Here is a 72,089-nt window from a genome sequence, read left to right as displayed (position 1 = left end):
ATTGACATAAATTAAATTTAGTCTAACATGTTTCACTCTTCAAACATAGCAGTTTGATTAAAATATTTATTATAGCTAAGAGTCTGTCCAAATGTCCATAGTTATAACCATTCTCTATTTGGTCAGGAAGTCAGTTTTGAATCGCATTATTTGAAATTTGAAAAAAAACAGCTTTATAAAACCTGGAGCTGAAGAAAAAAAATAGGTTCATCTGAAATGAATCTTTGGTTACACTCAGGTTGTTCCCACAGGACTGACTAAACACTCAAACAAACTACTAGCAGTGAGCCTTCAATCACGTTTTCTTTGAATATATCACCATGACAACTGGAAAGGGGAACTATAATAGAAAATAATGGCACATTTGCAGAACTACCATTGCTTTGAAATGAACTGTAAGGATCTAGGATAGATCTTGGCACTCCATTTTAAAAAAGAGCTTAGAGCAAGTGTGGAGCTGATAAGGTTTGAATGATGCCACAGTGCCTTTTGGTGATGCCATATATATCAAAATCTGGTTGATAAGTTTATTTCAGGTACCAGTAAGAGACCTATTTCATAACAGTGTGGGGATTATTGAGGTTAAAGGTGCTGAGATGAAATATTTTCAAAATCCTCAAGTAATTTTAAACAATTAAAATTCCATGAAATGGCACAGAGGAACAGCAAGAGTGCGGTAGAGAGTAGAAGGAAGAACATCAAAAGGAGGTAGAGCTCATAACTCTACTGAATGAGTAGGTAATGCCAGTTTTGTTTTTGTTCTTTTGTCTGATTGTGAATATGAATCTATTTATTTTACCTGATTCTATATTTTAAAAAATCTGCAAGAACAGTTTGCATTTAATTTGCATTTCTAATGTATGAAAATCTCCAAAGTTCACAGGTGTTTTATCAAGCAAATTTAATTTTAGGCTACATAAGGAAATATTTGACCAGGTGAGCAAATATTTGCTCAATAAAGCAATTTTTAAGGAGGATATTAAAGGAGAACAGAGGTTTTAGAGATGGCATTGAAGAATTTAGAATCCAAGTAGCAGAAGACATGGCCACCGATAGCAGAGCAATTAAAATTGGAATAAACAGAAGGTCAAAATGTACATACTTTAGATAGTTCTCAGGCTGGGGGATTTTTCAGTGATAGGAAAGAATGATGCCATGGAAGGATAGAAGAAGAAAATAAGAATGTTAAAATCAAGATGTTGACTGTTTGGGATCCTATGGCTGTTAATAAACACAGGTCAGTGGGATTTTCTAAGTCAGGATACGTATGATAGTCAGGTACTTAAATTGGCACTTTCACTCCGCCAGTGGATTTTTAAAAAAATATACAATTCTTCTCAAATATTCTTTGAATTGTCTCATTTCTTGAATGAGATTAATTAGAAGGACACCATATAGTTAGGAAAGCTCAACGCAAAACAATCCAGGAAGACAGGTTAATTCCTGCATCTCCTTGGATAATTTGCTAACATAACATTATTAGCTCTTAGATATTGTAGGGTTCTGGTTTGTAATCACTGATTTGCAGATTTGAGGTAGCTCCAATCGCCCCCAGATCCCTGGTTCTTGACACTGGACTTATTTAGGCAATGTGAAATGAAGAAGCTAGTAGGTAGGTGTTTCAGGGCAAAGGAATCTTTGTGTTTATTTAAATACAGAAGTTAAGTATAATACAAGAAAAAAGAAATATATAACAAACAGTGAAATTAATGCTATAAATTATACAGTGGACAGTAATGAAATACATTGTTAAATTAAACACAGATTAAACACTACTGGAAACTAAACAATAGTTTTAAACACAGAAACTTTAATCAGGCGTCCTACCCTTGAGGTTCACTGCACTGTCACCATCACCTGCCTTCCCCTCCCTGCCAACGAGTTCAGAAACCTTGGGATCTCGGGAGTTTGAGCTTACCACAGGGGCACAGTATAGCTGGTTGCTCCTGTTTGCTGTATCCAGTGCGTCAATGAAGACTTCGGATGGTGCAGGCCTTCAGCCTGCGTTGGTCGGATGTGGTAGTGGATTTATTGGATGAGTACTTGATTTTCCTTACTTTCTGGTAGTTTTGTGCACCCGGTTTTCACCTCAGGATGTTCCCGAGGCCCGTATTGTCAATCGGGTGAGTAGTTTTTAAAGGCTGTCAGTTCCTAGGTCTGCTGGTCATGATCGGTTGTTATTGGCTCCCCTGGCTCAGAACAGGACAGTGTTGGTACTTCACAGAATTGTTGCCAGGATCCCTCTTTTGGAGATAGTTCTTAGAAATAGCCATTGGAATTTGTTATTGGAATTCTTTATCTGGAGATCATTGTTAAGAATGTGTCCTGGACAATAGCTGTGGAGATGTCTGTCTTGGGTGAGGTTGGGGCCTGCAATTATACTGATTGTGGGAATCTTTTTTTGTGCCAGATCTGTGTTTGCCATTGTGTTTCTGGTGTTCTCTTTGAAATCAACTGGCTCCCTGGTAGTTAAGAGTATGTGTGAATGGATTTTGATTGAAGTTAAGTAACCAATAGCTCTGTGAATGAATATTGATTGAAGTTGAATGTTCAATATGTGTCGGCCCCATACTATCTGTGCGATTTATCCCAAGGCGTAAGAGTTAGTTTCAGCCTGGAGTGTTAGGGTTGGTTGAATGGGTAAATTGGAATTCCAGGCAGCACAATAGTTCCAGGCAGCCATCTATGCCTTTGTGTATTTTTCTCAGAACTCAGCCCATCTGTCCCTTTTACTTTTAAGAGTTTTGAAAAGACCAAGCCTTTGGTCCAGTATTTTCGATGATAGGGATTTTTGCTCAATCCAACAATGTATATAATATCTCTCTCTCTCACATACACGCACACATACACGTCAGTCTCCAAGACTGACTTGTCATATTCACAAAGAGCCACATAATTTACAGTGATTGAACATTTGCCCAACCTTTTTCTTCATTTATTTAAAAAGTTAACAGCCAAAAGTTAATGTTTGGGGAGCATCCTTTGGGCTGCCTCAGTAAGGATTGTGGGTCTTCAAACTTTCTTTGGCTTGGTTATGTGTCAAGGCTGCAGCAGGTGGCAGCTCATAGATACCATTGTGATCAAGGGGCAAAGATGTCAACAGCAAGTGTTTGAAGTTTGATAGCTTCAGCTCAATGTTTAAGAAGGACCCTCCGTGGGGTCGGGGGTGGGGGAGGGGGGGTGCAGGTCGATACAAAAGGTGAAGTCGCATGGGAATCATGATGAGCTAGTGAATTGGAGTCAGAATTGGTTCAGCCAGAGAAAACTAGAGTTGCAGTGCAAGGTTGTTTCTCGGACTAGAGATTTGTGACCAATAGTCTGCAGGGATCAGTGCTGAGATCCAGGTTGTTTGTTATATTTACAAATGATTTGGAGGAGAATGTCAGTGGCCTAATTCTTAAGTTTGCAGATGACACAAAGATAGTTAAAGTTGTGAATAATTAGGAGGATTGCCAGAAGATTCAGCGGCATATAGATAACCTGGACAATTGGATGGAGAAATGGCAGACGGAATTTAATCTGGACAATGCAAGGTAATGCATTTTGGAAGATCGAATGCAGGAGAGAATTATACAGTAAATGGCCGAACCTAAGTAGCATGAACATACAGAGGAATCTAAGCATGCATGTTCCCTGAAAGTGGCAACATAGGTGCATAAAGTGGTCAAGAAGGCAATTAGTATGCTTGCTTCATCTGTCAGTGCTTAGAGTATAAAAAAATTATCAAGTCATGTTGCAGCTATTTAGGACTTGAGTGAGTTCTAGTTTCCACACTACCAGAAGGTTGTGGAGACTTTGGAGACGGAATAGTATTGGTTTACCAGGATATTGCTTTGTCTGCAAGGCATTAGCTATGAGGGCAGATTGGGCAACTCAATTTGTTACTGATTTAAGTGCAGATAGAACTTTACAAAATTCCCAGGGTAGAATTATCAATTGCTAGGGACATAGATTTAAGGTCAAAGAAGGAAAGTTTAAAGGAGATGTGTGAGGCAGGTTTCTTTTTTACACAGATGCTGTTAAGTGCCTGGAATACTCTGCCAGAGGAAGTAATCAAGACAATAAAAATATTAACATTTCAGGGGCATTTTGAAAGATATATGAATAGGCAGGGATTATAGTGATACCATCTAGGAAGAGGCAAAAGATTTTCAGCTTAGGAATGCACCATGCGCCCAACATAGCTTATACCACGATGTAGTGGTATCACTGAAGATAGGGTCTTGTGATTTGCTCAGTGATCAGGGACAGGACTGTGTGACTCTGAATACAGCAAGTAAGGGAGCCAGAAAGTAGGAATACCAGACTCAATAACTGTTGAATCAGTTCCATCAACTTGTTTGAATGAGACTGGGAACTTCAGGGTGATATCCGTGGTACCGTTGCAAAGGAAGCCTTTCAAATAGGGACAGCAATAAGGAATCTTGTGATAATGTGCAAGGGATTTGCACTGTTCTTTTCAGCAAAGAGTTAGAGTCTAGAGAGCTATGTTGCCTGCCTAGTGCCAGGGCTCAGAACATCTGCTCAGGGCTAGAAAATAAAATGAAGTGGGAAGGAGTAGGATGTTGAAACTTGTGAAACTTTGGAATTCTCTGCCTTAAAAGGCAACAGAGGCCAATCAACCATGATCTTATTGAATAGTGGAGCAGACTTGAGTGGTTAAATAGTCTGCTTCTGCTCCAGTTTCAAATATGTGTAAGTTGGTAGTAGATTTTTTCACACCACTGTGAACAGTGTGATTGGCTGTTACCCCTGTTTGTAGCAGGTTGTTATGCACTCAGTACTGATTTCACTAAAGTTGACCACTCATCTTTGGTTGATTGTGCTGCTTAGTTTTAGCAGAATATTTAACTGTTGTCTCAAACCTTGCCAGTCGTTTTTTTTTCTTCTCTCCCTAAGGATTCGCCAGTGGTATTAGGACTGAAAAACTTATCTTGTAACCCTGTGAAATTTATGGCATATTTGGTCAGATGTAAATTACTTGTGATGATGTTGGACTCTGTCTTTGTATGAGCAAACTTATCATTCCACAGCTCTGATACTGACATCCAGCACCTGATATTTTGCTTACTATTTCTATCAGGTCATGACATATCAGTTTAAGGTGCAAATATCTTTTGAAGTAGACAGATCCTGCTCCTCTTCTGTGTTCTTCTCCTTACAGGTTGTGCCTGTAACATTTTCTAGCCGCAGCTTCCAAGATGATTATGAAAGCTTTCTCCAAAGTTATGTCATCATAGGACGGTAAAAATTCTGATGAAGACTTATTAAAATTTCCAGCAACAATTTTGCCTCTTATAAATCTTGATTGCCGTGTTATTTATTCACAGATAACAACTAACATCTAACTGCCGTTAATTTCTTTTTCTGATTTTCTGATTTGAAACTTGCTTGTTGAAGAATTCTGTATGTTCTTTAGTTAAAACAATTGACAAACATATTTCTAGCATCACCAGGCCAGTCTGTACCTTCTTTTATTTTATGGGTATTTACATCATTATCACTTGTAGGAACTGATATAATAAGTTGTGGATTTCTTTGTTTTGCTTCTGACTTGGTATTTATCTTTGAAGCAATTCTTTTTCTGCAGAACTGTTTTCTCTATGAATTCCAATGAGGTTTTCTGTTAGAATTATCTCCATGTTGAATCTGTAAGGAAATATAATTTTTTTTTCCATTTCTTCTCATACATATTACTGTGAAATTGTTCTAAGATATGCAATTTTTTTGAAATCTGCTATTCTCTCAGTTTGTATTCTTTTCTTCAGGATTACAGTTTTCTTTTAAATTGCTGTAAAGCTTGCTGATGTCTTTACAGCTAGTCATTTTTATGCATCATTGTTGTTCAGTACCACTGTTGAACTGTATCAAATTCTTCCAAAAAAGCTTTATACCGTGCACAATGAGCATTCTCCTGTGATTTATTGTTTTCAAATCCGAATTTTTTTTGTTGTTAAAAACTGTATTTTAAAACTTATTTCAACTTTTGAAATGCTGTACCAGCATTTTTTGGCCCAGCTATCGCCATCACTCACTCTTTCCAACTTACACGGCAGGCATTTGTACCATTTAGATTCTCAGGAGGGGAGAGGGTCAACGGAAGTGTCATATAAATAGGGAGAGTTAGGTCTTTAATGAAATGAAGTGCATAGAAATAAAACAGTTGTTGCGCAATTGAAAGTTTCTGAGTCACCATTTCATACTTGAGCGAAATATTTTCTTGAGGCCATATTTTTGATTTTTTTTACTCCTTATATTTTCCCTTTTTTTAAACCATTGTTCAAGCCATGCCAGGGAGATGGAAGTTGCCCTCAAACGTTTTTGAGATGGTTACACATACAGAAGTAGATATTTGGCACATACAGCAACTGCATTCCATTCTCTTGGCAACCTCTTGGCAAAATATTGAAACATTTGGAGGAGTAAGACAACCCAAATACCAAATTTGCAATTTTAATGCATGATTATACACCTATTGTCAGTAGAAATTGCTGTTCAATTTATACTTTGATAACAATGGGTGCAATTTACTCCAAATGATGAGGAGGTGATGGTCTAACGATATTGTCACTAGTCTATGAATCAAGAAACTCAACTAATGTTTTCGGACCTGGACTGGAATGTTGCCACAGTACATAAGGAATTTGAATTTGAAATTTGCTGAAACTAAGAATTTAATGACAAAGAGCAAACCACAGTGAATCATTGGTTGGAAATCTCATCAGGTTCAATTAATGTCTTTCAGGAAAGGCAGTCCACCATTTTCACCTTGTCTGGCCTACATGTGACTCCAGACCAACAGCAATGTGGTCGAAGCTCAACTGCCCTCAGAAATGGCCGAGCAGCCTACTCTGTTTCAAGGAAAAACAAGGGACAGGTAATACATGCTAACCAGTGACACCAATGTCCCATGATTGAATTATAAAACAAAAAAAACAGGTTAAATAATATTCACAATAGAATGAAAAATACCAGAATTTCAGATACAATTTAAATGTGTAAGTTGATGGAAAAGTATTAAAATCATGGAAGATAACATGTTGGGTCATTTGTTGGCTCAAACTAATCAACACTTGTGGTCCTAGATAATAAAATGTGAGGCTGGATGTTCATCCAGCCTCACATTTTATTATCTTGGAATTCTCCAGCATCTGCAGTTCCCATTATCTCTAACACTTGTGGTCCTGACAGCTTTCATAAATGGATATGAAAGAACTGTGTCAAATAATTGTGAGTTCTCTTACAGTGAATCTTCACTGGATTCAGGCCAAATCCATGAGAATTGAAAATAGCAAATGTCACTCCCATCTTCAATAAAGGATCAAGAGATTAAGAATCAAATTATAGAACTGTAAATCACTTTTACACTCTTCAGAAAATGTTGAGAAATATTATGAGTGCTAATCTAAGAAAGTATCTTGAGAGACTTGCAATCATCTGAGACAGCCAATGTTGTTTAAGAATTCAGAGGTTGTCCTTCACCAAATTAATTGATTCTTTGACATGAAAGATATGATACACTGCAGAGAGACACTGGATATGATGTAACTTTATTTCAGGAAGTGAATTTATTTGTCAGCTTAATAAATAGGCTATTACATTAGGTCTAAGCCTATGGGATAGATAAACATGTATTAAAATGAATTTCCAAATGTTTGGTCAGTGGATAACAATGCGTAATGAATAGGCAGAGATTTTGCTCTGCAACTAGTTGTCAGTAGAATATCATAAAGTTCAGTGATAGGATCATTGTTGTTTTGAAATTTATGACTGATTTAGAGAATCAAATTGCTTTCAAAGATTCCCACACTATGGTTTGGAAATAGTAACTGGAGGAATGGTCAATACTAACAGCGTTGCCAACTTTACATGTGACAATGAAAGATTATAATCTAAGTTATGTTTTTTTTGCTGCTTTTCTCTCTCATAACAAGATAAAAACATCCCACGGCACACAGAAAGAGTGAAGAGGGTTGGTAAACTGCCCAACATTCAGCTCCTCAGCCTTTACATGGAAAGGATCTGACTCTGAATGTTCCACGCAACAGACTGATAGTGACCAAGTCACTGGATTGTGATCTGAGGCTGCCCTTGGGCTAAAACCCCATGATGAAATGCTATCTCCATTACCGTGTCTGTGGCCTGTTGACAACCATAACAAATTTTCTGGTTCTGAGCCTGAACTCAACAACAGAGCAATACGGCAGTACTTTGAGCCTGGAATTTATGGCCAAAGGGGAAAAGCAGAAAAGTGCAAGACAGGGATCCAGGTTAGTTCAGTATAAGTGAACACCATGGCAACAAGTGAATTGGCCTGCAGAGATAATGACCTAGTAGTATTATCGCTAGGCTATTCATCCAGAGACCCAGGTAATATTCCGGGACCTAGGCTCAAATCCTTTCGTGGTAGATGATGGAATTTAAATTCGAATGAGCTGGAAATCAAAGACTAATAACGACCATGAAGTCATTGTTGATGATCAGGAAAAATCTGTCTATTTCATGCATGTTTTGTTTTAGGGAGGAAAACTGCCATCCTTACTGCTCTGGTCTACATGTGACATCAGATGTACAGCAATGTGGTTGTTCTTAAACACGTTCTGGAAAATTAAGAATGAGCAGCGATCTGCCATGAGTGTTCTTAGTGAGAGCCCTGATTAGATTTTATCTCAATTACAGCTAAGAGATTAGAGATGGACACTGCTGTGAATGCAGAAGAAGGGTAATATCCAGGATATGTAGTCTACCTCAAATATCTGGAACCTGTCCATAATGAATAAAAAAACTTTGTTCGCTTTACCTATTGTCCAACCTGTAATTGTTCTTAAAGGGTAACCTCTGAGAATGGTATTGAGAATGGTATTGTTAAATCCAAAGGGGTATGGATATTCTGATACTCTTTTTTTTCTTAGCAATAGTCCTACACAACCTACTAACTCTTGACTATCTGTTTCTTCAAAACACTGGTATGGGCAACAGAGGTACTGGTCTTATTAGATGTTGAAGTTTACCTATCACCTGACATGTATGACATGTTTTACAGAATTGTCTCCAATCCCTCCTCAGAGCTCTGTCTTGAATGTTATAACAGTCTAGAACCTCTTCAGACTCTGCTTCAGTGTAAGCTTTCTGTGCTAACTTACCTTTAACTTTGATTTCTTGAGGCTCAATTAACAAAAGCAGACTAAACACCTCTTTTGAACTGTCCTCATTGTTAAGTAGAGTTTCAGCTACCTCGACATCCACTTGTGGTAATGTTGCAACCTCAAATGATGGAGATAGTGGGAACTGCAGATGCTGGAAAATCTGAGATAACGAGATGTGGAGCTGGATGAACACAGCAGGCCAAGCAGCATCAGAGGAGCAGGAAAGCTGATGTTTTGGGCCTAGAATCTTCTTCAGATTTTCTGAAGAAGGGTCTAGGCCTGAAACATCAGCTTTCCTGCTCCTCTAATGCTGCTTGGCCTGCTGCGTTCATCCAGCTCTACGCCTTGTTACCTCAAATGATGGACCCTGTTTGACCATTGCCCCAGTCAGCACACATGATGGAAAATTACCCAAGGTTTATACCAGCAGCTGTTCTGTCTTTTTATCCTCAATTGGAATTGATTGTGGGCAAAGCTATTAATTTTATTCCTGCCAAAACCTTTGCCAGGAGTAAATCAACTCATTTCTTAGCTACCCCCAATTACCACTAGTCAAGATTACAAGTCACACTTCAACTGGATTTTATGCAATGGAAGTGGAAATGCTGTACACCAATTCTTTTCACCAACACTTTGCCCTTCAATTAACTCTGCGGAGGGAACACTAAATTCTTCTCCAGCAACAGAGGTTGAGTAGCACTTATATCCTTTAATATAGCTACAGGGTTGTGTACTTCTCTTTAAATAAAAACTCCACATTATCTCTTAGCTGCACGACATACTTCGTCTGCATTCACAGAAGCTTCTACTTCCAATCCCTTAGTCGTAGTTAAGCTAAAATCTGATCTAAGACCTTGTCATTCTGAGTTTTCTATTCACTCATTTTTATGGCCTCCAGTAAGCCCCATGGGTTTCCATTGCAACTACCAATATTTTGAACAAATGTGTCCCACCTTGTTACAATATGAACATCTTGGATTTTCACCACCACCCTCAGTACTTTCCCCTCTGATCTGAGGATGAGACTTCAGGGTATTTTTCAACTACTCATTCCTTACTTTGGCTATTTGCCTTGCTTCCCATTTTGTACCCATTTCAAATTTATGAGGATGACAGAAAGGAAGCTTCTCATAATTGTCAGCCAGAATTACTGCCCGTATAGCTGTTATAATACTTTGTTCTTCAACTGGAGTTCTTATTCCAGATGGCAGTGAGTTTATTTTAATTTGTCATAGGAAATAATGACTCTAAAACCTTCATACATAATTTTACTTTTAATGTTCTTTATCCAGCTGTCAAAATTTCAAATTCAGTATACATGTACTGAGCCAGCTTCTTTAAATTCTGAACTGTGGCTTGTTTGCATCAGATACTGACACATATGCAAACCAATCATTATATAACCTGGAGGGAAAACTAGTTATTCGGATATAGAACTGGCTTGAAGGTAGAAGACATTGGGTGGTGTTCGAGGGTTGCTTTTCAGACTGAAGGCCTGTGACCTCTAGTGTGCCACAAGGGTTGGTGGTGGGTCCACTGCTTTTTGCCATTTGTATAAATGGTTTAGATGTAAACATGGAAGGTATATCATTGAATCCCTACAGTACAGAAACAGGGCCTTCAGCCCAACAAGTCCACACTGACCTTCAGAGAATCCCACCTAGACCCAACCCTCTAATCTATATATCCCTGAACACACTACAGGTAATTATTAAGCATGGCCAATCCACCTAACCTACACATCTTTGGGCTGTGCGAGGAAACTGGAGCACCAGGAGGAAACCCACACAGACATGGAGAGAATGTGCAAATTCCAAACAGACAGTTGCCCGAGGGTAAGATTAAACCTGGGTCCCTGGCACTGTGAAGCAGCAGTGCTAACCACTGAGCCTCCATGCTGCCCCCAACGGTTAGTAAGTTTGCAGATGACACTATAGTTGGAAGCGTAGTGGACACCGAAGGTAACTTCAGAGTACAACAGGATCTTGATAAATGGCCCAATGAGCCAAGGGGAGGCAGATGGAAATTAATTTAGATAAATGTGAGGTGCTGTATTTTGGAAAAGCAAATCAGGACAGGACTTATATACTTAATGATAAGGTCCTGGGGAATGTTGCCAAACAAACAGGCTTGGAGAGCAGGCTCATACCTTCTTGAAAGTGGAGACACAGATAGATGGGATAGCGAGGAAGATATATGGTTTGCTTGCCATTATTGGTCAGTGAGATGCGATAGCGAGGAAGATGTGTGGTATGCTTGCCTTTATTGGCCAGTGCATTGAGTGTAAGAGTTGAGAGGTCATGCTATGGTTGTACAGGACATTGGTTCGACCACTTTTCGAATACTGTGTGCAATTTTGGTCTCCCTGCTATCGGAAGGATGTTGTGAAACTTGAAAGAGTTCAGAAAAAATTTACAAGGACGTTGCCAGGATTGGAGAGTTTAAGCTATAGGGAAAGGCTGAATAGGCTGGGGCTGAGGGGTGACCTTATAGAAGTTTACAAAATCACAAGGGGCATGCTTAGGGTAAATAGACATGGTCTTTTCCCTAGGGCGGGGGAGTCCAAAACTAGAGAGCACAGGTTTAAGTTGAGAGGGGAAAGATCTAAGGGGTAACTTTTTCAAGCACAGAGTGGTGCATAAATGGAATGAGCTGCCAGAGAAAGTGGCAGCTGATACAATTCCAACATTTAAAAGGCATCTGGGTGGGTATATGACTAGGAAGGGTTTAAAGGGATATAGGCCAAATTCTGGCAATGGGACTAGATTTATTTAGGATATCTGGTCAGCAGGATGAGTTAGGCCAGAGGATCTGCTTCCATGCTATACTTCTCTATGGCTCTAAAATCCGCAGTTCTTCTACTTGATGATTAGAAATCCATCCATCTCAGCCTTGAATATATTTCCTGTGTGGAAGGAATTCCACAGATTTATAATCCTCTGAGAGGAAGGAAACCATTCTCATCTCTGTCTTGAAAGGAATGTTGGACTTTATTTCTAAAGGATTGGAGTACACAAATAAGAAACTAACTGTACAAGGTTTTAATCAGATCACAGCCAGGATACTGGGAACAGTTATAGCCTTCTTATCTAAGGAATGACAAACTGGCACCCTTTATCTATCTGGTCCTGCAAAAGGAAACAACATCTGTGCAGCTACCCTGTCAAGCCCAGTAAGAACCTTACATGTTTCAGCAAGACTATGTTTCATTCTACTAAACTCCAAAGAGTAAAATCCCAACCTACTTACTCTCTTCTCAAGAAAAATCCCACCATGCCAGGGTTCAACCTAATGGACCTTCTCTGGTTTGCCTCCCATGCCAGTGTATCACATTTTCCCGTATTATTGTTCATCTGCCAATTTTTTTCTCACTTAACTGACCTATCTATATCCTTTTGTAGACTCCTCCTTGTCAACCTCATTACTTTCCCATCCCACTTATTCTGTGTCATCTGCAAAACCTGGTTATTGCACCAAAGTGTGGAGCTGGATGAACACAGCAGGCCAAGCAGCATCTCAGGAGCACAAAAGCTCACGTTTCGGGCCTAGACCCTTCATCAGAGAGGGGGATGAGGTGAGGGTTCTGGAATAAATAGGGAGAGAGGGGGAGGTGGACCGAAGATGGAGAGAAAAGAAGATAGGTGGAGAGGAGAATATAGGTGAGGAGGTGGGGGGGAGGGGGGATAGGTCAGTCTCGGGAAGACGGACAGGTCAAGGAGGTGGGATGAGGTTAATAGGTAGGAAATGGAGGTGCGGCTTGAGGTGGGAGGAAGGGATGGGTGAGAGGAATCTGCAGCTCCCATTATCTCTGGTTATTGTACATTTGTGTCCAGATAATTAATATATATTGATATATTGTAAATAATTCTGAATCGTGCACTGCTCTGAGTGGCACACTGCTAGTTTCAGATTGTCATTTTACAAATGTCCACTTTATCCTAGCTGTTTTCTGTTAATTAGCTAATCCTCTTTCCAAGTAAGTACATTGCCCCCGACACAGTCAGCTCTTATCTAATTGAGTATGCGTTTGTGGTACTTATTGAATCCTGATTCTGAACACTTTTGGATGTTATAGCTTTTTCAGTGTACTTCTTCTGTTCAGATGACCTCAATCTGCATCCTTCCCATCTCAGGAGACGCAATGGCCTGGTGGCATTGTTGCTGAACTGTTAAACCAGAAACACAGCTAATGTTGTGGGACCTGGGTTCAAACTCCGCTATGACAGATTTCAATGAAAGAGAATCTGAAATTAAATACCTAGTGATGGCCATGAAACCATTGCCCATTAGGGAAGGAAACTGCCACCCTTCTCTGGTCTGGCCTACATGTGACTCCAAACACACGGCAATATGGCTCACTCTGAACTGCCCTCTGGGCATTTAGGGATGGGCAATAAACACTGGCCAGTTAGTAATGCCCTCAACCCCTGAAGAAATTTTAAAAATCCTCATTTTCCCAACATTTATCTCTGTCCAGTATCTTAACCATTTGTATGTTTTTAAGATTGATTAATTTAGAAACGGATAGACTATCTGTCTGATTGTTGATAAGAAAGCAAGAGATCTTTTATGCAATGTCTTTACTGACTTCAGATTGTTTCAATACGCTCTACTGCTAACTGAGTGCTGTTGAAGTCTGTTCACTGTCAGAATTTAAGACAGACAACTTTCATGCAGCAAAATCCCACAAACTGCATACGAATGACAAGATCATCAGTTTCACTGACATTAGGCACTACTGACATCAAACATTTCTCTTCACAGTTGCTGGCTGACCTGTTATATTTCTTCAGTATTATCTGCTTTTGACAAAACTTTAATTCAAATCATTTTGAATTTTTTAAATGTATTGATATGATTTTCTGTTTACCAGCAGAATGTTTAGCCATGTTTTTATTCCCACTCAATCTCCAGATTACTTTTTAAATGCTGCTATCATCACCTTCCTACACAATCCATACCCCTATCATCCCAAATCCCTGCCACCATCTCAGCATTGCCTCTTATAAAATCAGCACTACTTCCAAATCACCCTTTATAAATTAGAGATATATAATTTGAGCATTAGCATATTTCCAAAGAGTCCAACTGGAACGCCAGCTGACGTTGTCTTCTCGGCCTCGAGCATTATATTTTCTAGGTGCTAAGATGTGCTAATTATAGATGCACTGTGATCAGTTGGATTAATTTTCTGACATCTATCAGTTATGCTGTTGTAAATTACAAATTGACAAATTCTTGCAGTTGGTAGCTTAAATGTGGTTTAAAATGATTTAAAATTTTGAATGGCAACACGATCCTTAATGGTTAAGAAATAGAAGAAGGACATCCATGGCATCTAAGAGAAGTGTGTGATATTAATATTCATTTACTAAATAGCCCCTATTAACTTAAACTGCATCCAGTGCTGGATAGAAGAAAGGCAAAAATTAACATCAATGTGAAATGCTGCCTTGATTTTAATCGGTACCAGTTAAATGGGATGAATTTACAAGTCAATTGGTCTCAAGGAAAGTTTGAAGGCTCATAGGGCTGTAATGTTTATAAACATTTTATCTGCTTGCATTGACTATCCCATGGATATATCCACCTTCTCTGTATATTTATATATTTTCAACATCTACATTTTTAAAAAACATTTTTGTTATCTCTTTCCCTCTTTATTCTTCCCTGAAAAATCGAAGAGAAAAACAGAAATCATTAGCAGTATTCAACACCTTGAGTTTACTGACAAGCATTAACTCATACTATGACAATATCATAACAGTAAAATTTTGATCTCTGTTTTCAAATCCCTCCATGGCTTCAGCCTTCCTATTTCTGTAACTTTCCACAATGTTTAGAGTATTTTACTATGTTAAAAACCTTACATGATTGTAATTCATTTTTGGTATGCAGCCAGGATCAACACAGCTGTGAGGACATTGTTTTGATCATTTTTTGGAATTAAGAACTAATACTTACCACCAGCAAAGGTCAATTGACTATCCTCACGTTATTGTTCATGATCTAACTAACTAGTCAATAATCAACAGAGACCTAAAATATTACAGATTTGCCCTGCTCAGGTATCAGTTTATCACACCTGACTAATGACAGCTAACAATGTTCCAGTCTTCCATTACCATGTTTGCTAATCTCTGCCTTCAGGAAGAGTGTTATTTGAATATTAAGTAACTGGTAACTGCAGATAACAGGGACCAAGAGGTTCTCAGGAACAGCTTGGTATCACAGTAATGTGGACTGTTTTCAAGACATAACTATTTATTTCACCAATTTCCCTAGCTTTTGTGTTTTTCTCCACAGTAAATACTGACATGAAGTATCATTAACTATCTTTCCCATCTCCTGTGGTTCCAAACATTGAGATGACCTATACATAGCCATAGTGAGCAACAAAATTCCTCATTATACTTATGGAATGCTGTTAACAGTTCTGGTCTCTTGCAATGGGAATGATATTATGAGACTGAAAAAAGTGCAGAAAAGGCTTACCAGGATGTTACTGGGATGAGAGGGCTTGAGTTATAAGGAGAGACTGGAACATTTTTCTCTGGAGTAAAAGAAGTTTACTTATAGAGGTTTACAAAATCAAGAGGGGGATAGATAAATTACCTAGCAAAGGTCTTTTCCCTCAGATAGATGAGTTTAAAACTAGAGGGCACAATTTTAAGGTGAGAGGAGAAAGATTTAAAAGGGACCCGAGGAGCAACTTTTTCGCACAGAAGACGATTTGTATGTGATGTGAGCTGTCAGAAGAAGTGGTGGATTCAGTTACAGTTACAACATTCAAAAGACATTGGACAGGTACATGAATAGGAAAAGTTTAGAGGGCAAAGGTGGCTAGTTTAGTTTGGGGAAATCTAGTTGACATGGACGAGTTGGACCAAAGGGTCTGTTTCTGTTCTGGATGACTCTATGACTCCCTGACTCTATGTATATTTGTGCTCTCATCACCTCCTGACCAGAGCAAGGATACATTTCAATGTGTTTTTACGAACTGTGCACAGAACCTCAACAGATGCTATTTGGCTCCCTGCATTGCGGTGAAGTACCATGTTCTCAATTTTTGTGTTAATGTTGTAGAATGTCTACTGTGCATTTAAAAGAGTGCACCTTGAAAGATTTCTTGTTTTGTGATGAGTGATTGTTTATTAGACCTTGACGTTTGTAAGGACAATATGAAACAGGCAGATATGCTCAAACAGGTTGATGTTAGGAAGGAGGATGAGCCAGAAACTTCGAAAAATGTGAGGATAAGTAGGTCCCCTGGGCCAGATGGGATGTAACCACAGTTGCGATGGGAAGTGAGGGAAGTGATTGCTGCCGCTTTGGCAACTACCTTTGCATCTTCACAGTCCACTGGAGTAGTAACAGATGATTGGAGGGTGGAAAATGTCATTCCCTTGTTCAAGAAAGAGAAGAGGGATAATCCTGGGGATTACAGACCAGTCAGTCTTAATTCTGTGGTGACAAATTATTGGAGGGGATTCTGAGAGATAGTATTTATGGTTATTTGGAAAAGCACAGCTTGATTAGAAATAGTCAGCATGGCTTTGAGAGGGGAATGTCATGCCTGACAAACTTGAGTGAATTTTTTGAAGATGTGTCAAAACACATTGATGAAGGTAGAGCAGTGGATATGGTGTATATGGATTTCAGCAAGGCATCTGATAAGGTTCCACATGGTAGGCTCGTTCAGAAAAAAGTAACAAGGCCTGGGATTCAGGGGAATTTGAATGCCTGGATGCAAAACTGGCTGTCTAATAGAAGACAGAGGGTGGCAGTAGATAGAAAGTATTTAGCCTGGAGCTCGGTGAACAGTAGCATTCCACTGGGACCTGTTCTGGGACCTCTACTCTTTGTGATCTTTATAAATGACTTGGATGAGGAAGTGGAAAGGTGGGTTAGTAAGTTTGCCAATGACACAAAGATTGGCGGAGTTGTGGATAGTGTGGAGGGCTGTTGTAGGTTGCAATGGGACATTGACAGGATGCAGAGCTGGTCAAAGAAGTGGCAGATTGAATTCAAACTGGGAAAGTATGAAGTGATTCATTTTGGAAGGTCGAATTTGAATGCAGAATACAGGGTTAATGGCATGATTCCCAGCAGTGTAGTGGAACAAAGGGATCTTGGGGTCCATGCCCATAGATCCCTCAAAGTAGCTACCCAAGTTGAGAGGGTTGTAAAGAAGGTATATGGTGTGTTGGCTTTCATTGGCAGGGTGATTGGGTTTAAGAGCTACGAGAGTATGTTGCAGCTCTATAAAAACCTGTTGGGCCATACTTGGAAAACTGTGTTCAGTTCTGGTCACGTCATTTCGGGAAAGATGTGGAAGCTATAGAGAGAGTGCAGGGGAGATTTACCGGGATGCTGCCTGGGCTGGACGGCAGGTCTTATGAGGAAAGGTTGAGGGATCTCAGGCTTTTTTCATTGGACCAAAGAAGGAAGAGAGGTGACTTGAGAGAGGTGTACAAGCTGAAGAGAAGCATAGATAGAGCGGATAGCCAGAGACTTTTTCCCTGCATGGAAATGGCTATTATGAGGAGGCATAATTTTAAGGTGATTGGAGGAAGGTGTAGGGGAGATGTCAGAGGTAAGTTCTTCACACAGAGAGCGCTGGGCGTGTGCTGCGCTGCCGGCAATGGTAGTGGAGTCAGATACTTTAGAGACTTTTAAGCAACTCTTGGATAGGCACATGGAAGATGGTAAAATGTAGGGTATGTGGGGTGGTTTGGTCTTAGTAGGATAATAGGTCGACACAACATTGTGGGCTGAAGGGCCTAATGTGCTGTACTGTTTTATGTTCTATTAGACCATTGTTAGTATTGTGACATTGCGAACAGCAACCGAAAACAATGCCTATGAGCTCGAACAGTAAAAAGTAAAGTAATCTACAGGGGAAACACATGGCTAAATGTCTCAAATCATGTTAAGGTGTAATGTCTCAGTTACAGCGTAGGTGAGTGTTTAAAACATAGCTTGCTAGTAGCAGGCCGATTTCTGATTAGAGATCAGTTTACTGACTTGAGAAAGAAAAAATAATCAGGTTGTATGCCAGATTAATAGGAAGCAAGAGAAGGTCAATGGCATACTGTTAGAATATCCACAAATTTCCCTAGTTTAAATTGGGATACAGCAGATCTCTTAACCGAACTTAAAATGTTTAAAATAGCATTCAGAGCTATGGTTTCTAGATTCAAGCCATTATGATTTACTTAGCAAGTAGGAGAAAGATCTGCATAGAATTAACACATCAACATTAACAGCTGAAGAGCTAAAAGTTCCCAAAATGTATGAACTCTGTTAAAAGATCCATTCAGAGCCAAATGATACTTCTGTGTATTATACTGCAATCAATTACATTTCAATCAGATTATATTTTAATCAATTTTGAAATCATGTGACAGAAAAGGTCATTGACAGAGGCAGTGCACATGGGTAAGGGCTGATTCAGCTACACAGATTTATGCACTATATACAGACTGGGAATGACAAATATCTTCATGGTACAAGAAAGATCATCTAATATTCCACAAGATGCATACACATGAAGTAATCAATGTACCAAAAATACAACAAGAAAAAGAAGCATATACAAGTGCTTCACACTCTCAATCCAGTAGAAAACATCAGTGTCATCACATTTTCAGTCGTGTTTTCAAAAATAGAAATTATCAATCCTTAAAAAACTGGTAATTATTGGCAGAGGTGCAATTGTCATCATATCAGCCCTGAAAAGTCTAAACGAAAAAGTACCTGCGGATAGGAAGCCAGGTAAACCCAAAAAAGTGTAAAATTTGCAGCATACAATTGTTCACCAGCTCCATGTTGCATGTTCAATAGTGCTGGACTATGAGTACAATCAAGCTGCTTGGTGTCACAAATGTTCGACATCACAGACGTGGCTGGATGTAATTGCAATTGTGGGCACTTGACAGAATTGATGCAAGGAGATTGTTTATCCTTGTGGGAAAGTTTATGACCGGAGAGCACATTCTCAGAGTAAGGTGCCAACATTTTAGATAGCGATGAAAATGATTTTGCACTCAACTCCCAGGATCATGCTCAACCACTCCCACTTTTACCAGCAACATCTTCCCTTACACATTCTCACCATCCACCCAGGCTCTCACCCAGCGGCCTACATTTCCCGATGGCAGTAGCCCTGCATACCTTCTGTACTGTCTCCTCACTTGCTTGGAACACCACCCCACAGGGACCAAAAGTAACAATTGTGCCAGCTATTTTCATTACCCTGCACACTGCTCTCTCACTCTCTCTCCCTCTCTCATTCCAGGAGAAAAAGTGACTCAGAGTATATGGCTGAAAGATCAAAGATGGGTATTTGCTGGCCAATATTCAACTCCTTAGCTTTTATGTGGAGAAGATCCTGACTCTGATTAGTCTAAGTTATTGATTGACCATTTCTAAGCCCTGGAGTGGTATCAGAGGCTGCTTTTGACCTTCTTCACTGGAACCCCCAATCAAAGCCTATCTTCCTGCACTTGACTGAGACTTGTTAACTATGATAACAAACTGGCTTTGCATCTGTATTAAACAGCACAGCAAGTCAGAAGTGGTAAGAGCCCCATGCCTGAAGGAGCAAAGTGTAAAAATGTAAAGCAAGGCAACGCAATGCAAGGATGTTGTGAGAATAGAGGAAGGCTCAGATTGAGTGAGCACAATAATAGCAAGCAAAGAGGCCAGAATTGCAGCTTGATCCAAAGCATAAGCTGAAGGTGGGTTGTTTTTGAGTGCAAAGTGACCCTGCAGTAGTTTTATAATGATAGCTAATGGTGCAGCCTGAGGTGCATCATTGAAGTACAGAAGCATACTGTATAAGTGGAATCTCAATGGCCCATGAGGTTGCCAGAGGCTGGCACCTTTTGGATGATGATGTCTGTGAATATGGGTGGCATGTGTTCAGTGCCCACAGAGTGTGGCCTGAGATATTAAACATGGAGGTCCTTTGGTGTAAGGAGTGAGCTGAATTCATTAGGTACCGTCCTTAACATGCATGCTGTAAATTCTTAACTTGAGCCAACACATTTGACAAAATAGATAGCTGAATATTAAGGAGGTGAATTGTGACACTAAGAAGCTGTAATCCTCCTGAATTGATAATTTATTGCTGCCTGGCAAGAAACTTGCCTCATCACTTGGCAATTGCATAAAAGATGCAGCAAGGTTTTCCTGACATTGACATACACTTCCAAACAAGACCAACTAAACATTCACTGTTGACTGTGGGTAATCAATGGCACATCAGGGCATATCAGCAAGTTTCCAATATGTAGGAACTCATAGGCTCATAAGTCATGTTAAATAGTTAAACATCTTTTGGAGGGGAAATGATGTTAGATGTGAACCTTTGCTTTTAATCATGCAAAGTAACAGTTATTTACCTTGTCAGGTAAGAATCTTGAATAGTTTAATAATATCACCTTGAGCTTTATCTTCAATGATGTTAGCATTCCCAGTTTCTACCGCTTAGCCTCATAACTCAGGTGCCTAATCCCAGCTATCGTTTGTACTTCATTGTAATCTTTCCAGTGCTAGGCTACCTTTCTCATGATATTGTTACCAGGCTTCTGTAGGATAATCCTCAAGGAAAAATATCAACACTCTATATTAATACTGAATCAGTTTCAGAGATTTCTGTCCGGTATTTAATATAAATAGTATTTGATTTTGGAAAAGGATGGGATTTCCACAAACTTCATCAAATAAATAAAAACACAGCAGCAGGTTATTGATAGGAATCTATAGCAATATATAAGCAATATTTTATTGCTTGGAGGTTTCCCAGAGTATGAAGTCAGAGAGCACAAATATAGAATTTGGTGAACAAGAAATCACATGAGGCATGACTTAAATGTGTTGATCTCTGGAGTACCTACAAAGTATGCACAATCAGTTAAAAAATGTCACTTTACTGATCATTTCAGTTAGCATTTACTAGTCGCAGAGTCAAGAGCAAAGTTGTTTTGACTTATAAAGTAAGGGATAAAAAGCAGAAACTCACAGATTTTCAAAGCCATGATCAGAGACTGGGAGGAGCTAAAATAGGCCCACAAACTGACAAAATAAAAATCAAAAGAACTGCAGATGTTGAAAATCAAAAACAAAAACAAAAATTGCTGGAAAGGCTCAGCAGGTATGGCAGCCTCTACAGAGAGAAATCAGACTTAACATTAACATTTCGGGTTGAGTGAACCTTTCTCAGAAGCCCACAAACTGACATGTCAATTCCCTGGCTCCAATTTGCCTCCAACTATGTCTGCTTGTCTGGAGATTCACTTAAGTTAGTGACAGATTAGAATTGTCATGAAAAAAGGGGTTATCTATGACACACACACGTTTGACCTCAATGTCCCTTTCCTCAACATGAATAAAAATTTGAAATGTGGAAGCCAAATTTGAACCTAGCCAGAACAGACACATTCAGGCCTTGGACAATCAACTTCTAATTGAAACCAGACAAGCCTCGAACTGCCTGGCTAGTTTCTAATAGTCACATTATTTCAGAACAAACCATTACTTTCCACATCTGGTGAATCCGCTTTGTTAAAAGAACGTTACGCAGACTTGGTGGCATTCAGCCCAGGAGGAAGGCAGAGGCATAGCATGGCCAGAACAGCACTTGACAGTTGGAGGTTCCAAACTATGCTCTTAGACCTCCAAATATGGAAATTAGCCACTTCATTGGATCTTTCTGTCCCTGCTCAATGATAGTATTGAATGCTTGCTATAGAATCTTCCAGAACAGCATAAAGAGAGGAATAAAATGGAGCCACAGCTCTCTCTGGTTTTTGCACCTTCTTCAATGGTGTCTCTAGTGAGTACATTCAACAGGCAGCTGAGCTATACGGCATCTCCAGCTCCTTGTACCTTGTGGTTAGCATCATCTGACCACACCCAGAAAGACCACCGTAGTGAGTCCACCCAAAGATCAGAATCAGTCCTCGATGAGAGGTGGAGACCAGATCGATGACTGTAGATCATGAAGCATCAGCAAAACTGAGGAACAGCGTGTCCTAACCTTGCTGAATGTGTCTTACCAGTCTTTTCTGACAAAGAGTTTATATATAGCAGTAGGGGCCTATGTACAGGGTGTAGTCAATCATCAGAAGAGTGTGACAGAAGTGCATAGCTAGTATAAATTTGAGATAGTTTTCTTAGTGATTTGAGAGTCTTCGCTGAAGCTTCCAGTAAGGACAGAGTTAGAGTTTGATTGAATCCTTTTAAAGGATAATAATAGAATCTAATAAATATTGATTTTTCTTGATAAAGTGCTCAATAAAGTGGTGTTGAACCATCTCTTGACTCTGTCCCCTTTGTCTATCTCACTGTCTCCTGGGCCTGCGTTAAAACGGGTAACTGCAAACTGATCAAGGTTAGGAGCAAAGGCCTTCTCCTCTATCCATCTTCGATCTGCCTCCCCCTCTGTCCCTATTTATTTCAGAACCCCCTTCCACTCCCCCATTTCCAAAGAAGGGCCTAGGCCTGAAACGTCAGCCTTCCTGTTCCTCTGATGCTGCTTGGCCTGCTGTGTTCATCCAGCTCTACACCTTGTTATCTAAGGTTAGTCAAGGCACATTTACCCACCCTTTCACTTTGCAACACCAGAATGAACACTTAGAACTACCTATGAGTGCCAGGCAGAAACAAAATCTTGTGTGATTTTAGTCACAGACTTTAATCATTGCTCTGCAACAAACAAAACGGCAGTGTGCAGACAATTTTTTTCCTTTGCATGCAGAAGAACATTTCTTGAAAAGTGAAAGTGAATGGAGAATTGGAGTATTGTGTTCAGTTTTGGCACCTTACCTAAAGAAGGGTGTTATAGCCCTAGAGAAAGTGCAAAGGATATTTAATAGAATGTTGACAGGAACGAGAACGAAGGAAATTTTTTTTTATAAAATGGGCTTATTTTCATTGGAGCAGGATACTTAAGATGTGTTCTTATTGAAGTGTTCAAAATTATAAGCAATTTTGACAGGGTAAAGAAGGACGCTTGTCTTCCACTGATTGGTATGAGAGCTGTTAGAATTGTGAATATGCTGCCTGGGAGAGTGATCGAGATGGATTCCATAGGAGGTTTCAAAAGAGAGCTGGATATATATTTGGAAGTGGTCACTTTCAAGGGCTAGAGAACTAGTTAGAGAATGGGACAAGCTCGGTAAAGAATGTACACTCCAATTGTATACTCCAATTCTCCATTCACTTTCACTTGTCAAGAAATGTAAAGAAAGAATGTACACTTCCAAAACATTGTCCACAAGCACAGGATTTCCAAAGAGCTTCACAGCCAAAGCAATACATTTTAAACAAAACAGAGAGTGCTTGAAAAATGCAGCTTCTTCTGCCCAAACATAATTTCTTCAGAAGCACTGAAGAGGTTATGAGGGCCTGTTGAGAGTACGGAAAACAGTAGTGAATTTATAGATAGCATAGTTTCACATCAGCATTTGGGTAAATGATCAGATAGTCTGATTTGGTAATGTTGGTTGAAGGATGAACATTAATTATTGTCTTAAAAAGAGGGTGCCCACAAATGTTACAGGCAATAAGAATAATTTGATGAAAATGACCAGCATTAGATGACACTTTGCTGAGGTATTAGTGCGGACACTGCAAGTATGCACAGCAAACAAAATTTGACATCAGTCAATATGTAAAGGCCAGCTCTTTTGTCTTCCCTGCTGCATGTCTCTCCAGAGCACATAAAGATGCAGCATCAGAAAATGCAGTCCCACAAATTCCATCCCAGAAAGAAACACGAGTAAAATTAGTCAATGACTCATACTGGTTTAACTCTACTTGAATATTTCAAAATGGCTCCAGTATGACCAGTACATTCACTTCAAAGTATTGCTGGTTTTTAACAGTTTTATTTTCCCTCTGGCATATAAAAAGATCATTAAATATGCTCACATTAGTTTCAGTTTAATTTCTGAGGTTGTGGAAGCGTTGCAAGTTTTCTACTTTTGTTTAAGAGTTGCTGATTTTCTTTTTCTACTTTGAAAAGTCCCTGGATCTGACTTTAAGGGCTCTGGTGAGTCCACTAGGTCCCTGTCATGGATGTTATAGCCATTCATTTTGGGCAACAGCTTGTGAAGAGGCCAGCCAGACAAGGAAGGACTCACAATGTCAAGAGAAGGAAGGAAAGAAAGAAAAGTTCCCAGCTGGAAGCCTTGTTTGCGTAGTGCACCAACCTCATTTTCTAATCCTCTCTGGGAAAAGGAATGGTGTTGATGGTCTGAAGAACTGCTAACGTGTCATTGTGGTTCAGAAAAGGAATAAGTTAAACTGGAGGTATTGGGGCCATTCAGTTTGGTAGCAAAAACAAGCAAATAGAAATCATGTTGCTATTGTACAGGGCTTTGGCGACACCAAATCTGAAATGTTGTATGTAGTTCTGGTCTCGTTACCTGGGGAAGGGTATCATTGCTGTGGCAGCGATACAGCAAAGGTTTACCAAACTAGTTCCTAGGATGACAGCAGCAACATATGAGGAAAGGTTGAATTAGATAGAATTATATTCGCTGGAGTTCAGGAAGGGGGAATTGTATAGAAATCCATAAAATTCTGATGGAATTAGATATTATAGATGCAGGAAATATGTAGATGCAGGAAATATGTTCCCATAAATGAAGGAATCCAGAAGCAGGGGGCACAGTTTAGGGATATAGGGCTTGCTGAGATGAAGAGAAATTTCCTCACTCAGCATATGGTGAGCCTGAGGCATTCTTCAAAAAGTGAATGAGGCCAAGCCATTTTATGATTCTAAGACGGAGTAGCATATAGCACTGGGGTTAAAGGGATCAAAGTGGATGAGGGAAAAACAGGAACAGAGCTCTGATTCAGATGATCAGCTACAATCATAATGAAGACCAGAGCAGGCTCAAAGGGCTGAATAGCCCACTCCTTACTTCTATCTTCTATGTTCCTATGCCATTCAGACCGACACTTTTTGTCCTCAAGTCATTTGTGGGAGGTAGCCATTTATCCTGTCCAGTCCATGCTGACTCCTTGCAGAAAAAAGAACAGTCAGTCACAATATACTGGATAACAAAGTGTGGAGCTGGATGAACACAGCAGGCCAAGCAGCATCTCAAGAGCACAAAAGCTGACGTTTCAGGCCTAAACCCTTCATTGTTTCCCTAATCCCGCAAGTTTCCTTAATTTGTCCAGCCAATTTCTTTTTGAAACGATTGACTGTTTCCACATCCATGGGGACAGTGAGTTTCAGGTCATGAAGCTGTGCTGCATAAAATGTTTTTATCCCACAAACCACTTGCATTTCTCTCCCAAAATCATAAATCTGTGACCCAAAGCTTTTAATTTTACATAGGAAAAAACAGAGTCAATGTTTCAGACCTGAAACTTTGACTCTTGTTTATTTCCTGCACAAATGCTGCCAGTCCTGTTGAGCTTTGCCAGCAACTTTGTTTTTGTTCTTGATCTACAGCATCTGCAGTTCTTTTGTTTTTTATTTAATTTTGCACGCTCAACAGGGGACAGCTCCATTGAAGACTTCACCCGGGTCCATTCAGCAGAACCCAACCTTCAGAAAGCTGGTAGCCACACGATAATTTCTGTTTACCTTGGCTGCAGTCCATTAGTACTCTATAAATTAGCACATGTGAGGATCCAGATCTCAGCTACACTCTAAAATAAGTGCAACACCAAACTTTGAGCTGTTGGCTGTGAATGTGAGAACAGCTGACCTTATTTCAGCATCACCAGAATCTAATTCCTCTTTGAGCTCACACTCTGACACTGGCTGCTTGTTATGGGTCTTTGGAAGGAGAAAGGTCCATTTGGAAGGTTGCAATAATGGAAAGACAGAAAGCCATAGTTGCATGCCTACGCCATATGCGATTTTAAAGTATGATTCATGATTGATTGGGAAGGTTGATAGATGAATGAAGGGAATAGTGGTGAATTGAACAGTGGTTGGGACGAGATGTTAACTTGTAAAGGTGAGGCAACGGACTACCTGACTAAGATGTGTGGGCACATTTTAGGTAGAACAAATCTTGTACGAATTTAAGTCTGCTGGTGATCATGCAGCCACTTAGCAGCATTTTTAGCACTGGCTATACGTTAGTATCAGCATTAGATTTGCTTCCTGGCTGCATCACAATGAACAGACATGTTATTTGTGCATTATTATTCCTGAGAACATCTCTGGGCGTTTTTTCCAATTTTTACCCCATAAAATTGCAATTCATGACCTGTTGAACAGAAATTAATTTAACTTCCTCACTTCACAGAAAATAACCTTCATCTTCTAACTCTTGTCCAGAAAACACTGTGAGAAAATAATGTATTTATACATTTAGAGAAGAGAAACATGCTTTAAGCAGAAAAGAATCTGAAGATCACCACAGATTATTGGAGTTAACTTGTAACGGATCATCAACCTATTCCATACAGACTATGATGGAGTTACATAAATAATTCATATGCATTCATGTTCATGACAATAATACATTTACAACTATGCTTTTAAACTTCCTGTGAGTAATGTCATAAAAAATATAGCTTTATTTGACATGGCATGAATACTGCAGCATCAGTGAAGGACAACATGAAGTTAATGGTCAAATGTATTTTGCTTATTTATTTAGATATTGTAAGTAGATTTCAGAGCAGTCAGAAATCACGGAATCACTCCTTTATACACATGTAAACATGGAGTTTCACACACTCATGTATTATCTATATGTAACAACTTATCTTTCGTAATATTCAACTAAACATGTTATCAACTCAAAATCTCTGTTACTAAATGGAAATTTATGGAAAACTGTACAATATCTTACAACCTCCAAATCTGCATTCCTGATATGTACTCATGGCACATACAAGTTTTGAGTTCTGCATACAAATGTATAAAATCTATTTTCTGTCAATTACATTTCATCATAATATGCTTCTCCTGATATTTTATTTAACTACTCTCTCATTCAGGCTCCCTTCTATTATTTTACCTATTCTTAAGGTCAATGTCATGAGTCTTAGATTATTCTCAAGCTAAATTTTACATTTTTTCCACTCGCAAATCAACAAGTTTTGTATACATGACACGTTTCATGCAGTGAAAAGTCTCATGATGTTTCACAGGAATATTATTGATCACAGATTTGACATTGAGCCACTTAATGAGACATTGGGGCTGATTTTGATCAGATGTATAGAATTATAGGATCATTTTCAGGGAGGGTTGAGGGGGAAAAATTTATAATGGAAATTCTAGTGTATTAGATCCAGGAAGATTAAGACATGGGACATAAAGAATGAAATAATGGTCTGGATATTTTGATGATCAGATACCCATTGGACCAGAGCAAACTAGAGTTGCATATTGGGACCCAACAGAATCTCAGCTGTAGCGGACCATGTGAGAATTGTCCAGGAAATTGAAGATTCTGATGGGCAATTTCTCTGCATCTGGAACCATCCAAAATAATCTATTGAAGGTGGGAATTTGGAAAACTCTGCTTCAGCTGAGATGGTGATAAAATTGGGAACATCGAAAATGAAAATATGAGTTTCTTGATGTCAAGCAAGGAAAGTCTGACTCTCCCTGAAGGAAAAATATTTAGATGAGAACCTCACTAGTAAGTGACCAGAGTAGCATTGTTATGTTCCGAAGAAGTAAAATTGGGTTTTAAATATTAACTTTCTGTCTTATTCCACAGATACTGACAGGCCTATTGAGTTCCTCCAGCACTTCCTAATCCATTAGAAAGCAAGGCAGCCTGTCATGCTTGCCAGCTCTGAAAAGTCAATAGGGAGGATAGATTCGTCTCTAGCACCATGCTATGTCAAGGTTACAACCACAGCTTGTGTCAGCAGCTTATGTGGCAAACACACTGCATGCTCTTTAACCAAAAGGCCATCTCTAAAAGTTTGAGTGGAAGAGTCCTCAAACTAGTCAGGAGGGATTACAGCCTGTCAGGGGGCTGGTTGTGTTCAGTCAGAAAGCCCCTCTTTTATGAGTGAGTAGAAAATGAACAGGAAGAGATAGCTGTTTGGGAGAACAAGTTGGGTGAGTTGGATGACCAGGATGTATGCACTGGCAGCATTAAAGTGAGTACAAAGCAACAGAGAGAAGATGGTGGCACTTACCCTTTCAGAGCAAAGAAGGTCATTAACTTTCTTGTGGACTTGCTGTATGCTTCTCTGGACCATGGATATCACATTGATCTGGGGTATCTACTTCAGAGCAAGTAGACAGTGTTTGACTTAGTACACGGCTTGGTTTTATGGCTGGCTTGCAATGTTTGTTTACTGGTCAATATTGTTTTAGCACATAGCTCTGAATGTGTTGAGATTCTCTTCTGTATCTCTTTTTGTTTCTGGACTTCTTCCTGTTCCTTCTCCTTCTTTGACTCCTCAAATATCTCTTCAGGCTCAACTGGCAACGAAGAAAAAAGTGACATTTTCTGCAGAGGGTCCTGACCACCAGCCAGTACCCAGAGACTGAGGAAGAGAGACATGACAACCAGTCTGTAATTCTTTTGTTTTTTTCTCTCCTTCTCTTCTGAAATGAGTATTTACCTTTTCAGCCACCCCTCCTCTTTCTTATGCATTTGACAGAAATGAATAATTTTTGTAATTCATGCTCACATTTTTAAATATGTGCCATTGCCTATCCAACATCAGTAAGTTTTACTAAGGTTCTCAAATTCATCTTTGCCAATTCATGTCTCATACATTCGTAGTTCCCTCTATTTAGATTCAGAACATGGTTTCAGATTCAGAGATAGTAGGAACTGCAGATGCTGGAGAATCTGAGATAACAAGGTGTAGAGCTGGATGAACACAGCAGGCCAAGCAGCATCAGAGGAGCAGGAAGGCTGACGTTTTGGGTCTGAAGAAGGGTCTAGGGCTGAAACATCAGCCTTCCTGCTCCTCTGATGCTGCTTGGCCTGCTGTGTTATTCCAGCTCTACACCTTGTTATCTCATGGTTTCAGATTCGACTGCTTCAGTCTTCATCTTAATGAAGAATTCAATCAAATTATGGTCTCTCATCCTCAAGAGATGAACAAGACTGTTCTCACTACACAGTACTCTGTCTTGTGTGGGCTGCTCTTTCGTTGGTCTTTCAACATATTGATCTAAAAAAGCAAACAAGTACACACTCCGGGTAATCATCCTTCATGATAGCATTAGTAATTTGTTTTAGAACATAGAACATAGAACATAGAACAGTACAGCACAGAACAGGCCCTTTGGCCTACGATGTTGTGCCGACCATTGATCCTCATGTATGCACCCTCAAATTTCTGTGACCATATGCATGTCCAGCAGTCTCTTAAATGACCCCAATGACCTTGCTTCCACAACTGCTGCTGGCAACGCATTCCATGCTCTCACAACTCTCTGTGTAAAGAACCCGCCTCTGACATCCCCTCTATACTTTCCTCCAACCAGCTTAAAACTATGACCCCTCGTGCTAGCCATTTCTGCCCTGGGAAATAGTCTCTGGCTATCAACTCTATCTATGCCGCTCATTTTCTTGTATACCTCAATTAGGTCCCCTCTCCTTCTCCTTTTCTCCAATGAAAAGAGACCAAGCTCAGTCAACCTCTCTTCATAAGATAAGCCCTCCAGTCCAGGCAGCATCCTGGTAAACCTCCTCTGAACCCTCTCCAAAGCATCCACATCTTTCCTATAATAGGGCGACCAGAACTGGACACAGTATTCCAAGTGCGGTCTAACCAAAGTTTTATAGAGCTGCAACAAGATCTCACGACTCTTAAACTCAATCCCCCTGTTAATGAAAGCCAAAACACCATATGCTTTCTTAACAACCCTGTCCACTTGGGTGGCCATTTTAAGGGATCTATGTATCTGCACACCAAGATCCCTCTGTTCCTCCACACTGCCAAGAATCCTATCCTTAATCCTGTACTCAGCTTTCAAATTCGACCTTCCAAAATGCATCACCTCGCATTTATCCAGGTTGAACTCCATCTGCCACCTCTCAGCCCATCTCTGCATCCTGTCAATTTTGTCCAATTTATATCTAGAGAAGTCATCCATGATTACAATTATACCTCTACTGTATGCATCTCTGATTTCTTGTTGGATGCCTTCTCTTACACCTTCACTACAGTTTGCAGGCCTATTGACAGCACCTAGCACTGTTTTCTGCTCTTTGGCATTTCTTATCACCGCCCATACAGATTCTATATCATAATTCTCTGGCCAATATTCTTCCTCCACATTTCATCGATTTACTCCTTTACTCACAACACTATCTCACCCCTTTTCTCTTTGCATCTATCATTCCTAAATAATGGATATTCTCGCATGTTCAGTTCCCATCTATAAGCATCCTGTAGCCGTGTGTCCTGTCTCAGGGATCTGAATCCCTCCCTCCTATTCTATTTCTCCAGTTACAAATTCATCTGATATATTTCTGCTCTTGCTAGAACTTGACACTGAGATTGCTCCCTTTGAGGTTCTACATTTTAATTGACACCTAAGTTCCCTGTTCTTTATTTGTGAGACTCATCCCTTTTATTCTACTTATGTCACTGAACCCTAAAGGGTCAGATTTTCATTATAACACTCAGAATGCTTCCTCATGGGATGATGCTGAAAGGGAAGGAAGAAGACGAGAATGACCCTGTTGACTTAGAGGAGCCTGAAACCCAGAATTTGGACGGAAAATACTCAGGTGACTTAGGCCTTGGCAATTGGCAGACTGATATGGCTGTCATAATTCAGCAGTGTTTCACCAGAATGGCTCCTAATCCTATGACAATTGACTCTGTCACTCACCTTCCAACAAGTAGAGAAATCAATCATTAACGACACATCAGAGAAACCCACTGGGCACAGGGTCTCCAACATTCTGCTAAAGCACAGGCTATGGCATAGCAACTCTTCCAGCTCCTCCTCTTTAACTCCATGCCCCTAACAATGATAATGCACAAATCTTACTCGAGGCATAAGCAACAATTATGTTTTTAAAAAATCCCAAATAAACAAACTGAGAGAAAATCACCCAGGTGACAAATAAAATGCAGTAAATTGTGTGGCTTGTTGTGTTTTTCTCCATTTCTAAGGAATGTATTATATTGTGTAGCATAGGACATGCTGTTAGAAACCTGTACCTGTATCTCCGCTTAAAGAGGAGTTGTCCATGGCTACTGTAGCATCATCACAGGAGTAGCTTGTGTCACAAGTCTTTGAAAGATGGGTGCTTCCTGAGTTGGAAGAGTTGAGAAAGCAAGGGATGGAGTCTGCAGCCCCCTGGGTATGGCCCTCTAATCAGCCTCTTTGGCAGTAGCAAGTTTGTCTTGGTGTACTTACATGTTGAAGAAAGCTACAAATGGGATACATCTGACGAACACTGCTAACATCTTTGAACTTTCAATGACACTGTACAGACTATTACACAAAGAGTCTTCTAAATTCTGGCGTGCCAATGTGATGCCCCTGCACCCATTACGAGTAGTGTTACAGATGGTTCTTGAAGGCATTGCCTATTCTCTCAATGCTGGAGCTCATGTTCACAAGGCTGTGACCATAAAGAAGCACATCAATGGCATGCATTCCTGCTTTGGATGTCTTTGCATCAAAGATCAAACTCATTTGCTTCTGAAGTTGCAGAAAGATAAATCTTGGTTGTGACACCCAAGCTTCAACATTTTTGCTAAGTGTAGCATGGCTGCATCTGTTATTTGTCCTTCATGGAGACCTGCCTGCAGCTGACTCTACCACACTGTCATCCTCCTATTCACTGGCAATCCTGTGCTTTACACTCTCAAAGGGATAAACATCCTGGTGAAAGGTGTGGAGTAATCAAGAGATGATGCTGGCTCTGGGACACCCCTCTGACTCAGCTAAGACATCTGTACTCCCTTTCTGAAACAGATCGTGTGGGAAGCCATGCAGATGGGGATGAAAATTGAGCTACTCAATACGTGCCTCAGTATGACAAATCTCATTGATGAAAGCAGTCAAAGAGCCATTGAGCAGATTTTTACCAAAGACCAAGCGATTAAATGATCCTCAAGGACTTGAATCTCACCATCACCCATAGCTTGACATGATGATATTCTTCAATTTCCAACAACACCTCGTCAACTCGCCTCAGAGTGTCGAGGTCTATCAGGCTACCATCAATATAAAACTTTTTCCCGATATTGTAGGCTCTCTTTTCCTACAGGAAGAGGAGAGAAAGATTTATGTCTAAGCTGCTATCCCTTATCAACTGCAGAGTGGCATTCTCATGAGATGCTGCACTCCTCAGTGCTATGTCTATTCATTATACCCCTCAGATGAGGAGTGTTGATGCCTCTGAGGTACATCTGGTCACTTGCTTTGAAAAAGTTAAGGAGAGCTAATGGGAAATTGATCTGTTCAGCTCAGCATGTTGTTGCAGACAGAGTTAGAGGCTGGCACTTTCCATTTATCTTCTAAGACATTATTTTGTCATTAAACCTTTTGTTACATTGGATCCACTAGCTTCTGCCAATTCCCAGCCTCTGCTCCCCACTGTCACCACCATCCAAGTCCCTTAGAATGTACCTCAGAATGCATTTCTTCTGAAACAAGATACATCTCCCATTTTGTACAACATGAGTTAAAGCCTCAAAGGAGACATCTGTGAGCCCAGGGCTGTCCACAATGCCTGTCAGCGCCAGTGTTGGCCCTTTAAGGTCCCTGCTGTTCACCATACCAGGGAGAGGCAATTACTGATATTGCTGCTGCTGCTTACATTTCCAAGGGGAACTATGTCCCACCTCCAGGCAGCTCTTGGCACCTTTAACTGTCCAGCAAACTCACCCCAAAACTATTAGCTCACATTGTACTGCATCACTGATGCCAATGTGATGAAATGATGGGATTTATAAATGATCCAGACAACAGATTTCTGGATTAGTAATACAGTTTATTAACTCTACTTCTCTCTTAACAGATGCTACCTGACCTACTGAGTAATGTGGATAATTTTGTCTCAGGCTGCCTGCACCCTCAAGAATGATGTTCTCAAAATATCATTCCAGTCCAGTGTGCATGCAAAATTAGGACATTAGTATGGATTGAGAGCAATGCCCACAATGCAGCAAGTGCAGAATCAGTATAACTCCTGACCAGTATAAAAGAAAGTGACAATATCAGTATTATGAAAGAATTCTCAAACAGATTATATTGTTGTCATTTAAAATGGATTCACATTGAACAATTATGGGCAGAAATTGATGAATGTTATACATATCATGGACCATACCCAGAAAGATCCTTGCCTTCTAAGTTATTTTTTCGAAGTATATTTTTTCTTGTTATATAGACACATAAATTCTCAAAGCTTAATATTTCTAGAAACTTGCTTGTATAGAATTTAATCTTCAATATTAATCATGTCTCAGCAAAATTCAGCTAACCATTATCATTTGCTTTTGATTTTGTCAATACTGTTTCCGGAAAGCTTACCACAACAGCCTGACAATTAGTGATAAGGTTTCACTAAAAAGCGATTATAAGGTGATAAGCTTGCTCATCACTTTATTACTTTCAATAATCAATAAGCTCCTTTCTGAGCAAGTACTTAAACTGCTTACAATGCAAATACCTTCCATAATATCTAATTGGCCATCTTATGTTATCATAAACATATCCAGCCTGCTTTCCTAACTGTGATCCACAGAGCAACTCAGCCAGAGCAGTAACAACTACAAAATAGATTCTGATTGAAGTTAAATAGAAACAGAACATATAAGGAATCTTGAAACAGGAAGTATCCATTCACATCATCTCTTACACAAGCCATGGACAAATTGAGGTGAATAATTTCTACTGAGGCAGTAGCTTTAGATGGGAGCCCTCAACAGTGTGACATGTGGTTGCACTTGCATCTCGGTGGTCAAATTGGCTTGGAACACAGACTCACCCCATCCCGCAACCACCATGCCCCCCCAAAACCCCCACCCCATGGTCTACAGCTAGGTGTTCATCTCCAGCCATCTAAATCCCCTGCTGGTGCTAGTAACTAATAGCCAAATACAAAATTCAAGACCTTCAACTGTGCCTTAATGAGACCCTTAACAAGCACAATCAGCTACCCCATACATAGATTATTTTAGATTAGATTCCCTACAGTGTGGAAACAGGCCCTTTGGCCCAACAAGTCCACACCGCCCCTTGAAGCATCCCACCCAGACCCATCTCCCTATAACCCACACCCCCCGAACACTACGGGCAATTTAGCACAGCCAATCCAACTAGCCTGCACATCTTTAGACTGTGGGAGGAAACCGGAGCACCCGGAGGAAACCCATGTAGACACGGCGAGAATGTGCAAACTCCACACAGACAGTCGTCTGAGGCTGGAATCGAACCCAGTTCCCTGGCGCTGTGAGGCTGTAGTGCTAGCCACTGTGCTGCCCTGATGTCTCTAGTCCTGCTGAGACTAAAATTGCTTCCTCTAAAATGGTCATCAATAAACCTGTACACCAGCTGGTGCTGGAATTTTACAACCCCATTACACTAGGTCCCAAAAATCCTGCCAATTGTGTGGTTTGTGTTCGACTTGGCTGCAAGATGCCGATGATTTGGAGTTAAATTGTTATAATAAGAGAGAAATAGGAATTGCAGGCAGTGCAATATTGCTGATTTTAGAGAGTATAACAATAAAAATAAGTCAGGGTGCAGGCAGGAGCCAGCAATCTGGACAGACCCCATGGAGAAAATTGAGAAATCAGCAAGGACTATAAAACTATAATGCATGATAATAAAATGTGAGGCTGGATGAACACAGCAGGCCAAGCAGCATCTCAGGAGCACAAAAGCTGACGTTTCGGGCCTAGACCCTTCATCAGAGACTCATATTCCGCCTGGGAACCCTGCAGCCATATGGCATCAATGTGGACTTCACCAGTTTCAAAATCTCCCCTTCCCCTACTGCATCCCTCAACCAGCCCAGTTCGTCCCCTCCCCCCACTGCACCACACAACCAGCCCAGCTCTTCCCCCCCACCCACTGCATCCCAAAACCAGTCCAACCTGTCTCTGCCTCCCTAACCGGTTCTTCCTCTCACCCATCCCTTCCTCCCACCCCAAGCCGCACCCCCCGCTACCTACTAACCTCATCCCACCTCCTTGACCTGTCCGTCTTCCCTGGCCTGACCTATCCCCTCCCTACCTCCCCACCTACACTCTCTCCACCTATCTTCTTTACTCTCCATCTTCGGTCCGCCTCCCCCTCTCTCCCTATTTATTCCAGTTCCCTCCCCCCATCCCCCTCTCTGATGAAGGGTCTAGGCCCAAAACGTCAGCTTTTGTGCTCCTGAGATGCTGCTTGGCCTGCTGTGTTCATCCAGCCTCACATTTTATTATTTGGAGTACTGTTAGCAGTTTTGGTGCTTTATTTAAGGAAAGATATTATTTAATTGGAGATAGTTCAGAAAAGGTTAAAAAAAGCTCTCTGATGAAGGGTCTAGGCCCGAAACGTCAGCTTTTGTGCTCCTGAGATGCTGCTTGGCCTGCTGTGTTCATCCAGCCTCACATTTTATTATCTTGGAATCTCCAGCATCTGCAGTTCCCATTATCTCTGAAACTATAATGCATGTTGTCTACAGATCTCTTGATAGCATCAATAATGTGGACTGACATATTAATTCAAAGATTGCAGAGCTTTATGGCAAAGGAGAGGGGTTTTGATAGGATATATTTTTTATTTGATAAAGACGACAGCGTAACTCAAGTCTGAAAGGTGTACCCAGAATTGGCTTCTGGTACAGTGCACTCAAGATTCATGACAAGGATAGGCCAAAAAAGAGATTATGATGAATATTGAATCAAATTTACCTCATAATTTAACAGCAATACAACATTTATCTAACAGAGATAAGAGGGCCAAATGTAGGAGAGCTAAATATGTCAAAAACATCAAGATAAATAAGCTGTCAAGAGGAAGTGAAAAGTCTGCAGAGACATTTGGTGAGCAAAAATTTGGTTAGTGAAGGACAATGGGATTAAAAATGAATTTTTCCACTTTGACAGGAAGAAAAAAAGAGCAGTCCACTATTTCAATAATAGTATTGTGGCAATATCACTGAACAGTAATCCAGAAGCTGAGATTAATGCTTCAAGACCATGGTATCCAGATACCATCATAGTAGCTGGCAACCTTTATTTCAATTAGTAGAATTTGGAATATAAAGGTAGTCTCAGTACAGTGATCATGAAATTTATCAATGATTGTCATAAAAATAAACCCCCAGCCCTTTCAGGAAGGAAATCTTCCATCCTCACTGAATCTGACCTACCTATGACTCCAGACCAATAGCAATGTGGTTGACTCAATTATCTTCTGAAGTAGTCCGGCAAGTTATTCAGTTCAAGGCTAATTAGGGATAAGTAATAAATGGCAGCCTTGCCAGTGATACACACATTCCACGAAAAATAAAGAAAAAGGGAATGGAGAGAGATTGCAGAATTCAGAAGTAGTAGTATTCCTGAAAATAAAACATAGCTATTATGCAGGTATAGGAAATGATCAGGAAAACAAATGGAATATTAGTGTTTTTTTGTCAGGAGAATGAAATTAAAGAATGACTACAGCTGTACAGCACATTTTTGTGACCACATCTGGAGGTCAATACATAGTTTTGACTTAGAAACATGGAGATGTATAGCATCGAAACAGAGCCTTTGGCCCAACTGGTCCATGCTGACCAAATATCCTAAATTAATCTAGTCCCATTCAACAGCATTTGGTCCATATCCCTCTGAACTCTTCCTTTTCATATATCCTTCCAGATGCCTTTTAGATGTTGTAAATGTACCAGCCTCCACCACCTTTTCTGCCGTATTCCATGCATGTACCACCCTCTACATGAAAAATTCACCTTCATGTCCCTTTTAAACCTTTCCACTCTCACCTTAAACCTATGTCCTCTAATTTTGGACTCCCCTAATCTGGAAAAAAAAACCTTGGCTATTCACTCTGACCATGACCCTCATGATTTTATTAACTTCAATAAGGTCACCTCTTAGCCTCCAACTTTGGGGAAAATAGCCTCAGCATATTCAGCCTCTTCGTGTTGCTTAAACCCTCCAAACCTGGAAACATTCCTGTAAATCTTATTGAATTCTTACAAGTTTCACAATATCCTTCACACAGTAGGGAGACCAGAATTGCATGCAGTATTCCAAAAGTGGCCTAACCAATGTCCTATACAGCTGCAACATGGCCTTCAATCCTATACTCATTGCATTGACCAATAAAAGCAAGCATACGAAACATGTTCTTCACTAAACTGTCTGTCTGTGACTCCATTTCCAAGGAACTATGAGCCTGCACTCCAAGGACTCTTTGTTCAGCAACACTCCCAAGACCTTAACATTACAGGTTCACCATCTAAAAGTTTGCTGACCATGTCACCATAATGGGAGGGATATCTAACAACAACAATTCAAAATACAGAAGGAGATAGATGGTTTGGTGATGAGGTGCAATGAAAACAATCTGTCTCCCAGTATTGGCGAAACTAAAGAACTGATCATCGACATGAAAAAAAAGGAGGGGAACATGACCCCATCTACATCAATGGAACTGTGGTTGAGAGGGTAAAGAGCATCAAGTTCCTCAGAGTGAGAATAGCTGATGACCTGTTCTGGGCTTGCCATATTAATGCGACAGTCAAGAAGGCGCAACAATACCTATACTTCCTCAGTCATGTCGATAAGAGCTCTCACAAACTTCTACAGATGCACCATTGAAAGCATCCTATCCGGGTCTGACCTAGCATGGCAATGATATGCTCTACCCAGGACGGTAAAAAACTACAGAAGATGGTGTGCACACAGCCCAGACCATCACGGAAGCCAACTTTCCATCAATAGATTCGATTGACATGGCTCACTGCCGTGGAAAGGCTGCCAACATCCTCAAAGACCCATCACACCCTGGTAATGACCTCCTCCAATCTCTTCTGGCAGGCAGAATATACAGAAGCCTGAACACACGCACGAGCAGATTCAGGAACAGCTTCTTTCTGGCTGTTATCAGACTGTTGAATGGACTCTTAGCCTCAAATAGTTTAACCTGCAATGTAACCCATATGTTCCAGGTCTTTTTGATCTGTGCATCCTTTGCTTGCAGTGGTTTGCCTGCAACACTCATAAACAAAGTTTTTCATTGCATTTCAGTACACATGACAATAAATCAATCAATCAAACAATCAATTATGTGTATAGGTCCTACCCTAATTGGCCATGCCAAAATGTACCTCACATTTATCTAAATTAAGTTCTATCTCCTACTCCTTGGTCCTTTGGCCCATCTGATCCAGACCCATTTGTAGTCTAAGATAACCTTCTTCTCTGTCCACTATGTCTCTAATTTTGCTGTAATCTGTAAACATACTTATCATACCTCTTATGTTCACATCCAAATTGTTTATATAAATGATGAAAAGCAGTGGACCCAGCTTGCCTATTCTAAAGGAATATAATTGTGTTAGAAACATTTCAGAGAAGGCTCACTTGACTCATTCCTTGGGGTGAAGGGCTTATCTTATAAAGAAAGTTTGAACAAGTTGGGCCAAAACCCACTGGAGTTTAGAATGTTATTAATGTATCCAGATCCTGAGGGGACTTGATAGGTTGGAAAATAGAAAATGTTTCCTATTGAGAAGGGACTAGAATTAGAGGGCACTATTTCAGAATAAGAAGTTCCATTTTAAGACAAAGATTTTTTTCATTCATTGAGAAGGTCATAATTCTGTACAATTCTGTACTCAAAAACAGTGGAGACTGGATCATTAAATATCTTCAAGGCTGAGTTAGACAGACTTTTTACAGACAAAGGAATCAAGGTTTATTAGAAAAATAAAGACGAGTGGAGTTGAAAACCACAACCAGCTCAGCTATGATCTTATTGAGAGTCAGCGCAAGCTTAAAACAGCTGAATGGCCTGTATGTTTTTAAATCTTGTGTACCCATATTCCTATGATCAGAATATGATCAAAATCATTATTATATGTGAATCAAAAGCTACTATGATTAAGACATAGTTATTTAAATTACAAAGATTCGATAATTTGCTCAGACTAACAATCAGGATGAGGGAGAGACCAATAATAGCAAACTGCTCAAAGTAGTTATTAGGTGAAACTGTAGATAAACAATAGGAGGTGTTAAAAATAATACAGTCAATTAAAAGAGATGAGAAATTGTATAAAATTACTGAACTCAATATTGGATCCAGAAGGCTGCAGGTTTCCCAATTTGAATATGAGGCGTTAAAAGAGAGTCAGAGAGCTGTGCAGCATGGAAACAGACCCTTAAATTCAACTTATCCATGCCGATCAGATGTCCTAAATTAATCTAGTCCCATTTGCCAACATTTGGCCCACATCCCTCGAAACCCTTCCTACTCATATACCCATTCAGATGCCTTTTAAATGTTGTATTTGTACGAGCCTGCACCACTTCCTCTGGGCGCTCATTCCATACAAGCACCACCTTCTGCATGATAATGTTCCACTTTATGTCCTTTTTAAATCCTTCCCCCCTCACCTTACACCTATGCCTTCTAACTTTGAAACCCTCAACCCTGGAGAAAAGACCTTGTCTATTTATCTTATCCATGCCCCTCATGATTTTATGAACCTCAATAAGGCCATCCTTCAGCCTCCAACGCTCCAGTGAAAATAGCCCCAGTCTATTCAGCGTCTCCCTCCAATCCTGGCAACATGCTTGTAAATCTGTTTTGAGCTCTTTCAAGCTTCACAATATCCTTCCTATAGGTGACCAGAATTGCATGCAGTATTCCAAAAGTGGACTAACTAATGTGGTGTTGTTCTTCCAGCTTGTGTTGAACTTCATTGGAGCAGTGTAACTAGCCTGAGACAGCGATGTTGGCTAGGGAATATGGTGGTGTGTTGAAATGGCCGCGGAACACAAGCTCAGGCTCATTTTTGCGGACAGAACATAAGTGTTCTGCAAGGTGGTCAGCCAGTCTCTGTTTTGTTGCCCTAGTGTAGAGAAGATTGCATTGTGAACAATGAATACAGCAGACTAGATTGAGTGAAGTGCAGATAAATCACTCCTTCACTTGGGGATGTGGGGACAGCATTGTTGGAAGTGGAGAAAGAGTTGATCAGAGTGTCTTGGAGGAAACAGTCCCCCTGGAAGGCTGACAGGGAGGGGAGGAATATAAATCTAGTGATGACACACGGATATCTATTCCTTCCTCCTTTGTAGGGCCTTACAATTTCACATCCTACTTGGTGCATAATTGCTTGTGACTTCTGGAAGTGAGAAGCCGCCCTGCACATTTTGGTCTCCTTTGATTGATGATGCCAGTCTGGTCCCCTGTACTAGACTGAAATTGAAGATGCTATTATGTAACTATTTGCTGGTGGATTGCTGACAGTCTCCTCATATGAATTTCACTTTCAGAATTTGTAATAACACTTATAAATATGTAACAGTAAGTTTCCATTCAAGGTGATAGAAATTAGTATAATTGACAACTCGATACAATACCACTAAACCTATGGATTAGTTCATATCTGAACAAATTAATAATGTATGCCACATTGATTTTATTCTGATTGCAATGTACAGTATGTTTTTTATCTCATATCTTTTCAAATTTCTGTCTTTCAGTATGTCATGATGCAGTTTACATCAAATTAATTCATTATTAAAGTATTTCATGCTGTTATTGAGGTAAAAAAATCAGTGTTCTGCTGCATTTATCAGATAGATTTTTGATTTTTAAAGAACCCATAATGTTAGACAGCAGCTTTACACTGAGATAATAAAATGTGAGGCTGGATGAACACAGCAGGCCAAGCAGCATCTCAGGAGCACAAAAGTTGACATTTCGGGCCTAGACCCTTCATCAGAGAGGGGAATGGGATGAGGGTTCTGTAATAAATAGGGAGAGAGAGGAAGGCGGACCGAAGATGGAGAGAAAAGAAGATAGGTGGAGAGGAGAATATAGGTGGGGAGGTAGGGAGGGGATAGGTCAGTCCAGGGAAGACGGACAGGTCAAGGAGGTGGGATGAGGTTAGTAGGTAGGAGATGGAGGTGCGGCTTGTGGTGGGAGGAAGGGTTGGGTGAGAGGAAGAACAGGTTAGGGAAGCAGAGACAGGTTGGACTGGTTTTGGTATGCAGTGGGCGGAGGGTAAGAGCTGGGCTGGTTGTGTGGTGCAGTGGGGGGAGGGGACGAACTGGGCTGGTTTTGGGATGCGGTGGGGGAAGGGGAGATTTTGAAGCTGGTGAAGTCCACATTGGTGCCATTGGGCTGCAGGGTTCCCAAGCGGAATATGAGTTGCTGTTCCTGCAGCCTTCGGGTGGCATCATTGTGGCACTGCAGGAGGCCCATGATGGACACGTCACCTAAAGAATGGGAGGGGGAGTGGAAATGGTTTGCGACTGGGAGGTGCAGTTGTTTATTGCGAACTGAGCAGAGGTGTTCTGCAAAGCGGTCCCCAAGCCTCCGCTTGGTTTCCCCAATGTAGAGGAAGCCACACCAGGTACAGTGGATGCAGTATACCACATTGGCAGATGTGCAGGTGAACCTCTGCTTAATGTGGAAAGTCATCTTGGGGCCTGGGATAGGGGTGAGGGAGGAGGTGTGGGGGCAAGTGTAGCATTTCCTGCGGTTGCAGGGGAAGGTGCCGGGTGTGGTGGGGTTGGAGGGCAGTGTGGAGCAAACAAGGGAGTCACGGAGAGAGTGGTCTCTCCGGAAAGCAGACAGGGGTGGGGATGGAAAAATGTCTTGGGTGGTGGCATTCCTAAAGTTCAGAACAAAAAAGCACTTTTTCTAACCAGGAATTAAACACCAAGATGAGATTCTCACTTGTGATGATGAGAGGCCGACTATAATTTAAATTCTTTACAGTGCAATTTATGATTATGTTACCTCACATCATTGTTGCGCAGTTTGTCACTGCACTTTCTCTTTGAAACTATGCAGCATCTGAAGGATAATATCTGTGAACAACTCTTTCATAGAACATAAAACGTCACAGTGCAGTACAGACCCTTCAAACCTCGATGCTGCGCCAACCTGTGAAACCAATCTGAAGCCCATTTAACCTACACTATTCCATTATCATCCATATGCTTATCCAATGACCATTTAAATGCCCTTAAAGCTGGCGAGTCTACTATTGTTGAATGCTGGTATGATCTGATGCATCCTTGAATTTCCTATGGTAGCTGGCAGTTCGGCACAGGAACTTCTTTACAGTGCAATTCATGATACAGAAAGGACCATTCCAGGCTGCAGCAGAACACTCAATTTCAGATTCAGGTTTCCTTCAATTGAATCAAAATTTCACCATCTGCCAGGGTAGCATTCAAACCCATGGAACGGAAGCACCAGCTCAGCTATACACACGTCAAGCCCTGGTAGTATGCTGCTGTCCTGTATGGTTCCTGTCAACTGCGCCAGACATGAGGGAAATTTTATACCCTGCTTTGCTGATGGGTACATAGAGATGGTTGGTGGTTGAGGGAGAGGGGTAATTGGGGGTGGGAATGGTCATGTGTTCTTGGCCTTGGAGCATGTCTTGAGATGTCAGTGATTGAGGGGGTTAGGAGGAGATGACAGGCTATTGCTCATAGAATCTTTACAGTGTGGAAGCAGGCCATTCAGCTTATCGATTCTGCACTAATCCTCTGAAGAGAATCCTACCCAGATCTATCCCTGTAACCCTACATTTATCATCTAACCCACATATCCTTGGAAACTACAGGGCAATTTTTAGCTTTGTCAATCCAATCAACCTGCACATCTGTGGCTCTGGAAGGAAACGGGAACACTGAGTGGAAATCCACACAGATACAAAAAAAATGTGCAAACTCAACATAGGCAACCCAAGGCTAGAATCGATCCAGGGTCCCTGGCACTGTGAGACAGCAGTGCTAACCACCGTATCGCTGTGCCACCCAAGAACCTTGACACCATCCAGGAGAAAGCAGCCTGCTTATTTGGCAATCCAACCACAACCCTCAATTTTCACTCCATTCACCACCTTCTGTAATTCAGGATAGGCAACAAACGCTTACCTAGCTAGTGCTAACCACATTCCTTGAACCAATTTTTGAAAAAGTGGTGAAGTCACTGATCAGACACAATCAATATTATAAACACAATTTGCCAAGGAAACACAATCTTGGTACATTATTTCAATCACTCTTTCAAATACACACGTAAATTTCAGCCTAAATTATCTAGTAGGCTTTATTTTTCAGAAATGCAGGAGATCATCTGGGCAGTTTTGTCCTAACAAGCTTTGCTCCAACTTCACTTGTTTTTAGTAGGCTTTTCTTACACTCAGTCACTTTGCAAAACAGACTGAACAGGATCTATAGTACCGTAAACATTTACAACCAGTCATCTGGTTTCTGGGAAGCTTCATTGAGAAAATAAATTCTAACAGCCACCGAGGTGACCGCTTTTACAGAAATCATTCCATATAAGTCCATAAAACTTGAACAAAAATGTTCCTTTTTCAAACATAGGCCCTCCAGCAAATATTAATGATAAAGCATCTTGGCAACAATGGATAAAAATGTAGAATTAGTTGGGAAAGCTGAGAAGAGGCTAAAGTAGAGAAAAAAAACACCAGCATGTACTACTTTCACCAAATGGTCTGCTTCTGTGCCATATACTTAAGGTTATCTCCTGACTGTAATACATACAAGTATCTGGCTAATAGAGGGAAACATTGGACTGCACAAGTGGTCCTCCCCTGCAAGAACATACCCACTGGCATACATACATGTGCAATTCCACATCTGTTGTAAATATTGAAAATAAACAAAGACTTTAATAAAATGTATTAAATTTGCACAGTCCAAATCATGTCAGAAAAGAAATGTGAATACTTACACTGAGCATTTACAGATTTGTGGAGCTGATAGTTCCTCTGATAAGGTTTTCTATTAATTTTGCTACTCAGTAGAGCAGCATGCAGGTCACCTACATACCAATCTGCAGCTCCACGGTAAATGTTGAGTGTGTTTGTCACAGAAAACAAATTGCCAACCAAAATATTTTGTACGATGGTGAAGGCAGGGGGGTGTAATTTTAACCAAACCTCTCAAGTGGGAAACAGCTTCAACTGTAATGTGTGTAATGACTGCCGCAAACTGGGGTGAAAGCAAATTACATCAGAGAGAGAGGTCTCTTGACAATGGCAAGCTAGCTGGAACATTCTGCACAATAGCATTTTTCCAAATATCTGCATTTCACAAAAAGTCAACTAAAAACTACATGCACAACTGTGCAAGCTACTCAATATCTGTAGTCAACAAGAAAATTATTATACTTTAACAAAATTCAGAGTCCATTCTACAAAGGCCTGAGTAATAAGAGGTATGACTTGGTTTGTGGCAGAATTGGATAGATGTCTGGTGAGCCCTGACTCTCTGTTTAGAGCATCTTGCATTCTATCTTTTGCGTGTTTGATAAACAATGGGCCATGTTTTTTGCTAGATAGCAATAAGTTGCCTACTACTGGGTATGATAGATGATTAAGCATCTACTTAAAGGTAAAACTTGGCTTCTTTGTATTCAGCTTCCTGTCTTACCAAACAAGCTAAACCATCTAGACATCAAGGATTCTTGACCTAGAAATTAGAATGGGCACCTGGCAACTTATCATTGCTTGTGGACAGCCTCCATGTTATTCTACACAAAACAGGTATAGGGACTTGAAACATTAACTGTGTTTTCTCTGCAGAGATACTGTCAGACTTACTGAGTTTCTCCAGCAATTTCTGTTTTTTTCTTTGTTTCAGTTCTCCAGCATCTACAGTTCTTCATGTTACTTTACTATTAAAAAACTTTTTTTTTAGAAAGCCAACCTGCATAGAAATTTGGTTTTATTTTCTCTCTTTTTCTGAAGTGCATGTTTGCTTTTTTCGAGTGGTTTGTCGGGGTTCATCTCTATTACTGACTGTTAGGTTAATCAATTGTTGCATATTTATTGAATAAGTTCTGCTCTGAGTTTAAAAAATTATATATTTTTAATAACCTGTTCATTAGCTTTTTTTAAAACCTGAAATGGACAATTTATTTCCTTAATCATTATGGTAATTAGAAAAAATAAGTTTTATTTTGTGTTGCAATCTGTGGAGCACAGGAGCTCAAATGATAATACACTCCTCTAGCTTTTGTCATGACATCATCTATTCCCTTCTCATGCAAATACTTGACTAATTTCCTCATTTTATTTTCTTTATTCCTGAAAGAGTTAAAGGTGTCATTGATAAGGCCAGCATTTATTGCACAACTTAGTTGCCCTTGAATTGATAGGTTCTCTAGGCCACCTCAGAGAGCCATTTAGGATTAATAGAGGTACCTTGGTGTGTTACTGCAGTGCAGCTTGTAGATGGTACTCACTGCTGTTGTTCTGGAGTGAAATGTCAGCCAGATCAGGGCAGGACAGCAGATTTGCTTCCTTAAAGAGCACTAACAAACCAAATGGCTTTTTACGACAATGAACAATGATTACATGATGTCTATTAGACTTGCTATTGTTTAAAATTCCAGACTTAAATTGCTTCTTTTGATGACCTCTTACTTATATATTCTCCACAAGAAGAAATATTTAGGCTGAAACTTATAGTTTTATTTTGCCAAAGTGTAATTTGTGTCAGTTTTAGTGGAATGATTCTCGCTGGGAGTCCATGGGGATTTTTCCACTATATCTCACCTGACACACTGTATTAATGGGTGATGTAGCCTTCATGGTGAGTGCCGGAACCCCAAGGTACCCCACTCTATTCTTGGAGCATCACCCAATAGAGCACTGGTGTCACCTTTAAAAGCCATTGTGCACCTGGACAAGAACAGTGGGTCTGGATCTGCCCTTCACAATTCCTGACATTTGCCTCTAATGTGGGATAAACTGACCTCCTGCTTTGTAGCAGGGATCTGGGAGTCCTGCTGGATGGCATATTGAGGACTGGCACTCCCTCTTACTCCTGAGCCAGGAGTGGAGGCCACAATACCAGACCATGCCAAGCTGGCCAGAGGTTGCCACCTGGGGTTGAAGCATTCTCAACTTCATTTTGGAGTTCCCAGCACTGTAAGAAGAAGTTCAACATCCTTCTCCACTCCATCAGCATAAGTGCCACAATTTCTCGCTAATACCTCACAGTCATTCTATTTCTGCTTCTTTACCCACCTCCCACCAAACGTCATACTCTACTACACTCACTAATGTGTGCAACATCATTTCCACTCACCATCACACTCTTCATACTGTGACACTACTAACCCTGTGAGATCTCTGCATGACCTATTGATCCAGAACAGCTTCCCACCTACTCCAACAGCAATAGCTGTAACACCCATTTTTACCTTCTGTAAAACCTCTCTGTTTCTCATTCCATGAGCAAAACAGCCCACAATAAAACAGAAAGAGTCAAGACCCCAGGTTGTGTCCAGCCCATCACTTGGCTACTCACTCTCTCTGAGCTCTGAGCCCAGGTTCAAGTCCCAAAAGCTCGAGAGATGTGTGATAATTTCTCTGAACAGAGTTGATTAAAGTATCTAACATGAGGAACTGCTCAAGAGGTCTTGTGGGACAGTGATAGTGTTCCTGCCTCCAAACCAGGAGTCTAGGTTCAAGTCTCACCTGCTCTAGAGGTGATAATAACACATTTGGAGCCTACTTCCAATTCCTTGTGAATTGTCCTTTGGAACAAAGATTGTTCATACACTGTCTTGAAAGCAAATGCTCTTTGTAACTTGTATGGATGTCTACCTCAAACTTTGTCATTGCTGGCAGGAACCAGGTGTTTGTGAGGAAGGGCCACTGGATTCGAAACGTTAACTCTAATCTTTTCTTCACAAATGCTGTGGGACCGGCTGAGCTTTTCCAGCAACTTCTGTTTTTGTTCCTGATTTACAACATCTGCAGTTCTTTCGGTTTTTTATTTAGTATTTAGCTCACTGCTACATCTCTTCTAGGCATGCCCACCTTAAAAATACGTTCTGCCCCTCTCTCCAATGGGATTTCTGTTCCAATCTTTCTTCTTATCCTCACAGCAACCAGAGTTCTTTCAGTTTTTACTTGTTTCTGTTTATTCCTGTGAGTCCATTCATATTTTATACAACAGGTTCAAACATTGGGGAACTGATAATTGATGCAGAGTCACAGAAATGTTGTAAGGTAACTTTTCAACCTCACATTGTCGCTTTTCTCTAAGCACAAACTCTTCAGTGGATTAGATAGACCCGAAATGCATTCAGCATTAAGTCTCTGGCCTTATTTGAAACAATCAGACAGGCAGTAGAAATTGGTTGTACATCGCCAGCAAACCCATCGAGGAAACAGATTTAATTTTCGGCAGTTGTGTCACATTAGATAATCAGCAATAATATTTCTTTACTTGTATGGAAGAAAGATCAGCCACACATTATAACCTGAAAGAGAAATACCATGCTGAAAGTGCATTGCTAAGGGGGGAATCCAAAGGACAGTCTCTTAGAATGTTTTTAATTTTTACACTAAATATGATTGTGATTTATCTTAACTCAATGCTTGATATATTTTTAATTCAAAAAATAAATCTAGTCTGGGTTATGTCAGCTGCCTTGGAACTGTCAGCTGATTCCTTCCTTACCCTTTCAATTGACTTGTACAACTAAAGACAGTAACATGTTTGAGAGTTCACTTGTTTTGTCACTGACAAGGTACTTACTTCAAATACCCTAATCAGTGAATCATTCATCTTAAACCTCCTGACCAAACTACGGAAGAGTGCATGTGAGCCCTGCATCATCACAATCTGCATTAAATTGTTGAGAAATGTTGAGAATAGCTTCACTGAGCCACCTAGATTTTCCAATACAGCTTTGTTTCATTTTTCTTCTTTTCTTCTAAATAAATCAATATAATAAAAATTCCAAGCACCTGAACAATGTGGGCAATGATAGACCATTTGGTAAAATGGCGAGAATGGTAAATTATATTCTTAATGCCAAGGAAAAAATATCCAACTTCCCACCCATGGGAATATTGCTAGCAAGCAATGAGAGCTCTATTTGCCAATTAATTAACATTTCATTCTTAGCTAATCTTGCCATGTTTAATGGAGAAAAATGGAATGATGACAATTCCCAATATGAAACTCTGAGCAGATCGCTGGCAGGTCCAGCCTGCCATTTAATCCTTTAGGCCTCCTTTTTGCCCAGCATACCTCAGCACCTGAGAGCATGTTCCATGGACAACAATTGTCTGCACCCTCTGTCCACAGGGGTCAGCTGGTGCACTGGGGAGTCTGCAAGTCGTTTACTCAATTCAGTATTTGCAGTTTAGTCTCTGTCAGATATATTGGAGGACTAGCCTCACCATCTCATCCGGTCACATTTTAGAGTCACCTATAACAGTTCATTATTTCAGTACTGCACCTTTTGGGCTCATTGACAACTTACATTGTGATGGTGCTGTCTGGCCACATTATGCATTGGGAAAGACAGCCATCTCAAGCATCAGTTACAGGGTATGTCTCAGGGCACTCAGCTAATATGCATACTGCTGACTCACTTTGTGCCAACTAAGATATTCGCAACATCTCTGGCTTGTCTTGTCTCACCTTAAAAGCAGATAGATAGCCAGACAACTTGACAAGTTTAGCCAGCAATGAATGGTGAAGACAGACTATGCTTAGTTATGACAAAATAAAGACTGCAGATGCTGGACATGAAACAATCAGAAAACAGAAATTTGTGGAGAAACTCAGCAGGTGTTATCCAGCAGCATCTGTGAAGAGAAAACAAAATTAATACTTTGGATCCGGTTACCCTTCTTCAGAACTGATAGCTGCAGGAAAAAAAATAGTATTCATGCTGATGCACCGGGGAGTCTGGAAGTGGTTTACTCAATTCAACATTTGCAGCTTTAGTCTGTCAGGTATATTGGATGGAAAGTTTAATTTTGGACAAAGTATTCAAACTGTGCTGGATACAAAAAAAAACAGGAAGACTGACAGGCAAATCTAGTAAGGAAAAGCAAAACTTGTCATGGAAGATTAAAGCGCTTTTTCATGTATATGAATAATGTATAACCAGTCTTCAAATGCTTGTGTCGATCCAATGCAAAAAAAGGCTGAATTTGCAAGCTTGGTGGGTTGGCCATTCTCAATTGCCCATACTGTTCAGGGATGTGTAGATTGGCTGGGTTTATAGAGGAATGAGTCTGGGCAGGATTGGTGTGGGGTTGGTGTGGACTTGTTGGACTGAAGGGCCTGTTTCCACACTGTAGGGATTCTATGAAAATATCAGGTACAGGGTCTATGTCAGTGCTGTAGAACAATATTTCCTCAGAAGGAAAAACAGTGTCCAGCTGTAACAACAAAAAATGCTACATCTGTAAAATTATCGGTCACTTCCAGAGGTTAGGCAGGAGTAGGACATAGATTCAGATCAGCAAAAGGTCAAGTGCTTATTCATACAAAGATATTAATGGGATAGAACCACCACCACAGGAAAAACTACCACAGGCTTTCCCAGGTGAAATTAGTGATATGAGTGACCCAGATTTGACAAAACCTCTCAATGCCATTGGGCTTCTTCTTAATTTTAAGTTTCATACAGAAATGAGTGTTCTTGTCCTGCCTGAAACAGATATCAGAGTAAAGGTACAAGTTACATTGCAACACAAAGAACAGAGGAGAGTTGAAATTGAACAGTTGAAATTGAGTTCACAATTAACACTTGTCACCTTTAGATCTGCCCTATGTCTAAACCTCAACATCCTTGCCTTAGCCAAATGAGTTCAACTAGTACCATGACAATTAACTGCTTTAGAAGCAAAATAATGTGAACTTACTTTTAAATGAACCATTGGTAGAAAGCTGCATTTGATTCCTAGACTCAATCTATTGTGTTTACCATGGTTGGTCAAAAAGAGTTGTTTCATACTGTCAACAGGAAGGGAGATTGTGACTTTGCCGCAGCTATGGAAACGTACTCCAATCCTATCCACACCCAAGAATGTTCAGAAGAAAAAAGTCAGCAAAGTTTGCCAGAAGAAGCGAATGCTGGGAATAAGAATGAGTTTGTTATTGACTCTTTGATTGAAGTTGTTCAGACAGCAAAACACATTTGGCACAGGCTTGGCAGGTCAAAGGGCCTGTCCCTGCGCTGTAATGTATTGGATTATATTCGTACAACAGATTGGATTTTGATGCTGAATAACAGAGGATTGAGACTAACAATTTGATCCTTTGTCTTTAAATGAAGAATTATGAAGCAACAATCTTTTAGTCCCATGAATGAGAATGTCAAAAAGTAGTTTACCAGGAAGACATCCACTCAAAGTAGGTGAAACTATCCAACCTATTCAACAAGATTTCCGTATTTTATCACAGACATATCAGAAAATTGTGGGTAAATATCTGATTTAAAACAATGATGATAAGTTCCATATGACTTCAAGGACACCAAACTAATGTCCACAGATTCAGGATATAATATAATTTTAAGAAACTGCCGGGTGTGAAAATTCAGGATACAGCTCATTTGAAAGTAAATGTTTCAACAAAACAGTTGTTTTCCTGAACATGTGGTGTTAATCCTTCAGATGAATTATCAGTCTATCATCTGAATTAGCAGGGAAGAATATCTCTGTGGAAGTAATTCAGGACATTAAGGATCTTTCAAGTAAGGGCAGGGACTAACTAACACATTTAGCCAGAATAACATCCTTCATAAAAATGGTCCATGGCATAGTGATTCTGCAGTGAAGAAACGATTTACAGAAATTCAGAATCGAAGTCAAGACAAAGGCTTACCAAAATTCAAGTTGAAAGGGAACAAGTTCTGGAAGAATTGTGAAAACCTCCAAACAGCTTGAACTTATGAAATTCAAGACTTAGTGAGAGGTGGAGGGAGAAGGGGAAATGGGCTAATGGTAAGCATAAAACTAGTTACACATCTGAATGTATCTATGTTAGATAAGGGGAAAAAGTTCTCATGGGGAGATCTTATATAAAGAAATAGTTTTGAAAAGATTGATATTGGAGATTTCATTAGGCTGCACCTAATGGATGATATCTCATAGTCTTGGGTGAAAATTTGAGAAATTTAGATCTAGGGATCGGAAGTAATATCTTTCAGTCTTGATAATCTTAATGATAATGTCAACCTGACAGTAAAACATGCATCTGTTGCAATTGTGCAATAAACAGCATCTAATTATTAAAACAAATATCTCTTGTCATTAAGATGCACTAGTGGTTCATCCTCAAATACTGCTAATTGAATAGCCAGTAGGTTCATTATAGAAAGAAGGATTGGGAGCTCTTGGGGTATATTAATGTGTCCCTACCTCTGAGGAAGGAGGCTCGAGTTCAAATTCCACCTGCTGTAAAGATACATGAACCATCCAGATGCCTTTGCGCCATAGCATTCTGCAATCTATGCCCATTTAAATAATAAGCTGCGTTTGTATTCCTCCTGCCAAAGCAAGAAGTGTTAATCACACCCTCTTCGATTAACAATCTCAAATTCAGTCAGTGGTAAGGGACAGGAAGGTCTGGCTTTGAGTGAGGTAAGCCAAGGGATCCAGGAGGTAATGCCAAAGGAGCCTCAGCCCTTGAGCTTGTTAAACAGGTTTGATATTCTTGCTCCCTGTATTGAAGAGAGTGGGGCTGTAGGGAGGATGACCAAACTGACCATAACACAGAGATGCTAGGAGACATTTAAAAGGGGAGATAAAAGAGAAATGTAGCTGTAATTGGGAATAGTATAGTCAGGGGAGCTTGGGAGCCCTGCAGCCCAATGGTATCAATGTGGATTCCACCAACTTCAAAATCTCCCTTCCCCCCACTGTATCCCAAAACCAGCTCAGCTCATCCCCGCCTCACTAACCTGTTCTTCCTCTCACCTACCCCCTTCTCCCACCTGAAGCCGCACCTCCATTTCCCACTTGTCCGTCCTCCCTGGACTGACCTATCTCCTCCCTCCCTCCCCATCTATACTCTCCTCTCCACCTACCTTCTCCTCTATCCATCTTTGGTCTGCCTGCCCCTCTCTCCCTATTTATTTCAGAACCCTCTCCCCATTCCCCCTTATCGAATGAAGGGTCTGGGCCTGAAACATCTGCTTTTGTGCTCCTTAAATGGGGTTCGGCCTACAGTGTTCATCCAGCTGCACACTTTGTTATCTCGGCTGCAGATGGACTTGGAGTGGGAAGGGAAAGATTGAGCTGTTGTGGTCCTTGTAAGTACCAATGATATAAATAGAAAAAGGAAAGTGGCTCTGCTGAGGGACCATGAGCAACTAAAAGCTTAATTAAAAAGCTAAACCAAAAAGATAACAATATTCAGTTTATTACCTGAGCTATGAACAAACTGGCATAGCATCAACAAGATTAAAGAAGTAAAAGCTGGCAAAAAGACTGGGGTGGGAGAAATGGGGAAGGTGGAAACTTTCCAATGGAACAGGCTCCACCTGAATCATGAAGTAGAGTCTATTTGGGCAGAGGTAAGAAAAAGACTGCAAGGTAAAGAAATGTACAGACCTCTAAACAGTGTCCACTTTGTAGAAAAGACTATAAATCAACAAATAACAGTAGCATGTAAAAATAAAAAAAGCATTCATTGTCCGTGACTTTAACTTTCACATTAATTTGATTAGTAAAATTGACAATGGTAGCTACAACAATAAATTCATGAAGTGCATTAGGGATAGTTTCCTAAACCAATATCTAATGGGGTCAACCAGGAGCAGGCTCTCTTGGATCTGGTAATGGATAATAAGGCGGGATTAATCAATGATCTCCAGGTAAAAAATCTCCTTCGAATTCATGATCATAACATGATAGAATTTAATATTCAGTTTGACATTGAGAAACGTGGGTCAGAAAAACCAAAATGTGTTCAACTTAATTCAAGGGAATTATAATGAAATGAGGTTGGAGCTAAGTAAAATGGACTGGGTGGATAGTTAAACAAGAATGACAGTAAGCAATTGGGGCAGATGTTTAAGGAGATAATTCATGACTCTAAGCAAAATTACATCTCAGTAAGAAGGAAAGAAAATGATAGACCAATCATAGTTGACCAAGAAGGTTAAGGAAAGTATCAAATTGAAAGAAAAAGCATAGGAGGAGGTCAAGGTCAGCGATATGGGCAAAGACTGGGATAAGTTCAAAATCCATCAAAGCGGAGCTTAAAAAGGAAGTTAAAAACAGAAAATAAACTACAAGGGAAGTCTATGAAGGAATATAAAAAGTCAAGAGTTTCTTTCAATGTATAAAAAGGAAGAGAGACGACAAAGTGAACATAGGACCCTTGGAAAATGAATCTGGGAAGATGGTTTTGGAGAACAAGGAAATAGCAGAAGGGTTAAACAGATGTTAGCATCGATGTTTACAGTGGAAGATAATTTGATTATTCCATTATAACTAATGACTATGGGGATGAATTAAATACCATCACCTCCATTGGAGAAGTAGTATGAGACAAACTAATGGAGCTGAAGAGAGGTAAGATCCCTGAATCTGATGGTTTGCATCTGGGATCTTAAAAAAAGGTAATTATGGAGACAGTGGATACATTGTTTGTAATTTTCCAAAATCCTTGTATTCTGGATATGTACTAGAGGATTGGAAAACTGCTAATATGACTCCCCATTCAAAATGCAAAAGATTCAAGAGGTGTGTGTCTGTAGACGAATTAGCCTAAAATTAAATTTTGGCAAAGTATTGTAATACTTAACCTATCTCTACCGCTTTGCAGACTTTTTATACTTTTTCACATCTGGCTTTCCTGTATATGTTATATTACTAGCAAGCTTAGTTACAAAATGTTTGGCCCTTTCACCAAGTTATTCACGTAGATCAGATATAACTGAGTCTTCAGCACTGAAACCTCTGGCACTTCATTGGGTTCACTCTGCCATGCTAAAAATGATCTATTTATCTTGACTCACTGTTTTCAGTTAATTAGTCTGTCCTCAATCCATGCTGATACATCCACCCAACTTCAGAAGCTCTTGTGTTTGTAGCAATCTTATTATATTCAATTTGCAAACCCAAATGCACTACATCCATTGGGTTCCCTTAATTCATCTTGCTTTTTCCATAAAGTCATACAGCTCAGAGGCAATCCCTTCAGTCCAAGTCGTCCACGCTGACCAGGCATCCTCAGCTGATCTCATCCCATTTGCCAGCATTTGGCCCATATCCCTCTAAACCCTCCCGATTCATATACATATCCAGATGCCTTTTAAATGTGGTCATTTCACCAGCTTTTACCACCTCCTCTAGCAGCTTGTACCTTACACGTACCACCCTCTGGGTGAAAATGTTGCCCATAAAGTCCCTTTTAAATCAATCCCTTCTCACCTTAAACCTATGCCCCTACGCTGGGAACAAGACCTTGGCTATTCACCCTATCCATGTCACTCATGATTTTATAAACCTCTATGGCTTTAGAGAACTCTAGTATACTAGTCAAATCTGATTTCCTTTCACAAAATCTTATTGACCTTATCTAATTGCATTATGGTTTTCTTAGTGTCAAGTTTCTATCTCTTTTAATTATAGATTGTAACTTTTCATCTAGCAAATCACCGAGGCTGATGATTCTATCACTGGAATGCGCAGAATCCTTTCCTAGTTAACATACACCAGAATTCCACAGCAAAAAAATCTCAATTAAAGTTTGTGATGATGTTCAAATTATTGAAATTCTGAAAGAATCTGAGACAACTTTTTGTCTCAGATGACACAGTGAATAAATAGTTAAACTAGTGAAGAGTGAGAACATTTTTATTTTTCCTGACCAATAAATTATTCTTTTGACTTTGCAAAAATAGACAGCAAGCCACCCTTCCTGTCATCAAGCCTGTCTGCAGAACTGTAATTATGTAGTTTGAAATACATTACAGGAAAATGCAACTCAATGTTCCCAGATGAGCAGGGCATAGCTGACAGTCTATTAATCCCTGCCTTGCTCAAACTTTGTCAATCAACTTATACCAATTTAGTTTCTTTCAAACTTTCTATGTACAAAATATGTCATCTATAAAGATCATCTTTCTTAGGCCCTCGGGGAATGTTTGCCCTTTTACTAGACATGGAAGCAGATCATCAACTGTGAACGATAAAAATACATCATACACAATTCATTTACTGTGTAATATTTGTAGGCTCTGGTTGTATTCCCCTCAGTAACAACTAACATTTCAGTATACATTCCAATTATAATGGTTTCAATTATTACAAATCAATCATAATTTAAATATCAAACACAAATATTTGTATAAGTTTACATTTTATTTGTCTAAACTAGAATCTATTCTAAATCTATTAATTTTAATATCAGATAAAAATGGAAATTAAGAAAAGAACTAAAATGAGAATTGACAAATCAGGAGTTCCACATGTTTTCTTACACTGGGTATTAATAGAAATCAATGAAAATACTGCAGATATTTAATAATATTACAAAATTTTCTGGATCCACGAATTGTGTCAATAGAGTAAAATTGCAACGTGATTTCCTTATTTTAGGAAAGTTGAAGTGGGAGCTAAACCAGATGACTAAAGATTTTCTTGTTTAAAATTAGTTGTGAGGAAGTTGCTGAATGTTATGAATAAGGACGCAGTGAATGAAGAACCTGCCATTCTTGAAGATAGTTAAAAAGGAATGAATGTCAATTTGTGCAAAAAGATTTCTGACTACTTTATTTGACATTTTTGAAGAAAACACATGCATGTTTAATGTGGCAACATCAATTGATGTTGCCCTTCTGGATTTCCAGAAGATATCCATTAATGTTTCACACAAGAGGTTCTGAGTGAACATGAGAGATCTCCAAACTGGAAATAACTTTGTTATGATTCAGTAATTGGTTGAGAGGAAGGGGATGGAAGGCAAGGGAGCTTGGTGTGATGATGTTGATCACTGGGTATTTTCATCTTGACATCATATAATTGAAGGCTTTGATGAAGGAAATGATAATAGATTTAATATCTAGGTTAAAAGGTGACACTTAATTAGCAACTAAAGTGAAGTGTATAATTGAGAGGATCAACACAAGGACTCCCGGTGGCAGGGCCAGTTATGGTGACAACCTTTGCTGGTCTTGGGAAATGGGCTACGTATAATCCCAAGCAGCAGAACCTCCAGATCCTTGCCTGCAAAGTGAGACAACAAATATCCCTTGTCTCCCAATCCAGGGTGAATGTAAGGAACTGTGCAGGGCAGCTCTAGACTGACAAGTGCTTAATCAGATGCATACGGGCACCAGAGATGTCAGTCAATTCTGGCTTAATCCAACTGTAGCAAATTGTTCTGATAATGGCCATATTAAGATAGGGGCAGGATAACAAGACTAGTTTGGTAAGGTTTGATGAGAATACTCACAAGGTGTCGTGGAAAAACAACCTCTCCAAAAACCCAATGCAACTGATACTTAACCGAATAAAATAAGATTCAGCCCTAGGGTATAGCATGTTCACTATGGTACAAAAAAGCCTCACAAATATAAACAGTGCCCAGCTGTGACAGAACAATGCTATGTCTGTAAAACTATGGGCCACTTCCAGAATTTGTGCAGAAGTAGGACATGATTTCAAAACAACAATAGAACAGCCCTCCCCATAATGGACAACCATAAGAGTAAAGATCGTGCAGGTGATGTTATCGTAAAATATTTTTGCATCTGAAAAGGAAATTCAGGGAATTAAGCGTTCTCCAGACAAAGTATTGAATAAACTATTGGGCTGGCAGGGTAGTAGACAAGTTGTTAGATGCTTGAAGGTATATATATAACTTCTGGTAATTTAGAGAGCAATTATTTCTTATTTGTTATAACATGCATGCTATTTAAAGAAATCTAGTGAAAGAGTGTAGGTGAGTGTGACATGCAGTTATGGGGGATATGGTAAGTGGTCAGATGTTGGGTGGCAGGTGGGTAGGTTGGAAGACAGATAGTATGAGGAAACAACAGATTCGTAGGATGGCACATGAGTAGGTTGGCAAGTGTGTAAGCTAGTAATAAAGCAAAGACCTGCAGGTGCTGAAGATCTGAAACAAAAACAATTAAATTGGTGGAGAAAGCTTTCTTTCCATTAGATGCTGCCAAATCTGTGGGGTATCCCCAGCCTTTTCTGTTTTTGTGTTGGAAGGGTGGCCGAGTTGGTCAGGATGTAAACATTTTAACATCTAAGAGGGTGTGGATTAAGGGTAGGTAGGACAGACTGAGTCAAAAGTGATATTGGAGCTGTCAAGGTGACCCCGTTTGTGGGAGTTTGCGCATGTTGTGTGGTTATGGGGGTGTGGGGTGATGTTGCGAGTGTTTGTCAGTTTTCAAGAGATTATTTTGTGAAGCTGTTTAGATTACATTGGGGATTTGGCAGGCGGAAGAGTCACAGTTAAGTCAAGTGAAAGATTCAGGTCAGATGAAGGAGGTGACATTTACCTGAGAGGAGTAGGTCCTCATTGCACTAGTGTTCCTGCAGTAACTGTTAAGCCAATTATGTTGGTATCTGTGAAACTTCTGCTAATAGCTCAAAGCAGGGGGCTTTTTCACGGGGTTCCAGGCACAGGGTAAATACCAATCAGAAGTTTCAACTTCCTGAGCAATTCCTGCCATGTCAGCTGGAATGGGGCTTCTGCATGGTCCGAGCAACAGTTCACCAAGAAGTATTCTCCAGTCATGAGAGCTGTGCCATTAGGTCTAAAGAGTCTATTGCCTCTGTGTTTTAGAGTAAACGTCAGTCAATGGCATGTATAAATTCTACCAAAGGCAATGTTTAGACATATTCATTATGATTCAATTCAGAACTCATAGTCTGTACTGAAATTGTCAAGTTCACAGAATACCCTTGGCAACTTTTTGAACAGTTCACCGAGATCAATTTTTAAACATTTAGATTTAAATATCTTTGTGTCGATAAACATGATACCAAGTTCAGAGGCTATAGATTCTACCCTAATATTTCTGTATTTTCCAATTAATTTTGGTAATTTTAACCAGGAACAGAAGAATAGATGACTCAAAACCAATCTTGCACAGAGTTGATAACTTATTTCCTAGTTCTTGTACATTGGATTTCACTCATGTCAAATTGGCATTTGCTGCCATAGGGATGTATGTCACGCAGTGGATAATGTTCATTTCCACATTTTATTTGCCAGTTTTAAGTACAAAGGTGCTTCAAAGAGACTAATGCATCAGCATACATTTGCAATTGAAATTATTGTGAAGGCATTCAGTTAATTAGATTGGCTTGATATCTGTATTAATGTCATGGATTTGACTTGTGTGCATCTGACAGAAAGTAAACTCAGCCTGTTTTAAGGAAAAGCAACTGCTACATGTTCCAAAATTTAGAATTTTTAATAGAAGTCATACATTTTTTTGACAACGTGAAACATAGATATACACAGAACACTATTCAGAACTTTTGCAAAATACAAATTCTGAGTTTTAAATCCGCTTACCAATGTTCTTTAAAAGTTATCTTGGACCCATCATTGACAAATAAAATAAATAAGTACAAATCAGTTTAGTAAATTTAATTACAGTGGCCAAGATATTGTACTGTGCTCAGGATCCAAGACAGCAATGACTGTCCACAGCCCATTCCTACAATGAAGCCTGCCATCTACCATCACGTGATGGCATTCAAGGGAAGCACATAGAACACACATATTAAGCCACTTGCATGCAAAAGTAGGAGGTTTGATTCCAGTATGAGTTCAGCCTTACACAATTAGATTGTTCATGATTAAACTTACATATTGCATATTGTGATAAGATTCTTCAAAGCAGCACCTTTGAAGAGAATACCGGTGGCTGCCACCTGGAAAGAAATTTTGTATTTTTCCTTGAACTTGATTTTGCACATGAATGCTCATCATGGCTACACAATAAATCAGGAAGCCACTTGTGGCTACCACTCACATCTTTTCAATTGCCTCCCCGACACTCTAGACTTGCTGTTTCAAATGGCTAATGAGATGTCTTTAGGATCATAGCTCACATCCACAGTTCCCCCAAGATAAGCAAACGTAGTTCAACAGACAATCCATTGCCATCCCCATACTTTCCTCTTTATTGCTTGCAACATGCACTATTATGAGGATCACACTCTAATACGGACACAATCTAATATCTTGGCCACAGTCCTGAGGCATTAACCACTTTAATTAATTGAACTACTAATCATGTTTATCAGATATTTTTCAATGAATAGTTAAAAGCTTAGGGAAATTTTCAGTGTTTCTATCTCAAATACACATTTGTTGAACATACAGGATTGAGTTTTGAGAAGATTTGTAGCTCAGGTTGAGGTTCTGGATGTAAGTTTGCTCGCTGAGCTGAAAGGTTAGTTTTCAGACGTTTCGTCACCATTCTAGGTAACATCATCAGTGAGCCTCCGACGAAGCGCTGGTGTTATGTCCCGCTTTCTATTTATCTGGTTAGGTTTCCTTGGGTTGGTGATGTCATTTCCTGCGTTGGTGATGTCATTCCCTGTTCTTTTTCTCAGGGGATGGTAGATTGGCTCCAAATCAGTGTTTTTTTTAATGGAGTTCTGGTTGGAATGCCATGCTTCTAGGAATTCTCGTGCATGTCTCTGTTTGGCTTGTCCTAGGATGGATGTCCAACCTCATCAGCAAGGACAACATCATCAAGCTAGTGGACCTATGCCTCACCACCCACTTCACTTTCAATAACAAAACCTACAGACAAACCAACAGTACACCCATGGGATCTCTGATATCAGGGTTCTTAGCAGAGGCAGTAATGCAGAGACTCAAACAAACAGCTCTGCCAATCATCCAACCCAAACTTTGGGTCCACTATGTGGATGACACCTTTGTCATCACTAAACAAAACAAACTAGAGGAAACCTTCAAGACCATCAATAATACCCTTTACTGGCATAACATTCACAAAAGAGGAGGAAAACAACAACAAACTGCCAGTTCTAGATGTCACAGTAGAGCGAACAGTCAATGGGGAACTTCAAACCAGCGTCTACAGGAAAACAACACATACGGACCAAATACTGAACTACAGGAGCAACCATCCCAACACCCACAAACGAAGCTGCATTAGAACATTATTCCAATGAGCCACCACACACTGCAGCACAAAGGAACTACGCAGAGCAGAGGAAAATCACCTATACAGCGTATTCAAAAAGAATGGGTACCCTATGAACACAGTCCACCGATTCCTCAGCAATAAACCCAAACAAACAGACAAAACGGGCTCAGAAACCATAACCACTCTCCCCTACATCAAAGACATTTCCGAAATGACGGCCAGACTACTCGGACCTCTTGGCATCAGGGTAGCCCACAAACCCACCAACACACTAAAACAGCAGCTAATGAACTTAAAAGACCCTATACAGACAATGAACAAAACGAACGTCATCTACAAAATACCTTGCAAGAACTGTGACAAACACTACATTTGACAAACTGGCAGAAAGCTAGCCATCAGGATACATGAACATCAACTAGCCACAAAACGACATGACCCACTATCACTCGTATCCTTACATACAGATGTGGAAGGACACCACTTTGATTGGGACAACACATCCATCCTAGGACAAGCCAAACAGAGACACGCACGAGATTTCCTAGAAGCATGACATTCCAACCAGAACTCCATCAACAAACACATTGATTTGAAGCCAATCTACCACCCCCTGAGATAAAGAACAGGAAATGACATCACCAACGCAGGAAATGACATCACCAACCCAAGGAAACCGAACCAGATAAATAGAATGCGGGACATAACACCAGCGCTTCGTCGGAGGCTCACTGATGATGTTACCTAGAATGGTGACGAAACGTCTGAAAACTAACCTTCCAGCTCAACGAGCAAACTTACATCCAGATACAGGATTGACCTGGTTTGTGAGCTAGAGCGGAAGCTTTTAAATGCCCTTGATTTGTCCTTATTCTGGAATATGAAAACAGATAAAAATCAGATATTTCATAAAACTGTGCCTTCATAATTTTCAGTTATAATATCTTCTGTATGTGTCCCAAACTGAGATGACCATATTATTCCTAATGAGTCTTGCACTAAAAATCTCTGCCATTTTCCTCACTATTCCTCACCAGCTTTTTTGTTAGCTTTGAGTGGTCAGGTGGCCCATTATCTTCAAGATTGTAACAGAAATATTAACATATTTTCATCAGCATGGATAAAATCTCGAACTGTGGAAGCCAAGTTTAAATGCAGATGAGTTTTAGCCGAAACATTTGCAAACTGCAGAGCTAGAACGGGCAGTATTCATGCAGCCAAATCTTGGACAGTCAACTTCCTACTGAAATCTGACAAGCCTGGAACTGCCTGGCCAGATGCTAATGGCCACATTATTTTAGAACAAACTGTTGTTTACACCTCCAATGAACTTGCTTTGTGAGAAAAATGTTATGCAGACTTCAGAGACAACCCGCTCAAGAGACATAGGCTGACAAGGAGAGAATTTGACTGCTGAGGGTCACCCTCTAAAAATGGAGGAGCCGCTGCATTGGATCTTCCTGCCCCTGCCCAATGCTAGTGTTGGATACACATCAAGGAATCTTCATGAAGAGCATGAAGGGAGAGATTGAAGGGAGAGATTGAAGGGGCAACTTGGAACTCCAGCTCTCTCTGATTTTTACCATCTTCAATGGTATTTCCAGAGTCATACAGTCACAGAGTCAGAGAGTCAATCAGGGCAGAAACAGACCCTTTGGTGCAATGAGCCCATGCCAAACATAGTCCCAAACTAAACTAGGCCCACCTGCCTGCTTCTGGCTCCTATCCCTCCAAACCTTTCCTGCTCATGTACTTTTCCAAGATGTTTTCTCAATGTTGTAATTGTACTCACATCCACTACTTCCTCAGGAAGATCATTCCACATGTAAAGCAAACTCTTTGTAAAAACAAACACAGCGATTAGTTACTTTCAACTGAACACACCATTTCATCCATTGATTTAAATGATAAACAGATATGCAAAATTCTGTCAGAGACAATTGGAACTGCAGGTGCTAGAGAATCTGAGACAACAAAGTACAGAGCTGGATGACCACAGTGGGCAAAGCAGCATCAGAGGAGCAGGACGGCTGATGTTTTGGGCTTAGACCCATCTTCAGAAATGGGGGTGGGGAAGGGGATTCTGAAATAAATAGGGAGAGAGTGGGAGGCAGCTAGAAGATGGATAGAGGAGACAATAGGTGGAGAGGGGACAGATCGGCCAAAGAGGCGGGGATGGAGCCAGTAAAAGTGAGTGTAGGTGGGGAGATAGGGAGGATATAGGTCAGTCCAGGAAGGACAGACAATTCAAGGAGGCGGGATGAGGCTCACAGGTAGGATATAGGGGTGAGGCTTGAGGTTGGAGGAGGGAATAGGTGGGAGGAAGGACATATCAGGGAAGCAGGGATGAGGTGGGCTGGGTTTGGAATGAGTAGGGGGAGGGGAGATTTTGAAGCTTCTGAAATCCGCATTGATACCATTGGACTGCAGCGTTTCCAAGCGGAATATGAGTTGCTGTTCCCACAACCTTCAGGTAGCACTGTTGTGACACTGCAGGAGGCCCAAGATGGACATGGCGTCTACGGAATGGGAGGTGGAATTGAAATGGTTCGCAAATGGGAGTTGCAGTTGTTTGTTGCGAACTGAGCATAGGTGTTCCGCAAAGCGGTCCCCAAGCCTCCGCTTGGTTTCCCAGATGTAGAGGAGGCACAGTAGGAAGAGTGGATGCAGGATACCACAGTACAGGTGTGCAGGTGAACATTTGCTTGATGTGGAAAGCCTTCTTGGGGCCTGGAAGAGGGTGAAGGGGGAGGTGTGGGGACAGGTGTAGAATTTCCTGTGGTTGCAGGGAAAAATGCCAGGTGTGATGGGGCTGGAGGGGAGTGTGGAGCAGACAAGGGAGTCACAGAGAGAGTGGTCCCGCCAGAAAACAGACAAGGGTGGGGAGGGAAAAATGTGGTGGGGTCGGATTGCAGATGGCAGAGTTTTGGAGGATGATGCTTTGTATTCGACAATTGGTGGGGTGGTACATGAGGACAAGGGGGATTCTGTTTTGGTTTATATTGCAGGGACGGGGTGTGAGGGATGAGCTGCTGGAATTGCAGGAGGCACCGTTGAGGGCATACTCAACCACTGATGGAGGGAAGTTGCGGTCCTTGAAAAACTAGGACATCTGAGATGTACAGAAGTGGAATGCCTCATTCTGGGAGCAGATGTGGCATAGGCAAAGGAATTAATAATAGGGGCTGGCTTTTTTGCAGGAAGCTAGGTGGGAGGAGGTGTATTCTAGGTAGCTGTGGTAGTGGGTGGGCTTGAAATGGACATCGGTTTCTAGGTGGTTGCCTGAGATGGAGACAGAGAGGTCCAGGAAGGTGAAGGATGTGTTGCAGATGGCCCAGGTCAACTTGAGGTTGGGGTGGAACTTATTGGTGAAGTGGATGAACTGTTCGCGCTCCTCTTGGGAGCACGAGGCGGTGCCGAAATAGTCATTAATGTAACAGATGCAGAGGTGGGGTTTAGGGCCTGTGTAGGTGCGGAAGAGGGACTGTTCCACGTAACCTACAAAGAGGCAGGCAGAGCTTGGGCCCATGCGGGTACCCATGGCCACCCCCTTTGTCTGTAGGAAGTGGGAGGAATCGAAAGAGAAGTTGTTGAGGGTGAGGATCGGTTCGGCCAGGCGGATGAGGGTGTCAGTGGAGGGGGACTGGTTGGGTCTGTGGGACAGGAAGAAGTGGAGGGCCTTCAGGCCATCTGTATGGAGAATGCAGGTGTATAGGGACTGGGCATCCATGGTAAAGATGAGGTGTTGGGGACCAGGGAATTGGAAGTTCTGGAGGAGGTGAAGGGCGTGGGTGGTGTCACGGACATTGAATGGGAGTTCCTGTACCAAAACAGAGGAAATGGAATCCAGGTAGGTGGAGATAAGTTGGGTGGGGCAGGAGCAGGTGCAGAAAATGGATTGACTAGGTCATTCAGGTTTGTGGATTTTGGGGAGGAGATACAGACAAAGCGTAGGCCCACCTGTTCCTCCATTACATTGATGACTGTATCAGTGCCGGCTCGTGCTCCCATGAGGAGCTTGAACAGTTCATCCACTTCACCAACATCTTCCACCCCAACCTCAAGTTCACCTGGGCCATCTCGAATACCTCTCTCTACTTCTTGGACCTCTCTATCTCCATCTTTGGCAACCACCTAGAAACCGATATCCATTTCAAGCCCACCCACTCCCACAGCTACCTGGAATACAACTCATTCCACCCACCTTCCAGCAAATATGCCATCCCTGTTTCCCAATTCCGTTGCCTCTGTCGCATCTGCTCCCAGGATGAGGCTTTCCACTCCCGTACATCTCAGTGGTCGAAAACGCCCTCGACCGTGTCACCCACATTTCTCGCAAATCATCCCTCACACCCCGTCCCCGCAATAAAAACCAAAACAAAATCCCCCTCGTCCTCACATACCACCCCACCAACCTCCGGATCCAAGGCATCATCCTCCGACACTTCCGCCATCTGCAATCCGACCCCACCACCAAAGACATTTTTCCCACCCCACCCTTATCTACCTTCCGGAGAAACCACTATCTCCATGATTCCCTTGTCCGCGCCACAGTCCCCTCCAGCCCCACCACACCCAGCACTTTCCCCTGCAACCGCAGGAAGTGCTACACATGCCCCCACACGTCCTCCCTCACCCCCATCCCAGGCCCCAAGAAGACTTTCCACATCAAACAAATGTTCACCTGCACATCTGCCAATGTGGTATACTGCATCCGCTGTACCCATTGTGGCCTCCTCTACATCGGTGAAAACAAGCGGAGGCTTGGGGACTGCTTTGCAGAACACCTACACTTAGTTCACAATAAACAACTGCACCTCCTAGTCATGAACCATTTCAACTCCCCCTCCCATTTCTTCAACAACATGTCCATCATGTGCCTCCTGCAGTGCCACAACAATGCTATCCGAAGGTTACAGGAACAGCAACTCATATTCCACTTGGGAATCCTGCAGCCCAATGGTATCAATGTGGATTTCACAAGCCTCAAAATCTACCCTCCCCCTACCACTTCCCAAAACCAGCCGAGCTCATCCCCGCCTCCCTAACGCGTCCTTCCTCCCACCTATCCCCTCCTCCCAACTTAAGCCCCACCCCCATCTCCTACCTACTAACCTCATCCCACCCATTGACCTGTCCATCCTCCCTGGACTGATCTATCTCCTCCCTATCTCCCCACCTACGCTCACCTTTACTGGTTCCATCCCAATCTCTTTCACATGTCTGTCTGCTCTCCACCTATGTTCTCCTCTATCCATCTTCTATCCGCCTCCCCCTCTCTCCGTATTTATTTCAGAATCCCCTTCCCCTCCCCCATTTCTGAAGAATGGCCTCGGCTCAAAACGTCAGCCTTCCTGCTCCTCTGATGCTGCTTGGCTGCTGTGTTCATCAGGCTCTACACATTGTTGTGCAAAATTCTGTATTGGGCAGGACTTGGGTCTCATGTCCTAGCTTACTACCCTGTCAATCTGCGGCAAAATCTCTCTTTCCATGCATCATTCCCAATTTGCCTCACCGTAACCTTTCCCGTGATTGAACTTTAGCCTTGTGAACAATGTTCCCTTCAAGCACATGATCTCAAACTTTGTCAACTACCCCAACACCCTATTCCTTTTGATTAAGGTAATGATTCTATAAGGCCTAAAGTTGGAGTCCCCTCAAAGTTACGTTTCATGTAGTCTTCAGCGAGGAAATGAGGAGAATAGCTCTAGATCTTGAATGTGCCAACAGTCTGAATATCAATATAACTAGCTCATGTTGCTTATAACTTTGGCATCATATAATAAGTGACATCATGTCAAGATGGGAGCATTTTCTTTTTGAGATGGACCAATGGCTGTTCCTCTCCCACTTTAAATTAAATAGGCCCTTAGAACCTGTCAAGAAAAGGGAATGGTTGCAGCATCCTTCCAACAGGAACATGAGAGCAGGTGTAGGCCATTTGGTCCCTCAAGCCTACTTTACCATTCTATATGATGACTGATTATCTTCCTCAAAGCCATACTCCTGAAATGTCCTATATCAAATGCTGTCTAATTAACTGAAAATCTACCAACCTCTTTCTTGAACTTTCTTCAGAACTGAATTTTTCAGTCTCAGTTTGTGTAACCACATCTTTGGAGTGATGTCATTAAATCCCATGGATTTCTGTTTCATTAATCTTTTCTCACTACCTTTGGCTAATACTATTTATTTTCTGTTCCACGCCTTCATTAGACCCTTGGATCTCAACTATTTCAGCATTTGATTTCGTGTGTGAGCACAAACACAAAGTTTTGTCTTTAACTTCTCTATCATCTCTTCATTTCTTATTTTTAGTTGTCTTGTCTCTGCCTATAATGGAACCACATATGAATTCTTTTCTATTTTATATGCTCGCAGAAGTTTTAAAATTTCTTTCATGTTTTACATTTATATTCTATTATCTCTTCTTTTATAAAAGTTGTGCATTGCACCTTTGCTGAATTCTAAATACCATTCAATTCTCAGGTTGAAGATTTATTTGGAAATTGTATAAGCCTTCTCCTTTGATCTAATATTATATTCAACCTCCCTTCTTAACCTTGGCCATCTCACTTTTCCAGTTGATTCAAATTCCCTTGACAATCCTCTGTCATTGTACCAGCAAATCACCCCACAGGTATACAACATCCTGATAAAGGGTCCAGGCCCGAAATGTCGATTCTTCTACTTCTCTGATGCTGCCTGAACTGCTGTGTTCCTCCAGCACCACTCCGTTTGATTACAATTTAAAGCTGTTCTGTGATATTCTTAGACATTTCAGTGGCTATCCAAAAGGATGAGATAGTTGAAGACAGTTATCTGTTGTGGTCCGAGCACCAAGTACTTGACACTACAGTGGCAAGAACCAGCACAGATAAATGTACTCTAAATGGATTTAGTTGGTGCAGTGCAGGTAGGATAACTGAGTACAATATAATCTGAGCAGGGGCAGGTAGATTGTAGGATCCATTAACTTTGAACTCGAGAGTTAGCTTGAGGGATTTTACAGCTGCTGAGTTGAAATAATCGGATCTAGCAAAACCCATTAAAATTACAGAATGGAAGTGCAGCATAGGAGCTCATAAAGTCATTTGAGGATGCACCAAGCAGCCTGGCAAATTTAAAAACACTGATGAAAGAGACAACAGGGTGCATTTTTGCAATTTTAATGGACAGAAAACAGTGATGAGGCCTTTCATAAATCTATAAAATTTAACATTGTTATGCTTCAGATACATTAATTCACAAAGATAGCTTATGTACCTGAGTAAATTTGCCATCACAACTGTTTATCTTCAGCCTGAAATAACCATGGGTTTTCTTCACTTTCATATAAATTGTTCTCCTTTCACTCCTGAAGTACAATGCCTCTCTGTGGCTGAGTGTATTGGAACAAACAAAAGACAACAAGTTTTTAACACAAGTGAAAAGGTGTTGTTCATGATCACCAGATAGCTCAAAATACTTGATAGCTAATTTATTAATCCAGGTGGGATTTATTATTCAAGTGGAGTCACAATTTTAATGTAAGAAATGTCGAAGCTAATTGATGCATAATAGCAAACATCAACATACAGCAATATGATAATAAGCAGGCATGCTTTTATGTGGCGTTGAATAGAGGATATATATTAGCTGGGCTCTGGGAATAACTCTCTTGCGCTTCCTTGAAATAGTGCATTTGTACCCACCCAAACAGTTAGATGAAATATCTTTTCCAAAAGATGGCACATCTAACTTGTCGCAGTCCCTCAATACTGCACAGATATGCCATCATACATACTTACTCAAGATTTTAAGTGAAACTTGAACACAAAACATTGTGACTCAGAGGAAGACGTTTCCAACAAAATCAATGGTATGTGTGTGTGTGTGTGTGTGTGTGTGTGTGTGTGTGTGTGTGTGTCTATCTATCTGCCTGCCTCTGTGTGTGTGCTTGTGTTGCGTATGCATGTGTGTGTGCATGTAAATACGCATGCGTGCGTGTGTTCGTGCGCTCTTGGACATGTGTGTGTTGGGGGGGGGGGGGGGTGCGATGGAGTGCCCTGCCAAAATCATTTATCAATTACCTCTCCTCCTCACAGCTGAGTTTGCACATTCTCCTTGTGTCTGCATGGGCTTCTCCTGTGTACCCCAGTTTGCTGCCACAGTCCAAAGATGTGCACGTTCGGTGGATTGGCCAGGCTAAAATTGCCCATAGTGTTCAATGGAATGTACGTTTGGTAGATTAGACATGGGAAATGCAGGGTTACAGGGATAGGGTAGGAAGTGATTCTAGGCAGGATGCTCTTCGGAGACTCAATGTGGACTTATTGGGCTGAATGGCCCGTTTCCCCACGTAGGGATTCTCAAAAAAAATGTTGGGTTAAATTGCTTTCAATCCTTCGGTGTTTAAAGCTTCTAATGAACTGGGATCACTTCTGCCAAATGTTTGGCTCAGTGATTAATTTCACCTAATCACAGAAGCTGTTTCTTTGTGCTGACAACATACTGCCAGCAGCTTTACATTATGAGATGGGAGTTGCTTTGGTTTGGCCAAATACCTAAAAAGTTCTATTCATTCACTTTATTAGCAATTCTGATTTTCTTTCAACGTGAAATGCTGCTTTGTTTGTTCTCTCCTATACTGTGTTCACTAAAGCTATCCTTATTTGACTTTTTGCATTCATACCTTGACTAACTTGTAATAAACACAAAAGAAATTGTTGGTTTCAAGAGTTAGCTTGATTGGGTAGATGAAAGTCAATGCATTTGTTCCACTAACACAAACTTTATTCCCTGACCACCACTTCGATTTCTGTTACCTGTCTTTAGACGAGTAATATTGATTGCAATTTCGCTATTATGATTAATCTGGAGATTAACTTTCAAGTACACACCATGCACCATAACTTCCGCCTTTGTAGCTTGATTTTGATGGTCACTTTAGTCATCTATAGTTGAAACCTTCATGTTTTGTGACATTTGAAGATTTGACTATCCATGAGCATTCGTGACCAGATTTCCATCTTTCCTAAGAACATAAACATGTGCAGATGCAAAATTCTGTTGCCAGTATCTTAACCTTCTGCAGATGTCACTCACACATAATTGCTGATCGCTGATCACTGAACCTCATTTGCTCTTGGCCCAACAATGTCTCATTATAAGAATTCACACACTTCTTTCTCAGTTTCTCTGTAGCATTACTGTTCCCTACATCTCTCCTCTCCTCCACGTCTCCAAACTTTCAAGAGCTGAGCTTTCTTCAAATTTTGGCCACTTGCACATTAGCAATTTTAATTGACAGGTGGGCATACAGCCATCGGGTCATAGAGATATACAGCATGGAAACAGAACCTTTGGTCCAACTTGTCCACACCAATCAAATATCCTAAATAAATCTATCCCATTTGCCACCATGAGGTCCATATCCCTTTAAACCCTTCCTATTCCCGTACCCATGCAGGTGCCTTTTAAATGTTGTAATTACACCAGCCTCCATCACTTCGTCTGGCAGGTCATTCCATACACGCACCACCCTCTGCATGAAAGAGTTGCCCCTTAGGTCTATTTTAAGTCTTTCCCCTCTCATCTTACACCTATGCCTTCTAGTTTTGGATTCAGCTACCCTGGGGAAAAGGCTTTGACTATTCACCCTATCTATGCCCCTCACGATTATACAAACTTCTTTAAGGTCATCCGTCAGCCTCAATTGCCTTGGCCCTAAGCCAAGAAATCTCCGGCTAAATCTCTTTGCCTTTCCTAGATCTCTTTCTTCATTCAGAATTACCTGTTTAATCAAGATTTTCAGCACCTTTTCTAACATCACCTTAGCAGTCTCCTTTGTTTTATCATCATCGCATTTGGGATATCTTCCCACACTCAGCGCACAATATAAGCTTACGTTGTTGATTTTGCTGGTAAGAGTCAACCAGACGACAGAAAAATTATTTCCTTATGTCAGTGTAATGTCATTTTCTGTTAGGTTTAGGAGATTCTTACTTTTTCAGGTGTTAAACCATTCATGTTTGTAGACTGATTGCTTCAGCAATTAGCATTCTTTTATGCTACAAGTGGGTTGTGGTACACAGTATATTAAAGATTCTAATGTGCAACATTAGAACATCACTTGTAATGACTGCAGTCACTGCCAGCCAGAGATTACACCATGCTCACTTAAATTGAGTGGCATGGAAACAAGAGGGAATACTGTAATTTTGACAGCTACTGGAAGACAGAAATTTTGATTTCTTCCACTCAGGTTCTTGCTATGATCATTCATTGAAAAAAAATCTTTCATAAAAGCACTGTATCTTATCTCTAGGACCTGATCTCATATATCCCAGAATGTTGTCGGAAGTAAGGAAGGAAATTATGAGGCCTCTTGCAGAAATATTTGTATCATCTTTAACCACAGGTGACTGGAGGGTGAGTAATGTAGTATCTTTATTTAAGAAAGTTTGTGAGGAGAAATTGAGGAACTATAGACCTATGGGTCTGAATTTGGTTGTGGGTAAATTGTTGGAGGTCATTATAAAAGATAGGATTTATGGATATTTAGAGAGGCAAAATTAATTAAGGACAGTCAGCATGGTTTTGAGCAAGGAAAATCATGTCTCACAAGCTTGACTGAGTTTTTTTGAGGAAGTTACCAAAATGATTGAGAATGGTAGAGCAGTAGATGTTGTTTATTTGGATTTTAGTGAAGTCTCTGACAAGGTTCCACATGGCAGACTAATTAGTAAAGTTAGATCACATGGGATTCAGGGTGAGCTTGCCAATTGGATAAATGATTGGCTTAATGCAGGAAACAGCGAGTTACGATGGAGGATTGCTTTTGAGACTGGAGGCTCGTGACCAATGGTATTTCACCGGGATTGTTCCTGGGCCCCCTTTTGTTCGACATTTATATAAATGATTTGGATGAGAATATAGAAGGCACTGTTAACAAGTTTGTGAATGCATTGGTGGCATTGTAGGCAGTGAAGAAGGTTTTCTAAGATTACAAAGAAAACTTGATTCAATGGGTCAATGGGCTGAAAAAATGGCAAATGGAGTTCAATCTGGATAAATGCAAGGTATTGCATTTTAGTACAACAAAATTATACAATATACAATTAATGGTAGGGCCTTGGGTAGTGTTGTAGAACAGAGGGACCTGACAGTTCAGGTACATAATTCTTTGAAGATAACAAAGTATGGAGCTGGATCAACACAGCAGGCCAAACAGCATCTTAGGAGCACAAAAGCTGACGTTCCGGGCCCCTGATCAAGGATCTAGGCCTGAAACATCAGTTTTTGAGCTCCTAAGGTGCTGCTTGGCCTGCTGTGTTCATCCAGCTCCACACTTTGTTATCTTGGATTCTCCAGCATCTGCAGCTCCAATTATCTCTGAACATAATTCTTTGAAGTTTGGGTCACATGTAGACAGGATGATTAAAAAGATATTTGGCACGCTTGCCCTCATTGTTCAGCCCTTTGACTATTGGTATGGGGACATTATGTTGATATTACGCTGGACATTGGTGAGGTCTCTTCTGGAGTACCGTATCCATTTCTAAACTAATACAAGTTTATAAAATAATGATATAAACAGAGTTGATGGCAGTTGTCTTTTCCCTAAGATGGGAAATTTCAAGACTAGGGGATACGTTTTTAAGTTGAGAGGAGAAATATTTTAAAAAGACATAAGAGGCATTTTTTTACACAATGGGTGATTTGTACATGCAATGAACTTGCTGATGAAGTTGTGGGTGTGGGTACAATTACAACATTTAAAAGACATTTGGATGGATACATGAATTGGAAACATTTGGAATGATATTGGCCAGGAACAGGCAGTTGGGACTAGTTTGCTTTGGGATTAT

Source organism: Stegostoma tigrinum, chromosome 1 (genome assembly GCF_030684315.1).
Source record: "Stegostoma tigrinum isolate sSteTig4 chromosome 1, sSteTig4.hap1, whole genome shotgun sequence".
Taxonomy (NCBI): Eukaryota; Metazoa; Chordata; class Chondrichthyes; order Orectolobiformes; family Stegostomatidae; genus Stegostoma; species Stegostoma tigrinum.
This window is presented reverse-complemented; position numbering follows the sequence as displayed.